Source organism: Mus musculus, chromosome 12 (genome assembly GCF_000001635.26).
Source record: "Mus musculus strain C57BL/6J chromosome 12, GRCm38.p6 C57BL/6J".
NCBI lineage: Eukaryota > Metazoa > Chordata > Mammalia > Rodentia > Muridae > Mus > Mus musculus.
In genome coordinates this window covers 44743717-44815805 of record NC_000078.6, presented here as the reverse complement: position 1 = coordinate 44815805, position 72089 = coordinate 44743717, and the positions used below count along the sequence as shown (strand labels likewise).

The following is a 72089-nucleotide window of genomic DNA, read 5'->3' as shown; positions in this document are numbered from 1 at the left end:
CCAAGGTAATGGTATCTCTTCACAGCAATATAATGCTGACCAAAGGAGAAGTTGGTAGCAGGATGTGGGTAATTGAAGTGATAAGCATGATGATGATGCTTGTTGACAGAATGTGGACTTTGTATGAGGAAACTAGTTGAACACCTTAATTAAGCAGAGCTTAATGGGTGTCATAGTTTGGGTTTTATTGTTGTGAAAAGACACCATAACCAAGGCAACTCTCCTAAAGAAAAACATTTAATTGAGGCTGGCTTACAGTTTCAGAGGTTCAGTTCATTGTCAACATTGAAGGAAGCATTGCAGCATGATGCTGTAGGAGCTAAGAGTTTTACCTCTTGAGCTGAAGGTAGCCAGAAGGAAACTGTCATCTTCAGGCAATCAGAAGGAGGCTTTTTTCTGAACTGGGTGGAGCACTAGGAGACCTCAAAGCTCACCATCTCAATGCCATACTTTTTCCAACAAGGCCACCACATTCCACTCCCTAGTCCCAATAGACTTATACAAACACATGAGTCTATGAGGGCCAAACCTAACCATAGTATAATACAAAATATATCTAGTCCAACTACAAAAGTCCCCATAGTCTATCACAGACTTCAAAGCCCACCTGCAGTGACATATCTCCTCCAACACACCTATTCCAACAATGCTACAGTGCAGAAAACAGTGGCATGAGATCAATGTGGATTAGTGTGGCTCAGTACAAGAGGTTTCAGATGAGGAGAATATTAGTAAGTGGTTTAGAGACCGTTCCTGTGATGTTTTGGTAATGATTGTGGCTGCTTTCTGCCTTTGTCAAAGAAAATCTGCCTGGGGTGAAATTGAAGAGTTTTGGATGAATGTCATTGGCAGTGGATATTTAAAACCAGCCTAGTAGTGTGGGGTATGGTTATTAGTAGTAATTCATGTAGAACTATAGTGAAAATGAGCAAACTAAGAAAGTGAAATACAAAATATACAGTACAAAGGGGGAAAAAAGAAGCAACAGAAGTATAGTGGAGTTAAGTCCAGTGCTCAAGGATATAAAAGGTTTACAGAAAACCTGATGTTAAATGAAGTAAAGAGAGTGGTGGCTTCAGGGTAATACCTTTCCCAGCTAAGCTTCCAACTTGTGGAAAGAAATTAAAAGTTTAATCAATAAAAGAAACCATCAACAGAAAGATACTGCAGATGTAATTGAAGGAGGGAACCAAGTTTCAGTCCCAGAAGCAGAATTTGGTAGCATGGCTCATATATTTCTGGCTTTAGAGTCAAGGATACAAGTGAGGGCTGAAGAACCTCCTTATGAAGTTAAGAATAACTGCTGAAGCTAGGTATGTATGTCAGGAGCACCCTGCATGGAGGCCCAGAGAAGCCATTGCATGAAGTTGTGAAAGTGAAGCCTAGATATTTTTTTGGAGACCCTATCATGTTGGAGATGTCAGAGTCATGGAATACCTGCCAAGGAGAGCTACTAACCGGGTATGGAACCATCCCAGGAGAGAGTGTGTTGCAGTCAACAAAGCTGAAAGGATTTGGAGATCTGAAGAACACTTTGACATCAGACATGGAGATAGTTTGGAGTTTGCCCAGTTGGTTTATGGTCATGTTTTGATTTAGTATTCTCTCACCATTCTCTCTTTCCTCTTTCTGTGCCACTGTATATTGAAAGTATGTGATCTGCTTTTTTTATTTTGATTTTACTGGGGTTGTGGTTAAGAATTTCCATTAAGTCTCAGAAGAGACTTTCAACGTTGGACTTTTAAATGGTGTTGAAACTGTGATAGAGTATGAAGAACTTTTAAACTGGACTAAATACATTTTATATTATAATATGGCTATGAGCCTATGAGGGCCATGAAATGGAATGTGGTGGTTTGAATGAGAATGCCCCCCACATAGGCTCATTTAAACCCTTGGCACTATTTGAAGGGATTAGGACTGTGGTCTTGTTTGAGGAAATATGTCAGAGGGTGAACTTCAAAGTTTCAAAAAGTCCATTCTAATTCCAGAGACCCACTCTTCCTGATGCCTGTGGATCTGGATGTAGAACTCTCAACAACTCTAAACTCCTGGAACACTATGCCTACCTATATTCTATCATACTACCCATCCTGATGACAATAGACTAAACCTCTGAAATTTTAAGCAAGCCCCAATTAAAACATTCCTTTTATAAGAGTTTCTGTGGTCATTGTGTCTCTTCACAGCAATAGAACACTGAGATATTGTGACTGCAAAAGAATGAACCAAAAATGGTCATCTATGGGTGAAGGGGAAATTCTGGAAGCCAGCATCTCACTGATGAACTATTTGCTACTGATAATTTGGGTAGAGACAGAGAGAGAGAGAGGGGTGGCAGGTGTGTGTGGGGGGGGATTGTCTTCAGTTCCATACTCATTGGTGAACCTACCTGTGGGAAGCTATAATACAATGTTCACAGAGAAATCTTTGGTTAAGCTAAGTGGGTCACAAAACAAAAACAAAAGCCATGACTCTGAGAAATAAACTGGTAGGGGTGGGAAGAGGGTTGAAAGGAATGGAAATGAGCTAAGACAGTATATGCACAAAAGACAATCAGAATACATTATGCATGTATGAAATTTTTAAAGAACAAAATTTACCAATTAAACAATATTGTATACAGAACCCTTGTTGATATAGTCTAACTTTTTAAGTTTCCTCTCCTGGTAAAATGTTGTGTTTTTTTATGAGGGAAAATCTCCATTTTTTTAATTATTATTATCTTTAATCTCATTTTGTTGTTGTTGTTGTTGTTGTTGTTGTTGTTTTTTACAGTCTAGTCATTATCCTCCTCCCATTCTGCTCCCCAACAGTTCTTCATTCCATTCCTCCTCCCCCATCTCCAAGAGGATGCTCCCATATTCCCACAACTCCCCACACCCTGACAGGCCTCCGCATTCCTTGGTGCCTCAAGTCTCTCATTGAGGCCAGTCCAGGCAGTTCTCCACTGTATAAGTGTTGGTGGCCTCAGACAATGCTGCCTGGTTGGTGGCTCAGTGTCTGAGAGATTGTAGGGACCAAGTTTGTTGAGACTGCTGGTCTTCCTATGGGGTTGTCCTCTTCCTCAACTTCTTCCAGCCTTTCTCTGACTCAACCAAAGGGCTCCCCGACTCCAGATCATTGGTTGGGTGTAAGTATCTCTTTTTCTATTTGTTCTTTTTCTGTAGGGAAAAGCTTTGAGGAAGCTGAACTTACCTGTGTCCCTCTACTTTCTACTTGGTCTTGGTCAACATCTAGGTATTATGAGTCAGCATTAATTCTCAAGCCTTTGGCTCACACTTAATGCCATATTTTCAATAGTTTACATTAGCGTCATGTAGTGTTTTATCATTCCAGATTTCTGGAAAAGTGACTTGACCAAATGGCTATTTCAATTTCTTCTCCAGCATTCTGCTAAAAATTCCAACAGCTGAATATACTCCTGCCTCTAAGGAAAACAGGCCTGTCCAAATGATATCTCCTTGTGCTTGTCTTCAAGTGTCTGAGACCGAGGGAGTTCTATGTCATCACCTTATCTCATCATCAAATATTACCAGAGTTCTTTGACATTGTAAGAGATTAATTTCTCTTTCTTTTTCTTGACTTTCTTTTTTTTTTTAAGTTTATGGATGTAAGAACCCTAATAATTTCCAGTCTCTGAAGGCAAAGTCCCTCAGTGCTCAGCTGTGGTTTTGAAACTCTAGATTAATGATCTGTCCGGTAATAGAGATAAACGTCTGGATTTCTAGATTACATAAACCATCTGCTCTTCTCCCCAGTGCACAGCAAATAACCTGAGAAGCACAAGTCATCAATGTGCCTTTTCAGATTAAGACCCAGTTGCCAAGTGTGATAAAGAGAAAGAAGTACAAAAGGAGGTGGCTTACTCCTAGCTAGAGACATTAAGGTGGGAGCTTTGATTCATTCTTCATTTTCAGTTATTGAGCTGTTTCCTTATTATTTCTTATTAAGATTATAAGGATCAAGGAAAAGTGCTAAAGTAGAAATAAAGTCATTTGTTGCGTATCCTTTATGTTAGTATTGGTCATGAAGTGGAAATGTCACCCCAGGCACATCAGATCAAACCTATGGCATGGGCTGCAGGAAACTGCAGGTCTCCCTCAACAGAAGCTAGACAAAATTATACTTTTTTGTTAAAGGAAGGTGGCAGATGATGGAAGGTCTTCTGTTTGTTAATTGGTGTGCTTCCAAAATGGATAGTGCACCCCAATGTAAAATTAGGGTTCAAATAAACAAAAAGATATGTCCCCAAAAGACTGCCATGTTGGAAACCTTAGACAGCAAAGTACATATAATCAAATCATGTGAAAAATAAAGCCACAAACCTATGAATTCTATGACAGCACAAATAAATCAGGTCCTCATGAGGAAAAAAAAACAACAATAGGAAAATAGAAACAAAATGAAATGTCTTTGCTTTGAGTATACATACAGTTCGATTTTTTTTAATTAACATCTTTCTTGCATGCTTGATTGATGCAACAGAATAGACTTTCCCATTTCCCCGATGTTCTGACCTTTCTCTACCATCCCACACCACTGTCATTCTCCTTTTTAACTTCACCACTTTTTCTTATATTAGTTCAGCAAACATACAAGAAGTTTAGAGCTTTCTTTAATATCATATTGTTTCTTCTAAGAAAGCGATAGTTGTGGATAGAAACAACAGTGGATTAAATTTAGATGGTGCATACAGCGTAATTGTCATCGGGAAGGTGATGGATTTTCTTGATCACTGCATTTGTCTTGAGGAATGTATTTTCTATGGTCTATAAAGCAGTATGTGCTGAAGAAGTATCTAATCCAGTGAATGGATGAGTGTGTGAGAGAGTTACTAAGAAGAGAAAGAGTGAATCTCTTTTAGGTAGACAAAATTCTACCTAAAAACAGACCTCATTTCAAGGCCTAAAATATTTAAACATTATAGACCATACAGAGTTAAAGCAGGGAAGAAAAGAAATGACAGGATGATATCAGTACATCATCCTGCAGTTTCATCAGCATCATTGATGGTTTTGGCACCATCAGTGCCAACACAACAGAAGTGTATGGAAAGTTTACATATTAAAGTGTTCTGATGAATACTGTAGGTGTAAAAAGTAACCAGTGCTACAGCAAATCTATCTGAATACCCTTTTATATTGACCACAAGTATCAATAGCTATGTCTGCACTTCCTTTCTCTTTTATTCAGCCCTTGCTTAGATCACAATTAAATTGCTAGCTGATTTGGGTTGCATGCTTGATTGATTGGACAGAATAGACTAGAAGCTTATGGTAAGTAAAAAGATAACTTACATGAATAAAAAATAGTGTGGGTATATAAGCAGAGCAACAAAAACACATACATGTAATTTTATGTGAAAACTAAAGTCGGAAAAAGAGGTGATTAGGGGAGGGAGGGTGAACAGGAATAGAGGTCTCTACTAGAATAGGATGTTGAAAGCCCAGCACTAAATCAAACTTGCCTAATCATAAATTTCCTTAAGTTGAGCTCTTTCAAGCCGTCTATGAACAATGATACAGAGTCTACAGATATTCAGCCCACGTGAACAGTTGATGAGCAAAACATGTAAATACCTCCATTATGAGAAGTGATACTTTTTCATTCATAAGAAATAAACAGCTCCTTTCCAATGATTCTGTTGAGAAAGACTATATAGTAGTGATTCTCACCTTCCTAATCCTGTGACCCTTTCATACATGTCCTCGTGTGCTGAGCCCCCCTAACTAAAATTGTTTTCCTTAAGCTTGATAACTAATTTTGCTACTATTTTGAATCATAATGTAAATATCTGATATGCAATCCTTGTGAAAGGGTCTTTTTACCTCCAAAGAAATTGCACTCACAGGTTGGGAACCATTGATGTAGAGGATATTAGGGTTTTTTTCCTATTTCTTCTATGGTGTTTTGTAATATTAAAGTTAAAAGTGGAATGTTAGAGGAGTGACTTCCTGCCAACTAAAGGATCCCACTCATTAGACTCATTCTACATCTTGCTCTATTGCACCCCACCACCCAACCAATGGCAAGTCACCTGCTCTCAATTCCAGTAGATTCTAGTTGCTCTGATGCATCCTACACCAGTCACAAGGACAGGTAAGTGAGCCCCTGTCAGCTGAAGTGCTCTACTTCATAGACTCAGCTCCATAAGACCCATTCTACTACATTACCCAGCCACATCACACCATATACCCCGTGGCCAGGCCCTTGTTCTAATTCTGGCAGAGTCCAGCTACTTAGATTAGAAGGTCTGGTAAGTAACCTTCTGCTAGCTGAAGGGCCCACACCCTAAACTTAGTTCCTCAAGACTCCTACTGCCTCACATTTCACCACCAACCCTTTGCCTAGACTCTTGTCCCCAATTCCAGCAATTTCCATCTGCTTGGCTATATGCCACACCAGTCAGAACAGACTCCTGATGCTCAGATGCAAGTTACACTAGTCAGAAGAACAGAAACTCCTCACCACACCAAGTTGGTAGAAATAATAAAATCCCAAACTAATCAGAGACTTCCTAGTGAATAGGAGGTCAAACAGGATGAAACCTAGGCCATAAAGCCCAGAAGACTAAAGAAACAGAAACCGAGGGTCAAAATACCCACTCAACAAAGATAAACTCAGATATCAACACCTAGACCTATAATCATCTCAAATCCAGATGTCTAAACACCACATCAACAATAGCCAGAACAATGTGGCACAACTAGAGCAAGCTATGCTATGAGAGCAAGTCCTGAATATTCCAATGCAGCTGAAACACAGTAAAATGACCTTAAAACCTACTTTATGAAGATGACAGAAGTCCTTAAAAAGGAAATCAATAAAACCCTTAAAGAAACTGAGGAGAAGATAAAAAAAAGTTGGAGGAAATCAACAAGTTCCTCAAAGAATGCCAAGAAATTCAGGAAACAAACAAACAAACAAACAAGTAGGTGAAGGAAACTGTTTAAGATCTGAAATGGAAATAAAAACAATAAAGAAAAGATGAACTGGGGGAATTCTGGAAATGGAAAATCTAGGTAAGTAAACAGAAGCTACAGTTGCAAGCATCACCAACAGAATACAAGACATGGCAGAGTGACTATCATAAGCTTAAGATATGATAGAAGAAATAGATCCATCAGTCAAAGAAAATATTAAATCTAAAACATTGCTGACACAAAACATCCGGGAAATCTGGGACAATATGAAAAGACCAAAGCTGAAAACAATATGAATATCAGATGGAGAAGATTCCAAAGCAAAAAACTCAGAAAATGTACTTAACAAAATCATAGAAGAAAATTTCTCTAACATAAAAAAAGAGATACCTATACATGTACAAGAGGATTATATTGGACCAGAAAAAAATGTCTCCCTTACCACATAATAATCAAAACACTAAATGTACAGAATAAAGAAAGAATATTAAAATCTTCAAGGAAAACAGGCCAAATAACATATAAAGGCAGATATATCATTTTTATACCCTACATCTCAACAGAGACTCTAAAAGCTGAAAGTGTCTAGACATAGTCTTACAAACTCTAAAAGGCCACAGATGCCAGTCCCGACTACTACACTAAGTAAAACTTTCACTATCCATAGATGGAGATAACAAGATATTCCAAGATAAAACAACCAAATCTAAACAATATTGATTTACAAATCCAACCCTACAGAATATACTAAAGGAAAACTCCAATCCAAGAAGGTTAATTAAACCCAAAATACACAGACAATAAATAATTACATCAGAAAAACCAAGAGTGAAAGAAAACACACACACACCATACTACCACCACCATCAAAATAAGAGGTGTGGCACTATTAGGAGGTATAAACTTGTCAAATAGGTATGGCCTTGTTGGAGGAAGTATGTCATTGGAAGGTGGGGGGGGGCGGGGGGCTTGAGGTCTCCTAGTACTCAAACTTCACCCACTGTAAATTCAGAGTGTCTTCCTATTTGTCTTTGGATCAAGATGTAGAACTCTTGGCTCCTTCAGCACCATGTCTGCTTGCCTGCTACCATGCTTCCTGCTATGATGATAATTGACTGAACCTCTGAAATTGAAAGCTATCTCCAATTAAATGTCATTTATAAGAGTTTTCTTGGTCATGTGGTCTCTTTACAGCCTGAAACCTTAACTAAGACACCCCACATTCCCTAAATAGTATAGGATCATGAATGCTAACCTCTACTTTTTACCAGATATTTCCTTCCAGATTCAACAAAGTTTGCATCATTTTATCAAAATATAAGCTGTTAGTGTCCTGACAAAGTGGATCAAAGTATTGTCGTATCAAAGGGATAGCTCCACATTCAGGACTAAACTTAAATTCATGGCAGATGAGCCTTTTGATTCTTCTTCTTCACACAACTGACTCTCTATCGTAGTATTGAGTTATAAACCCTGATAGTGAAGCATTTTGTCATTTTTCTTGAATCATATAGTTTCTAGAGCTCTCTCTGGGTACCTATTTTAGTTCATCAATCTTCAGAGTAATAACAGCCCCTTTCATAGTGGCTGGACCGAAGCTTCTGAATCCCACTTGGCCTAATGGTCTTATTCTTTTCACTTAACCTTTGCTGTTCCAAGTTTAGCTTGACTGTTATCTCTGAGAAACCCATCCCTCACTGCTCAGCCTAAGAAAGCACAGAGAATGGAAAGACTTTTGACTTTTTAAAAATATAGTGTTTCTCCTCTTTTTTTCTGTGAGCAACTGCATCCAAAGACTATATGGGGTTATCTATAGTCTTTCACAAGGCTTTCCCTAAGCATTGCCATGGTTACTGTTAGGACCAGGTGTCCCAGATTATTTATGTCCTGTTCAAAGAATTGGACAGAATAGTATAGAACCAATATGCTACAAGGAAGCAGTGGTCTACCTGAGCCACAGTGAAAGGAGCTACTGATTGTTGCCTAGTGCTTTCTTCTGTGGGTCGAGGAGGAAGATGAGTTGGTTACGGGGTTTTGATAGATCAGCTTAGGTCAGAAAACTATTTGACTGTTTATGCCCTTACCAATGACACATGTGATTTTAATCATATGCTTACGTAGCATAAGGTGGTAAAAAGGGAGTTTACCCTAAAAATCATTCTTTTTTTAAAATTTATTTTATTTTATTTTAATTAGGTATTTTCTTCATTTACATTTCCAATGCTATCCCAAAAGTCCCCCATACCCTTCCCCCCCCCTTACCCACCCACTCCCGCCTCTTGGCCCTGGCGTTCCCCTGTACTGAGGCATATAAAGTTTTCAGGACCAATGGGCCTCTCTTTCCACTGATGGCCAACTAGGCCATCTTCTGATACATATGCAGCTAGAGACACGAGCTCTGGGGGTACTGGTTAGTTCATATTGTTGTTCCACCTATAGGGTTGCAGATCCCTTTAGCTCCTTGGGTACTTTCTCTAGCTCCTCCATTGGGGGGACATATCTTGTTATTGCACTCAAACCTTAAACTAGTCTAGGCTGGATTAGGCCATTACTCCTCATTTCAAGATATGTTTCACCACAAAGCAGTTTACTAAGAGTTGATGGAGAGCTGAATAGCATGGTAACCTGGTCACTTTACGTAAAATAGCATGTGCTGTTGCTTAGAACAGGTTGCAACATGGATTTTTGGGATCAGGATATATGTATTCCCAGTCTATTAATACTGAGTTGCTCTGCCTACACTTGCCTGCCTCACAAAGACATCTAAATTCTGCTCTTCAGCCTACTTTGAACATATCCTTTTCTTTCTGATTTATTCCGGCATACACAATAAGTTAAATAAAAAATAATGATTCCTGGTTCGGAAATAGAATTGAGGGTTTGGATATAACGTGCCAATGGTGGTTTATTCCATTTAGTTTAACAACTTTGAACCAGTCATTTTTCTTTCTGTAATTCTAATTTTCTCTATCTTCAAGAAAAAGAAGAAAAGAGAGAAAGAAGGAGAAAGGAAAAGAAAAGAGAACAGAATAGAAAAGATAAGAAAACAAAGAAAAAAGAAAAGAGATAAGATTATAGGGCTAGGTAATGTTTGAGGTTTGTAAACAACTTTTTGGGCATGGGTCCCTGTAGCCTGTCTTTGGCTACTTTGTGGGTTCTTTCTTTTTCACCCATTTCCACCCCTTTTCTTCCATTCTTTTAATACCCTCAAGCTAGATAAGAGAAAAAAGGATAGAGGGGGAAAGGAAGTGACATTATTGTTAGACTACTTCCTGCTAATTAGGGGCATCAAGTTACTTGGGGAAAGTTTGATCTTCAAGATCAAGATATCTAATTTCTTCTTTCTTCTTTATGCACAACTACTTAACAGTGACCAACATCACCCATCAGCAACAAACAACAACCAATAGCAAACAGCAAACAACCAACAATCCATACCACCTCTTGAAGGCTTAGCATTTCTATATCCTCTGAAAAGTCCCCAGAATTCCAAACATCAAAATATCTGCAGCTGGCAAAATCATTCCTCTGGTACAGCATGAGGCAAATCATAGTCAGCTGCTGTGGACGGCCAAAGCAGCCCCACATCCAATAGCTGGAATTTAAACAGAAACATATTCTTATAATATTTTTGGTCTTTTTAAACCCAAAATTCCCTCTATAGATCTCTACTTCCCAATTCTTTGTTTATGTAATTTCTCACTTATGTTTGGCTTCTATGTCATGATATTGATTATTAAATGTTCATCAGTGTTGGATTAATTGGGAGATCAGTGGTTTCCTTAGGTGCATTTGCAGTTGTGTTTTCTTTGTAGGTAGAACACAAGCTAAGAGATTTAACCATGAACACATTCTTAGAAACCATGTTTAGACATAGACAGGCATTATTTTAGGTACCTGCCATTTGTAATCAACAGCTCCCCTGAGAAAAGGGATCCAAGTACCCATAGATATAAGGCTGTATGTAGGTTGCTCTTCCTGTATCTGAACTTCCCAATTCTTATTTTCCAAAAATTAAGGTTAAGATGAATAATCAATTAATTGATGAATAATCAATTCCAAGGTATTTTCCATCTTATGGTAAAGGCCTTTCTGTAGTCAGTACATGCTGGGACATGACTTGGGAGTGGTAAAGAGAGAAACTGGCCTCCTCAAAGGTGGAAGCTTTTGGTTCCAGGAGACTGACTCCCAATGATGTCTACAGAGAAAGCTATAGAGCGGCTCTGAATGCAGAAGCTGAAATTTGCTTTGGGGTTTCTGGAAATGCTTGACAAGGAACAGACTATTGCCTAGAGTCAGCCCAAGGAAAAGCTGGAGCCCTCAGGGCTGCCCCAACCAGAGACTGTGTGACTTCTTCCCTGACTTGGTGTTTCTAAGGGAGCTTTACTGTCCCAGTTCTCCACAGCTTACTCACCACATGGGACAAAGTGGAAGAGATGACTCTCTGCTGTCACATCAGTTAAAACCCAGCCAAGCAGTGGGAATTCTCTGTAGTTTGTTCTATTATTGGAATCCAATTACCATCTGGTGGCATCAGGAAGTGCTATTCTTCTGTATCAGCAAACACATAATGCAGCACTTTGGTGTGCAAGCTAACTGCTTTCAGAATTCAGAGCAAAAAGTAGGAAAATAATATTTTACTGCACAAAGAATTTTCTGTCTATTGGAATTCCCCTAGCTTCAGACTAAAGCTCTTTTCTCTCTCTTTCACTTGCAGTCAAAATAGTGTTATCTAAGCCTGCAAGGAGAGACAATGCTTGCCATAGAAGTAGCGGGTCACCAATAAAAACTCAGTGCCGGGTGTGGGGTCCCTCTAAAGCAGGTTACATTAGTTACTCTTTGTTGGTTTGATAAAATGCCATTACTTAAAAACAGCTTATGAAAGAGGTTTTTTTTTTTGTTTTTTGGCTTACAGCCCCAGATGGATGGAGATCCACAACAGCAGGAGAGGCATGGCAGCAAACATCAGGAGCTGAAAGGTAGCAGAGCACATTTTCTTACACAGGAAACTAAGAGTACAAGCTGTAAGTAAGAATATTTACTGTCCAAGACAATCCCTAGCGACCTACTTCCTCCAGCCAGGCTCCATATCCTAAGTGTTTCATGACCTCCTTAAGCAGCATTACCCACTGAGGGCCAAGTGTTCAAACATACCAGCCTCTGAGGGTCATTTTTCATTTAAATAACAAAATAGATGTTGGGCAAGGAGAAGGTCACAGAGACTCTCAAGACATTTCATGTTTATTCCACTCTTTTTTGGTGACCCAGAAGAACTAGTTAATAGACTCTGTTGCTGAAGAACCTGTGCACTATTTATAGGAGAAATCAAGCTGGAACTGTTCTGGAAGTTTCCTTCCTGGTGCACTAGGTTCTCAAGGTACTAGATGGTGCTAGGTAGGCTTTTGGAAGGGTGTCAAGGCATCAATAGTCTTATCCAAGTGTGAGCCCTACAAAGTACAATACTAATTTGTAAGACAAGATGAGCCCATTGGTTCAATAGTGGTACAACTGTTAACTGTTATGTGAAGAATTGAGCAACACTTGATGGCATTTTCACAAGAGGAAATACATACCTAGTACTCTAAATCTTGTTCAAAACCTATGGCTGAAGAGGTCTCAGGCCCTAAAGGAACATAACACTGCTTCTATGCTAAGGTGAAATATCAAAGTCCTAAATATCTTTGTTCATACCCACAGACAAAGGCCACCTGCAACCTTAGAGAAGGCTCTCCTTCAAATGAATGGAGTGGAATACAACTACTCTCAAGACAATGAGAATAAAGGAAAGCTGAGACATTGTGTGGAGCTTGAGAGATAGCTCAGTGGTAAAGAGCACTGACTGCTCTCCCAGGAGACTGAGGTTTGAATCCCAAAACTCAGATGATGGCTCATCACCTTCTGTAACTCCACTTTCAAGGCATTCAGTGCTCTCTTTTGGTCTCTGTGGGCACCAGACAGGCATTCAAACAAGGCAATTATATACATTAAATAATTTTAAAATAAAATATATACACCACATTTATATTTTTAAATATTTAAACAGTTTTTAAATTTAAATATATTTTGATCGTATTTTTCTCCCCAAGTCCGACCCTACCCACTCTAAGTTCTTTCTCAAGCAAACATAATACAAAAATCCAATACAACAACAAACCCCCTAAAACTAATAAAGTAATGCCCAAACAACAAAAACAGAAAACAAAAGTCCACCAAACGGTAATCAAATAAAAGCATGGAAAAAACCTACTGAGCATGAGACTTTTCTTGAAGTAATATACCCAGTGTTATTCCATTGGATAAAAATTATTTTCTCTCTTCCAGCAGTTATAAATGACAATTCAGTAGTTAACTTTTACTCGAAAGGATAGGTTTTCATTCATTTATTCATTTTTAAAATATTACAAAATATAATAAGATAAAACAAAAACTATCACATGGATGTTAGACAGGACAGACCAAGAGGAAAAAAGACTGCCCAAGAGAAGAAAAATGTATTGTCTACACAAGAATCAAAGACCCACTTGCTCACAGACTCAGGAATCCCATAAAAGCACTAAAGTAGAAGTCATAAAATATAAACTGAGGACCTGATATAAACCCTATGCATGCTGATTCAGTCTCTGTGAGTTCATGAGTTTTTCTCCTGTTAATTTACGGGGCCTTGTTTTCCTTGTGTCTTCTATCCCCCCTGGCTCTTACACTCCACTTCATCTTCTGCCAGATTCCCTGGGCTTTGAGGGGGAGGATTTGATGGAGACATCTCATTTAGCACTGAGTGTTCCAAGGTCTCTCACTCTCTATGGCTGTGGGTCTCTGCATTTATTCCTACTTGCTGCAGAAGAATGGTTCTCTGATGATGGATGAACAGGCACTGATCAGTGAGTATAGCAGAATATAATTAGGAATCATTTTATTATTATGGGTTTTTCTTTCTTTCTTTCTTTCTTTCTTTCTTTCTTTCTTTCTTTCTTTCTTTCTTTCTTTCTTATTTTTATTAGACCAGTATAATTTGGTTTTTACCCCAGGATACTAGGATCCCTAGTCTTTGGTTCTTGGTCTCCCAAGTACTATCATGGAGTGAGCCTTAAGTCAAGTCAAATTGGTTACTCCTACAAGCTTTATGCCACCATTACTTTAGCATATCTGATAGGTAGTAACAGTATTGTAGATCAAAGGTTTTGTGCTTGGATTGGTGCTTACATCTCACTTTTAGTAATGTACAGAATACTTTCCTGTACCAAAGATGCCAGCATGTAGGGGTGAAGGCTTATCTAGACACCAGCTTGAGTTTGTGCTCAGTAAGTTGTATGGGTGTTGCCTTTTGCAATGGGACCTTGCTGTCAGTTTGTAGAGAGCAACCTATATTCTTGGCAATAGTTTGAGTTACTGAGGGTTCTCATGGGACCCTTTCAGCCGACAACTCTATTGGATAAAAGCCAGTCCCAGTAGTGGAGACTATGTTTGATTACAAATTAATGTTGAGTTGGAACTCTGTCTCCCTCATTATTTGTCAATTTTATTTAGATTGTCTTCATGTTTATATAGAAAGTTAGAAAGTTTTATTTAGATTTCATGCTATCCTCAAATATCCCTTAATTTTAGCTGCCTCTCCTTATTCTCTTTCACAACCCTTCTTCCTCACTCCCCATTTGATCATACTATTCCAGCCCCTCAGTCAACCATAATTATCGACTCCATTTCCCTTTCCTAATGAGATCTATTTCTTCCCCTTAGATCCCTACTCTATACATAACTTCTGTGTTTCTATGGGTTATAGCTTGGTTATCAATGACAAAACAGCTAATATCCACATAGAAGGGAACACATACTATATTTGTCTTTCTGAGTCTTAGATATTTCTTCACTCACAGTGATTTTTTTCTAGTTCCCTACATTCACCTGCAATTTTCATGATATCATTTTGTTAGCAGAGTAATATTGTGTTGTGTAAGTGTACCACATTTTCTTTATCTATTGTCCTGTTGAAGGACATCTTGGTTGTTTACAATCTCTAGGTATTATGAAAAAAGCAGCAATAAACATGGTTGGACAAATTTCTCTGTGGTTGCAGTGGTTGTCCTTTGGGTATGTACCCAAGAGTGGCATAGCTGGACTGTGAAGGAGATCAATTCTCATCTTCTTAAGAAACTGTTATACCCTTTCCTGCCAGCAATTTATGAGTGTTCCTCTTAGTCCACATCCTTGCCAGCACGAGATGTCACTTGCTTTGTTGAAATTAACCATTCTGACATGTGTAAGATGAAATCTTAATGTAGTTTGATTTGCATTTCCCTGATGGCTAAGGATGTTCAATAGTGAACATTGTTGTAGAAGAGGGGACAGAAAGCATGTAGAACTAGAAGATTATGAGAAGGGTTGTGAAATGCCAACTCCTACATAGGACATGTCTATAGAAATCATAAACTTGTGGCAGCTGAGCTTACTGTTAGTTGGGCACTACAGGTTGAGCCTTCCTAACAGTCAGCTGTGGATGTAAAAGGAAGCCAAGGGGCCCTACACTTACTGCTGATGTTTTGGCAACCAACAGATTCTGGGAGGAGAGGTAAGGTATCCAGTTATTCACTCACAACTGAATCCGCCAGGCTCTACTGTCTTGCGCGCGCCCTGACTCGCCAGCAAGAATGACACTGCAACAGGATCCTTCTGCACACGTTTATTGGGAGAGCTTGATTGCAGAGGCTAAAAGACCCCAAGCCCAGAACTGGTGTTGCTTATATAGGCTTAGGAGAGGCATGTCTCACCCGGATTGGTTATGCATGGGTTATGCTTACCACCTCATTTGCATGCCTATATCTGTTTGGTTAACTTCTCTCTCATCTGATTGGTTAACTTCTCTCTCATCTGATTGGATAATTCTCAAAACCTCATCTTGGCAAAAAACTTTACTGCCTATGTATGTGTGGTGGCCAATGGTAGCCAGCGCCACCCTGCAACGGCACATGTGGCTTCCAACACTACTGAACAGTTCCAAACTCAGATGCACACATATGGCTTAATTGGGATTAAACTCCCGGGAGCATAAATCAAAGCAAAAGTAATGAATAGGGAAAAGAGATTTGTATAAAAAGAGAGGTAGGTCAGCAGGGGCTGGAAGGAAATAATCAGAAGCAGGTAATCAGAATGTATTATATACATCTGTGAAATTGTCAAAAAAATCCACAAATTTTTCAATAACAGTGGTGTTATTTAGTATATCCAACCCTTGGTCTTGACCTTATAATCAGGGGTCATGATGGCTTTAAGGTGCTTAGTCCTCTACTTAAGTCTAAGCTTAGGTATTGCTGGATTACTTACCGTGCTAACTTGTTTCAGGAGTTCAGCCAGGACGACACAGGGTAGACTTTCCTCATGAGGTAAAAAGCTGTTACTTCTTCAAGAATTGCTGAGGCAAGACTATTAGAGCCTTAACCCTGTGTGCAAATCTCTGGTACCTTTTTTTGACTTAAAGATTCTCTACAATGAGAGAAGCCTCAGGCTACTTCATGGTAAGAGGTTTGATGGATGTGGAACAATTCGATGCATATTTGAAGATATAAATAGTTTTATGGATGTTAATCTCAAAGTTTTATGGATGCTAATCTTCTCTTGGCTTCTCTTGGGGTAACTTTTTCTACCAAAGTTGATAAACAAGTTATGCCTAAAATCTTAGATAATCTGAAACTTCTTTGGAAGTTCAAGGAGAGTACTATGAAAGTGTCAGGAGTTGGGGGGGGGTGATTATATTTATCTGATCTTCTAGATACCTATGAATTAAAATACTTTTCTGGCCAGGCAGTAGTGGCGCATGCCTTTAATCCCAGCACTTGAAAGGCAGAGGCAGGTGGATTTCTGAGTTTGAGGCCAGCCTGGTCTACATAGTGAGTTCCAGGACAGGCAGGGCTATACAGAGAAAACCCTGTCTTGAAAAAACAACAAAAACAACAAAAAATTCTGTGTGTTTCAAGTGTTAAGCTTCCTATTTGCCTCACTGATGGACTCCATTCTAACTTTCATATAGGCATATCACCTGTTGCAAATGCAAGACACTGAAAGGCAGAGTCCTTAGTTCTTTATTTCTGTCTTCAATGTGCTACTTCAAAGGCCATTGTTATGATTTTATAACCAGGAAATATTTTGTCTAGATAAATGTTGGGCAGATATTAGGACAACCCCAATTTTCAGTTCTTTAGATCCAAACTTCTTTCTCGCAAGCAAGAATCAAAATCTGCAGGAAGGAGAGGACCCAGAGATTCCTTTCCAATGTCTGGAATCACCTACACAGGTGACTAAACATGACAGCAACATCAGACCATCTGATTTCAGTTGGAAAATGATTTCACTTACTGACTTTTGACTTAGTATGATATCTAGTAATGCAGAACCAAGGATGCTTCAAAATAACCACAAGTCCACAAATATTAGTCTTTCCTCTATTTAAATCCTTGCACCTGGGCCAAACATTTTTACTCAGAGCTTTCTATCTCTCTGTTTTTATCCTTATAGACTTTTCCAGATCACTACCTTTCCTCCGTGCACAGGAACTCTTGTACATAACCCTTGTGATGTTAATGCCTGCTCCCACAAAATTCCATGAGACCACAATATAATCAATGGTACTCAGTGTCAATGAATTACAACATTAAGCACTAATTATGTATCAGTTCACTTAAAGACTGGCAATACTGTTGTTATTATTGAATAAAATAGAGACCTCAGGACCATAAGCATTAATCAAATTATTTAAAGTTGTATACAAAGTAATTGGTATAACTGGGATCTTTATCTCAAAATTTAATACTATTTCAATAAAACATGTTGTCTTTTTAAAAATAACAACCATAGCATTTACTTTCATGTGGGCAGATTTCATAATGACAACAGCACTTAGAGACTGTCTGCTACAGGTGCACATATGAGTGGTATTTGAGGGTTGAGCAGTACATTGTTCTCTAACACAAGGAAACTGAGAGAAGAAATAGAAAAACACCTTAGGCTATTAAGTTGATCAGTAACAGAACACCTGTATGGGAATTCTTAGTACGTATGGCAAATCTCATGAAGTACATGGACTATTTCAAAGAGCTAACATTTCAAATTCTTGGTAATATAAATAAAAATCAGACAACAGATAATGAAAGAGGGACAAGATAAGACAGATTTACCTGGATGCTCTGAGTAAAACTCTACTGCCAGTACCTTCATAAAAATTAGTGGCTGAAATTTGACTGAAAATAGTTAAGATAATTTGGGGATCCAATTAATCAGTTTCATAATGTCCATTTGGATAGTTTACTTTCAAGCTCTCCAATTAGATTTATATTTTAAGAGACCAACTACAACAGTTCTGGGGTGATGCACATTAGTGACGTATGCAGGAGTTCCTTCTGACACTCAGGAAGACTGGGATTGTGCCTGTCTACACTTCCACACACTTCACAGAGAAGGAAGGGCGAATGGAGAAGAAAGACGTCCATGACAGTTGCCCTTGAGTGAGGCTATGCTAAAAGAATGGCAAGGATCAATTCTCTTGTTCTTGACAAGGACAATACAAAGACAAAATAAATAATTCATAAGCCTACTCAGTATTCTTTATAAAAATTAGTTTTAAGAAATTCATTTGTAGTCAACCCTTGAGTGATATTTATTATAGGCAAAAATGTATGAGCCTTGTTTAGGTCACTGTAGAAAAATGAATTGGGCAATAAAGGATGGTTAAATATCTTTCTCCACTGGGCACTGTAGTAGGTGTTATTTGTAACAAAGACTAATTGGGCAATTAGTTTACTGGGAAGTAGTAATTGGTCTGAAATGTGAGCTGTTTTGAATAATAGATATCAGTTTAATAAAGGTTTGCTCTGCAGACTTTATGGTCACAAAGGGATTCAGAAAGACTCCAGCTTATAGGACTCACAAGACTATTAGACAGTGTTTAGGCATCATGTTTTAGCTTGTTATTAAACAGAAAGAAAATATTCTTAAATCCCAGCATGTGGTTGCTCTGAGCCTTCCCAGAATGGAAGATAGCTTAACATCCAAATTTGAAGTGGAAGAGATACAACTACATTTATTTGACTCACTGGATGCCAGTGCATTTTAATTTATTTTGAATGCTGGAGCACAAACTCAGAGCCTTGCAAAATATTGCTACAGAGGTATTTCCTCATCTCATACAATATGTGATACATATATACAAATATTTTGGAAGATTTAGAATTTCTATCTTTTCACAATAGTGTCGTATGAAAGGTAAATATACCACCATTAATCTATATTACTGGTATAAGAGGTCTCCTGACCTTAATAATACCCTAGACCTTACAATTAAAACCATGATGGAAGGACCATTTAGACCTTGGAACACAGCACATAGGCAGCAACACCCGCAAACATGAGAACAAAGAGCTAATCCATCAAATCTATAATTTTGGGTAAGTCTCTATGTGTGCTTGCTTTTTGGCTTCTGTAGTTCTGATTCTCACTAATTTTTCTTGCTAATTGAGGTGTACCAACACATGATTTTTTTGTTTGTTTGTTTCTTTACATGCTTACCCTAAGAAAGACTTGAGGCTACACTGTGGTTGAACAGCCAATGCAGTTGCTGGCAAGATCATATCAACTGTCTTTTAGCTTAAACCCATGTTTGATTAGTCCTCTCTGGTGAACACCTCACAATACCAGTACATCAGCAACGATTTCTATAAAGATTACATGTGCCTTACTTACATTTCTAGTTACTATACATAAGAGTATGCTTGCCAGGAAATAAAAAAGACGTGGTTTTATCCTATGTATCAGTTAAAATGTTTTGAAAAAGGAAAAACTTTTATCTTTACCATGCAATTAAGATAAAAGCCAAAGGAAGAGGACAGGTGTCCGCCTGGCTTGGGAGGCGGCCTCAGCCACAGCAGCAGCGGTCGCCATCTGGGTTCCGGGACTCTGCGGGACCTAGAAAATTAGTCTGAACAGGTTAGAGGGTGCGCCAGAGAACTGGACAGCTTCTGGGACGGGCGGAAGCACAGAGCCGCTGAGGCAGCACCCTTGGCGGGCCGCAGACAGCTGGCCACCATCCAGACCAGAGGACAGGTGTCCGCCTGGCTTGGGAGGCGGCCTCAGCCTCAGCAGCAGCGGTCGCCATCTTGGTTCCGGGACTCAGCAGAACTTAGGAAATTAGTCTGAACAGGTTAGAGGGTGCGCCAGAGAACCGGACAGCTTCTGGGACAGGCGGAAGCACAGAGCCGCTGAGGCAGTACCCTTTGCAGGCTGAAGACAGCTGGCCACCGTCCGGACCAGAGGACAGGTGTCCGCCTGGCTCGGGAGGCAGCCTCAGCCTCAGGAGCAGCGGTCGCCATCTTGGTTCCAGAACTCCCTGGAACTTAGGAATTTAGTCTGCACAGGTGAGAGTCTGCACCACAGAAGCTGACAGCTTCTGGGAACTGCCAAAGCAACACAGCTTCTGAGAGAGGCCCTGTTTTGGGCCTTCTTCTTCGACCAGGAGGAGGTCCAAAAACAAGATATCTGCGCACCTTCCCTGTAAGAGAGCTTGCCAGCAGAGAGTGCTCTGAGCACTGAAACTCAGAGGAGAGAATCTGTCTCCCAGGTCTGCTGAGAGACAGTAACAGAATTACCAGAAGAACAATCTCTAAACAGAGTCAACTATGACTACTAACTCCAGAGATTACCAGATGGCGAAAGGTAAACGGAGGAATCCTACTAACAGGAACCAAGACCACTCAGCATCATCAGAACCCAGCACTCCCACTTCGCCCAGTCCAGGGCACCCCAACACACCCGAAAACCTAGACCTAGATTTAAAAGCATATCTCATGATGATGGTAGAGGACATCAAGAAGGACTTTAATAAATCACTTAAAGAAATACAGGAGAACACTGCTAAAGAGTTACAAGTCCTTAAAGAAAAACAGGAAAACACAATCAAACAGGTAGAAGTCCTTACAGAAAAAGAGGAAAAAACATACAAACAGGTGATGGAAATGAACAAAACAATACTAGACCTAAAAAGGGAAGTAGAAACAATAAAGAAAACTCAAAGTGAGGCAACACTGGAGATAGAAACCCTAGGAAAGAAATCTGGAACCATAGATTTGAGCATCAGCAACAGAATACAAGAGATGGAAGAGAGAATCTCAGGTGCAGAAGATTCCATAGAGAACATCGGCACAACAATCAAAGAAAATGGAAAATGCAAAAAGATCCTAACTCAAAATATCCAGGAAATCCAGGACACAATGAGAAGACCAAACCTACGGATAATAGGAGTGGATGAGAATGAAGATTTTCAACTCAAAGGACCAGCAAACATCTTCGACAAAATTATTGAAGAAAACTTCCCAAATATAAAGAAAGAGATACCTATGAACATACAAGAAGCCTACAGAACTCCAAATAGACTGGACCAGAAAAGAAATTCCTCCCGACACATAATAATCAGAACAACAAATACACTAAATAAAGATAGAATACTAAAAGCAGTAAGGGAAAAAGGTCAAGTAACATACAAAGGCAAGCCTATCAGAATTACACCAGATTTTTCACCAGAGACTATGAAAGCCAGAAGAGCCTGGACAGATGTTATACAGACACTAAGAGAACACAAATTCCAGCCCAGGCTACTATACCCAGCCAAACTCTCAATTACCATAGATGGAGAAACCAAAGTATTCCACGACAAAACCAAATTCACACATTATCTCTCCACGAATCCAGCCCTTCAAAGGTTAAGAACAGAAAAAAAACCAATACAAGAACGGGAACAATGCCCTAGAAAAAACAAGAAGGTAATCCCTCAACAAACCTAAAAGAAGACAGCCACAAGGACAGAATGCCAACTTTAACAACAAAAATAACAGGAAGCAACAATTACTTTTCCTTAATATCTCTTAACATCAATGGTCTCAACTCCCCAATAAAAAGACATAGACTAACAAACTGGCTACACAAACAAGACCCAACATTTTGCTGTTTACAGGAGACACATCTCAGAGAAAAAGATAGACACTACCTCAGAATAAAAGGCTGGAAAACAATTTTCCAAGCAAATGGTATGAAGAAACAAGCTGGAGTAGCCATCCTAATATCTGATAAGATTGACTTCCAACCCAAAGTCATCAAAAAAGACAAGGAGGGGCACTTCGTTCTCATCAAAGGTAAAATCCTCCAAGAGGAACTCTCAATTCTGAATATCTATGCTCCAAATACAAGGGCAGCCACATTCATTAAAGAAACTTTAGTAAAGCTCAAAGCACACATTGCACCTCACACAATAATAGTGGGAGACCTCAACACACCACTTTCACCAATGGACAGATCATGGAAACAGAAACTAAACAGGGACACACTGAAACTAACAGAAGTGATGAAACAAATGGATCTGACAGATATCTACAGAAGATTTTATCCTAAAACAAAAGGATATACCTTCTTCTCAGCACCTCATGGTACCTTCTCCAAAATTGACCACATAATAGGTCACAAAACAGGCCTCAACAGATTCAAAAATATTGAAATTGTCCCATGTATCCTATCAGATCACCATGCACTAAGGCTGATCTTCAATAACAAAAAAAATAACAGAAAGCCAACACTCACGTGGAAACTGAACAACACTCTTCTCAATGATACCTTGGTCAAGGAAGGAATAAAGAAAGAAATTAAAGACTTTTTAGAGTTTAATGAAAATGAAGCCACAACGTACGCAAACCTTTGGGACACAATGAAAGGATTTCTAAGAGGGAAACTCATAGCTCTGAGTGCCTCCAAGAAGAAACGGGAGAGAGCACATACTAGCAGCTTGACATCACATCTAAAAGCTCTAGAAAAAAAGGAAGCAAATTCACCCAAGAGGAGTAGATGGCAGGAAATAATCAAACTCAGGGGTGAAATCAACCAAATGGAAACAAGAAGAACTATTCAAAGAATTAACCAAATGAGGAGTTGGTTCTTTGAGAAAATCAACAAGATAGATAAACCCTTAGCTAGACACACTAGAGGGCACAGAGACAAAATCCTAATTAACAAAATCAGAACTGAAAAGGGAGACATAACAACAGATCCTGAAGAAATCCAAAACACCATCAGATCCTTCTACAAAAGGCTATACTCAACAAAACTGGAAAACCTGGACGAAATGGACAAATTTCTGGACAGATACCAGGTACCAAAGTTGAATCAGGATCAAGTTGACCTTCTAAACAGTCCCATATCCACTAAAGAAATAGAAGCAGTCATAAATAGTCTCCCAGCCAAAAAAAGCCCAGGACCAGACGGGTTTAGTGCAGAGTTCTATCAGACCTTCAAAGAGGATCTAATTCCAGTTCTGCACAAACTTTTTCACAAGATAGAAGTAGAAAATACTCTACCCAACTCATTTTATGAAGCCACTATTACTCTGATACCTAAACCACAGAAAGATCCAACAAAGATAGAGAACTTCAGACCAATTTCTCTTATGAATATCGATGCAAAAATCCTCAATAAAATTCTCGCTAACCGAATCCAAGAACACATTAAAGCAATCATCCATCCTGACCAAGTAGGTTTTATTCCAGGGATGCAGGGATGGTTTAATATATGAAAATCCATCAATGTAATCCACTATATAAACAAACTCAAAGACAAAAACCACATGATCATCTAGTTAGATGCAAAAAAAGCATTTGACAAGATCCAACACCCATTCATGATAAAAGTTCTGGAAAGATCAGGAATTCAAGGCCCATACCTAAACATGATAAAAGCAATCTACAACAAACCAGTAGCCAACATCAAAGTAAATGGAGAGAAGCTGGAAGCAATCCCACTAAAATCAGGGACTAGACAAGGCTGCCCACTTTCTCCCTACCTTTTCAACATAGTACTAGAAGTATTAGCCAGAGCAATTCGACAACAAAAGGAGATCAAGGGGATACAAATTGGAAAGGAGGAAGTCAAAATATCACTTTTTGCAGATGATATGATAGTATATATAAGTGACCCTAAAAATTCCACCAGACAACTCCTAAACCTGATAAACAGCTTCGGTGAAGTAGCTGGATATAAAATTAACTCAAACAAGTCAATGGCCTTTCTCTACACAAAGAATAAACAGGCTGAGAAAGAAATTAGGGAAACAACACCCTTCTCAATATTCACAAATAATATAAAATATCTCGGCGTGACTCTAACTAAGGAAGTGAAAGATCTGTATGATAAAAACTTCAAGTCTCTGAAGAAAGAAATTAAAGAAGATCTCAGAAGATGGAAAGATCTCCCATGCTCATGGATTGGCTGGATCAACATTGTAAAAATGGCTATCTTGCCAAAAGCAATCTACAGATTCAATGCAATCCCCATCAAAATTCCAACTCAATTCTTCAACGAATTAGAAGGAGCAATTTGCAAATTCATCTGGAATAACAAAAAACCTAGGATAGGAAAAACTCTTCTCAAGGATAAAAGAACCTCTGGTGGAATCACCATGCCTGACCTAAAGCTTTACTACAGAGCAATTGTGGTAAAAACTGCATGGTACTGGTATAGAGACAGACAAGTAGACCAATGGAATAGAATTGAAGACCCAGAAATGAACCCACACACCTATGGTCACTTGATCTTCGACAAGGGAGCTAAAACCATCCAGTCTAAGAAAGACAGCATTTTCAACAATTGGTGCTGGCACAACTGGTTGTTATCATGTAGAAGAATGCGAATCGATCCATACTTATCTCCTTGTACTAAGGTCAAATCTAAATGGATCAAAGAACTTCACATAAAACCAGAGACACTGAAACTTATAGAGGAGAAAGTGGGGAAAAGCCTTGAAGATATGGGCACAGGGGAAAAATTCCTGAACAGAACAGCAATGGCTTGTGCTGTAAGATCGAGAATTGACAAATGGGACCTAATGAAACTCCAAAGTTTCTGCAAGGCAAAAGACACCGTCAATAAGACAAAGAGACCACCAACAGATTGGGAAAGGATCTTTACCTATCCTAAGTCAGATAGGGGACTAATATCCAACATATATAAAGAACTCAAGAAGGTGGACTTCAGAAAATCAAATAACCCCATTAAAAAATGGGTCTCAGAACTGAACAAAGAATTCTCACCTGAGGAATACCGAATGGCAGAGAAGCACCTGAAAAAATGTTCAACATCCTTAATCATCAGGGAAATGCAAATCAAAACAACCCTGAGATTCCACCTCACACCAGTCAGAATGGCTAAGATCAAAAATTCAGGTGACAGCAGATGCTGGCGAGGATGTGGAGAAAGAGGAACACTCCCCCATTGTTGGTGGGATTGCAGGCTTGTACAACCACTCTGGAAATCCGTCTGGCGGTTCCTCAGAAAATTGGACATAGTACTACCGGAGGATCCAGCAATACCTTTCCTGGGCATATATCCAGAAGATGCCCCAACTGGTAAGAAGGATACATGCTCCACTATGTTCATAGCAGCCTTATTTATAATAGCCAGAAGCTGGAAAGAACCCAGATGCCCCTCAACAGAGGAATGGATACAGAAAATGTGGTACATCTACACAATGGAGTACTACTCAGCTATTAAAAAGAATGAATTTATGAAATTCCTAGCCAAATGGATGGACCTGGAGGGCATCATCCTGAGTGAGGTAACACATTCACAAAGGAACTCACACAATATGTACTCACTGATAAGTGGATATTAGCCCAAAACCTAGGATACCCAAGATATAAGATACAATTTCCTAAACACATGAAACTCAAGAAAAATGAAGACTGAAGTGTGGACACTATGCCCCTCCTTAGAAGTGGGAACAAAACACCCTTGGAAGGAGTTACAGAGACAAAGTTTGGAGCTGAGATGAAAGGATGGACCATGTAGAGACTTCCATATCCAGGGATCCACCCCATAATCAGCATCCAAACGCTGACACCATTGCATACACTAGCAAGATTTTATCGAAAGGACCCAGAGGTAGCTGTCTCTTGTGAGACTATGCCGGGGCCTAGCAAACACAGAAGTGGATGCTCACAGTCAGCTAATGGATGGATCACAGGGCTCCCAATGGAGGAGCTAGAGAAAGTACCCAAGGAGCTAAAGGGATCTGCAACCCTATAGGTGGATCAACATTATGAACTAACCAATACCCCGGAGCTCTTGACTCTAGCTGCATATGTATCAGAAGATGGCCTAGTCGGCCATCACTGGAAAGAGAGGCCCATTGGACACACAAACTTTATATGCCCCAGAACAGGGGAGCGCCAGGGCCAAAAAGGGGGGGTGGGCGGGTAGGGGAGTGGGGGTGGGTGGGTATGGGGGACTTTTGGTATAGCATTGGAAATGTAAATGAGCTAAATACCTAATAAAAAATGGAAAGAAAAAAAAAGTCAAAGGAAAAGTTTTATGGTAAAAACAAAATGGATCCCTACGTATGTATGTATATATGTATGTATGTATCTATCTATCTATCTATCTATCTATCTATCTATCTATCTATCATCTATCATCTATCAATCCAATAAACTCTCCAATGCTCTCATATGGGCTTCCACATGTTTATTCTTCCATAATGCTTATTACATATAGAGGCCAGGTGCACAGCCTACCTCCCTGTATGTACTATATGCTCCTTGTGGGGCAAACTACATGTACTCCTCATTTTATTTGTCCAATGTCACATATATGACATGGAGTCAGATCTCAACAGTGAATAAATGGTCAATAATTTTTTTCCTTAAAATTCAGGATAATGTGTAAATTGGATTTCAGCATAAAGTTTTATTTATTTTTAGTTAACGTAGCTTTGTTTCCCCTTTGTTTCTTCACGAATCTCTTTATCTTCGGTTTGTTTAGATCAGCATCCAAATGGGGACATGTCCTGTAGTCAGTTGCACTCATCTCTTATGGTCTACTGTCTTTTCTTTTTCAGGATTTCTTGAAGAAACTAAATACTCCCATAAAAACTCCATGTTTTACTTCACAGATCAATTCTTGATATTAGTCAACTTGTTTTCCCATTCTTGTAGTTTCTTCACAATGTTAAGTAGTTCTAGGTGCTTGATAACATTCAAGAAACACACATTCTAAAACAAAGGATCATGTGAGACATGCTAATATGTCTTAATAGTGTATAACACCATCCACTCTCTTTTTAGGTGTGATAAAGGTTTACTTAAGTTTTTAAAATACCAGGCATAAACATAGAGCTTCACATATGCTAGACAAGAACTAAACTACATTCCCAGGCTTCTTCATTTTCATTTGACACAATTCTCATTTGACTGGCTTCAAACTTGCTACATAGCCCAAACAGGCATTGAACTTGGATTCCTCCTTCTTCACCCAGCTATGTCTGTGATTCATATGGTGTATCACTAAGATTGGCTATCTAATTTTAACACTTGTTATAAACTTCTCCACTAGTATTTAAATAATTTTTAAGTAGCCATAAAAGCCTTGGGCTTTTGATTTTATTAGTGGTTGAAAACTTGTTATTTTAATTTTATCATTCCTTCCACATTTATTATTGTAATATTTCTATGAAGTACTTCTCCACATCCAATATCTGGTATTTGAAATAAAGTTCATATGGAATAAAAGAAATATTTAATAATTTTCTTATCAATTTTTAGATTAATAAGATGATAGCAGAATGCAATGGTGAATGATAAGATGTTAGCTTGTTATGAAGTATTATCATGAACTCATGAATTTTTATAGCTTGAAGAGTGTTCCAAACAATTGTATTCATTGTTCTTTTCTGGGGCTTAAATTATCTCACCCAAGAACAGTGGAGATTTCAAATTGATTTCTATGTATTTTTATCCATAACAATTCACTTTGGACATTTTCAAAGAATGAGAAATGTAAAGAACGTAATGAATTTTCAAATACGATCAACAACTAGTAGCAGTTTGCTACTTCTGCTTTACTTGTCTGTGTGTGGACGTGTGTGTGTGTGTGTGTGTGTGTGTGTGTGTGTGTTTGTGTGTGTGTGTCTATAACTCTTTGAGTGTAATTTTCAGTCCTTATGAACTTTTAATACTTCAGCCTGAATTTTTAAGATTAAAGACATGCCCAAGAAAGTGGGGCCGGAGCAAGTGGGCCAGAGCGAGCAGAGGTGCTAAGTTCAATTCCCAGCAACCACATTATAGCTCACAATCATCTGTACAGCTGCAGTGTACTCATACACATGAAATAAATAAATAAATAAATCTTTTTTAAAAGATTAAAGACATTCTCTTATTAACAAAAACAAAAACAAACAAACAAAAAACCCTGTTCTTTTCAAAACCTTTGATTTATAACTCTTATTTTAGCCAGTCTTTAATAACACCAGCTTTTTGCATGCCATTTTTAATTAACATTTAAGGTGTTAAATATCATTGTGATGCTTCTAACAAAGTGGTAACATCAGATTTTTTTAATGTCTGTTCCAGTTGATGCACTGATTTTGGAATTTGACTCTTTCTTACATTGTCCTAACCTATTTCTGTAGCTTATTTCCTATAAGAAAAAAATATATCTGGATCAGGACCGTACCATAGAAACATAAAATGTACCTCCCAGGATTCCACAGGAGCTGAAATGTCCCACAAAGGAGAGGGAGAACGTGTTGAGACCATATCCAGAGGTTAGGCATCACCTCCTGGTTGAGGGATGGTGCCCCCACCCATCTTCAAAATTTTAACCCAGAATTTCTCCTGTCTAAAGGAAATGCAGAGGCAAAGAGTGAAACAGAAACTGAAGGAACGGCCATCCAGAGACTGCCCCACCTGGGAATCCATCCCATATGCAGACACCATACCCAGACACTGTTGCTGATGCCAAGAAGTGATTGCTGATAGGAGCCTGATACAGCAGTCTCCTGAGAGGCTCTGCCAGATCCTGACCAATACCAATGCAGATGCTTGCAGCCAACTATAGGACTGAGCAAAGGGACCCCAGTGGAGGAGTTAGGGGAAGGACTGAAGGAGCTGAAGGAGCCCTATCTGGCATCAATGGGAGGAGAGAGCCTTGGTCCTGTGAAGGCTTGATGCCCCAGTGTAGAGGAATGATAGGGTGGTAGTGGGGGGAGTGAGTGGGTGGAGGAGCATCCTCATAGAATCAGGGTAAGGGAGGATGGGGTAGGGGGTTTACAGAGGGTAAACGGGGAAAGGGGATAATATTTAAAATGTAAATAAATAAAATATCCAATTTTAAAAGAAGAAATATAAAATGCACCCTATGACCAATAACAAATTGTCTAAGAGCCAAAAAAAAAAGTAAAAGATTAAAGGATATTCATGTCTACTATTTCTATAGTTCAAGCATCTATGAAAGGAGAGGAGAGGCTTCAGGAGACACTAAGGAGTCTTCATGTGCTGCTACTTGCTAAAGCTGGGTGATTGCTACCTTTCAGCTGTAATAGATTCTATAGATATACCTCTCAGATATTACTATCATTTTAGCCATATATATTTTGTCATATTTTCTGATGATAGGGACTATTTTTAAAAACAACAGAATCATGGCTTCTAAAGTAGTATTTCCAGAATATCAGAAAAACAGCATTTAATTTTCTTTTTTTTTCAGTTTTTTTTATTAGGTATTTTCCTCATTTACATTCTCAATGCTATCTCAAAGGTCCCCCATACCCACCCCCTCAATCCCCTACCCACCCACTCCCCCTTTTTGGCCCTGGCGTTCCCCTGTACTGGGGCATATAAAGTTTGCAAGTCCAATGGACCTCTCTTTGCAGTGATGGCCGACGAGGCCATCTTTTGATACATATGCAGCTAAAGACAAGAGCTCCTGGGTACTGGTTAGTTCATATTGTTGTTCCACCTATAGGGTTGCAGTTCCCTTTAGCTCCTTGGGTACTTTCTCTAGCTCCTCCATTAGGGGCCGTGTGACCCATCCAATAGCTGACTGTGATCATCCACTTCTGTGTTTGCTAGTCCCCGGCATAGTCTCACAAGAGAGAGCTATAACTGGGTCCTTTCAGCAAAATCTTGCTAGTGTATGCAATGGTGTCAGCATTTGGAAGCTGATTATGGGATGGATCCCTGCATATGGCAGTCACTAGATGGTCTATCCTTTCGTCACAGCTCCAAATTTTGTCTCTGTAACTCCTTCTATGGGTGTTTTGTTCCCATTTCTAAGAAAGGGCTTGACAACACACCTAAAAGGTCTAGAAGAAAAGGAAGCAAATTCACCCAAGAGGAGTAGAAGGCAGGAAATAATCAAACTCAGGGGTGAAATCAACCAAGTGGAAACAAGAACTATTCAAAGAATTAACCAAAGGAGTGTTATTAGACGCGTTCTCACGACCGGCCAGGAAGAACACCACAGACCAGAATCTTCTGCGGCAAAGCTTTATTTCTTACATCTTCAGGAGCCAGGGTGCAGGAAGCAAGAGAGCAAGAAGCAAGAGAGCAAGAAGCAAGAGAGCAAGAAGCAAGAGAGAGAGAAAACGAAACCCCGTCCCTCTTAAGGAGCATTCTCCTTCGCCTCGGACGTGTCACTCCCTGATTGGCTGCAGCCCATCGGCCGAGTTGACGTCACGGGGAAGGCAGAGCACAAGTAGTCATAAGATACCCTTGGCACATGCGCAGATTATTTGTTTACCACTTAGAACACAGGATGTCAGCGCCATCTTGTAACGGCGAATGTGGGGGCGGCTCCCAACATCTCCCCCTTTTTCTTTTAATAAGAGCAAATAGGCCACCCATATTAATGAGAGTGGAGATAGAGGTCAAATCCCCAGTGTGTAGGTAAAGGAGCCATGTACAGGATTAGCTCTTAGGCTTACAGGCTTTTACCCAGAGCAACCCTGACCTGCTCCCGTGTCGTTTTGCCTGGGGGAAGGGAACTAGGACACTGAACCTTCATGAAAGATGACATGTCTCCCTAGAATAGGCTCATATATGCCGCAGAGCCTTTCCATTGCAGTGCTTAGCCTTGCAACTCTCTCGGGCTGCTGAAGCACACTCACTCTATCCCGTGCAATGAGTCTAGCCTCATGGGATATAAGAGCTGAGTGGCCAGCGACCTATTGCCTAAGCATAGATAACCATATATCAGGGGGAGCACTATGTTCTAGAGCTGCAAGCGCCTGGGCAATAACCACCTTGTCTCTCCTAGTTTGGGCCTTAAGCTTACAGACCAATCAAAGAAGCAACACTAATCCACAGCAAAGTGTATCTCCAAATAATATTAATCCCACCCATTTTTTTAAAGAAGGAAAATGCTGAGGAGATCCAATTGGGTAATCCTTTGGTCAGGGACAGGTCCAAGCGCGTGGAGTTGACCTGAAGTCTCAATTCCCGAAGGATCTGTTCAAATTCAGCCATCCAATTCTGTAACATATACTGAAAAAGACTTTTTGACAAATTAGCTGTCCTAGTAAATTTAACATACTGAATGGAAATAACACACAATTCCGGAAACTTTTGTTCACAACCCTGCTGAGTTATTTGTCATAATACATCTAGTTGTATCTGGACAAGATCTATGAGTTGATTAACCAGCATGAGACCTCTCTGTATCTTGACATTAGCTGAGGCCTGTTTATCTATGACTGTAGTCACTGAGGCTGACAAAGTGTTAATGGTGTCAGTCGTCTGGACCTGTCCAGACAGAGCCAAGGCTGTCTGAATTAAGGCCAAACCCAGTTCCTAGTTAGTGGTAAAAAAGCAGGAGAATACTTGAGCATTATACATCACCGTCATTGGGAGTGGAAATGTCGACATTATCCCCCAACGCTGCTCTCTCTTTATTATTGACGCCCTGGACATCACCAAGACGAGGGACATTAGTATTCCCTTGGTCAGTCTGGATTTTTCGGGTGAGTCTTTCTGGTAACCAAAATGGGTTGTCTTCATCCTGTGGGAAAACACAGATAGCTCCCCTGGATCTTATCAAGATAGGATCCGGGCCATACCATTTATTATCAAGGACATTTTTCCATTTAACCATCTCATTGGGCCTATCTGGCTCTGAACAATGACGTTCAGCCGCAGTATGGCCATGAACATCAATATTTAAAAAATTGAGTGTAAAGAGTGCCAAAGACACCGACACTCTTGGTGCTCGGGGTACAGTCTCCTCAAAAGTTCCCCTCTTCTGTTTTATAAGATAGGCTTTGAGGGTGCGATGCGCACGCTCAACAATACCCTGTCCTTGAGGGTTGTATGGAAGTCCAGTCAGGTGGGTTACGTCCATCTGACGGCAGAACTGTTGGAATTTTTGAGACGTATAAGCTGGTCCATTATCAGTCTTAAGGAGTCTGGGTTTCCCCCAAGCACTCCATGCCTCAAGACAATGTTGAATCACATGTGAGGCTTTTTCTCCGGTTAACGGAGAAGCAAACATGATGCCAGAACATGTGTCAATGGACACATGGAGATATTGAAGTTTTCCAAAGGAAGAAACATGTGTAACATCCATTTGCCAGACCTGTAGAGGTCGAATACCGCGTGGGTTAATTCCCACATGAGGAACTGGCAAGAACTCACAGCAGCTTTGACATTGAGTAACAATGTCACGGGCTTCTTTTCTTGTCAAGGAGAAACGACTGCGTAATGTTTCAGCCGTCACATGAAAATTGTTATGAAAATTTCTTGCAGCCTCTACCGGGGATGATAGGGCAGCAGCCACCACTTTAGTGGCCTTATCTGCCAAATCATTTCCCAGAGCCATGGGGCCAGGTAGGCCTGAATGGGCTCTAACATGAGTAATATAAACAGGAGATCTTCTAGATAACAAAACTAATTGTATCTGCTGAAAAATATTGGCAACTCTACTGGAAGGCTTAATCACTCCAGCCACTTCTAAAAGATTTACTGCATTTACCACATAACAGGAATCTGACACAATATTAAGGGGTTCTAAAAAGGTTTTTAAAACTTCTAAGACCACTAAACATTCTACCACTTGAGGTGAATTTTCATTATATTGTTTGGATACCACTTTACCATTAGCCACATAGGCACCTATGCCAGTTTTTGATCCATCAGTATATACCACAATCCCATTTTTAAGTGGGTTTCTTACTGTTATTTGTGGAAACACAACAGATTGATTTTGGGCAAACTGTAAGATTGGATGTTTTGGATAATGGTTATCTATTTTTCCTGAAAAGGAGGTAACTAAAACTGCCCAATCATTAGATGCGGCTGCCAAGGTTTGAACCTGTGCAGCGGTATAAGGTACAATTAAAAGATATGGACTTTGCCCAAAGTGGGTGATTGCTGCTTTTAGGCCTTTAAGGGCAAGCTGTGCAATTGCATCAGGATACCAATCTATTATTTTAGCTGGGGATACGTTTGGATGGATCCACAACAATGGCCCATTCTGCCACAAAACTGCAGTTGGCAATTGTGCTGTCTTAAAGACACACAAACTGAAAGGCTGCGAATCCTCAATACGTTGTAATTGTGCATTCTGTAAGGCTTTTTCCACCTTTTGTAAGGCCTGGTTAGCAGCTAGAGTAAGAGTCCTAGGGGAGGAGATATGAGGATCTCCTTCTAAAATACTAAACAAAGGCCTTAACTCAGCGGAAGGAATCTTTAAAAAAGGTCTGAGCCAATTAATATCTCCCAACAGCTTTTGAAAATCATTTAAGGTATGGAGGTGATCTCTTCTTATCTAAACATGTAAATATTGATTTCTCTCAAAGGAGGAAATATGCGTGACATCCATCTGTCAGACCTGTAATGGCCTGACGCCACGAGGGTTTACCCCTACGTGAGTAGATAAAATTTGACAACAATCTAAAGGCATTATTAAGTAATCAGAATCACTTTCAGTAGAACCAATCCCTCTGGCAGCTCAAGGAATACCAGAAGAAGAAAAAACAGCCATGTAGGCTTGGCAAAATTATTATTAGTTGAGCTATTCTGTCCCTTTGTGATATAGAAAAGACAACTTGAGGACAAGAACAGAGAACCTGAAGTTCCCCTTTACAATTCTGATCTACAACTCCAGGGTAGACAATAAGACCTTGTAGGCTGCAAGAGCCTGCCTCTGTCATTATTGTCCAGTGGCTTCACCTGCTCGGGAGAGCGCCTTCCAGGCCCTAATAGCCTTTTCATTTGATTCAGAACTACTAAAAACTGGCTCCTTGAGCTCATCTAGTGATGAGTATAGGCTCCTTCTCTTAGAAGCCTCCGCTGATTGATCTTTTTTCTTTTCTTTTTCCTTCTCCTTCCTTCTAATCTCTCCCCAGGTATTCTTACCTGACCTAAACTTTTCCTCAGGTTCAAGACCCTTGGAAAGGCCTGTATACTTATTTTGTGAACCATATTTTCTCTTTGCTCCTACTCTCTCTCCCCGCTTTACTTCTGATAGATTGTCCTGAATTTCATCTAGAATTTTTAGCCCTGCCTTAATCACTTGATAACATGTGAAAAGGAACAAAAGGGCTTCTAACACTAGAGAAAGTTTAAGGCCAAGCATACCTCGTAAAGCCATTTTCCACTTTACTTCTGATAGACTGTCCTGAATTTCGTTAGAAAGTTCAAGGCCAGGCGTACCTTGTAAAGCTATTCCCCACTTTACTTCTGATAGACTGTCTTGAATTTCGTTAGAAAGTTCAAGGCCAGGCGTACCTCGTAAAGCTATACTTACTGGTATCCACCGTTCCCCAGCTGAAAAGTTCTGAATTCATGTAGTTGAATCCTTCTCAACAGTCTGTTTTATGGGAACCTTTATTACCGTGACCCGCAGTTCTGGTTCTGGAATGAGGGATCTTCCTTGCGCCAGTCCCGAGTTTTTTCTCGTCCCGGAATTCGGCACCAATTGTTATTAGACGCGTTCTCACGACCGGCCAGGAAGAACACCACAGACCAGAATCTTCTGCGGCAAAGCTTTATTTCTTACATCTTCAGGAGCCAGGGTGCAGGAAGCAAGAGAGCAAGAAGCAAGAGAGCAAGAAGCAAGAGAGCAAGAAGCAAGAGAGAGAGAAAACGAAACCCCGTCCCTCTTAAGGAGCATTCTCCTTCGCCTCGGACGTGTCACTCCCTGATTGGCTGCAGCCCATCGGCCGAGTTGACGTCACGGGGAAGGCAGAGCACAAGTAGTCATAAGATACCCTTGGCACATGCGCAGATTATTTGTTTACCACTTAGAACACAGGATGTCAGCGCCATCTTGTAACGGCGAATGTGGGGGCGGCTCCCAACAAAGGAGGAGTTGGTTCTTTGAGAAAATCAACAAGATAGATAAACCCTTAGCATTTAATTTTCTTGATTTTTAAATGTTTCAAGAGATATTTGATTCAAACCCCAAACATATACCATGTATTATCCTATTTCGTATGTATTTTAAGTCTCTTTTATTGCCCAAACTCTTCTCTATCTGTATTTTGAGAAACCCCATTTGTCCTGAGGATGGTTTCTTTCTTTTGCTTTTCCAGTTGAGTCTGGAATGCTAAGAGGTTTGTTCTGCCTCTTAGCATTTCTTCCTGTTCCTCTATCTCAACTGGTCACACAGACTCACTCAGCTACAAAGGCTACTGAAAATCACTTAGAAAAACTGGAATAAGACTCGTTCAATGTCAGAGTACCATATTTCTCTTCAATGGGAATTCTAACAGCTGTCCACTCTCTTCTTACCCCTTAAAAGGCAACTCGAGGCTCAAGAAAATGAGATCACAAGGTAGGAATGAGAGACATTATTGACCTTGAAATTCTATGTCCTCAAAAAGAAGTAATGTGTCTTATAACAACTTGTAGGCAAGAATTAGAAGGGAAAAAAATCACATTCAAGGAATCCCACATCCATGGCTTCCAAGCAGGACAGTATATTTGTGATATTCTGAACCCAGATGAAGTTCACTAATTACCAGTCTGTTCTACCACAAGCAATGTACAGTTTTTGAGAGAACAATGCTCAAACAAGCCCAAGCTTCCTATTGGGAAAAAGGAATGTTTATCTTCCCTCCACTCTGTGTTTACTGTAAGTTGGAGTTACCCTAATAGGTTTGGTCAGATAAAAATTCACTATTTTGCCAAGACCACAGAAATATATAACACCAATACATCCCTTTTGTGTAGTGTTAGCACTGTCAACTTTCACTGCCCAGATGTATTGTTTGCTGGCTACAGAGGTGATCTTCTAACCCCATCAGCTCTTTCCCATTTGTTAGCTAGAAAATTCTCATAAAGAAAAATTTCCCTTCAGCAAGCACTTAGCTTAGCTGAAGGATGCTGCTGGTTCAGAGAAGAAGGGCAAGATAAATGTCCGATTCTTCCTTTTATTTCCACTTATGATAATAATGCATTAATCCACTAATGCTCTTCAAAAGCAATAAATAAGGAAGCTACTCTAGAAGAAGTAAAAAAAGAAGTGCAAAACAAGGAGGAACTTCAATGTCTCAACTGCAAAAAGGACAAAACTAAAGATGACAAGCGGCTCTATCTGCTCAAAAAGAGACAATTAAATGTCAGGTAGACTACTTTGTATGGATAAATTTTTGAAATAGAGTGAGATAGATTATTCTGTAATAAAATACCCCCCACAGAAATACATGCTCCAAATAGCAGCAGTCCTAATAAATACCTTCACAACAGAATTCTGCTCAGTCATAAGTGCTATTGCAATTATTCAAGACCATCAAAACAAAACAAAAACAAACAAAAAAGAAAATATTTAAATTATCTTTGTGATTTAAATGTAATCTTTATACCAAAATTTGATAAAAGGGGAAATACATATAGTTTCACTTATTAAACCAAAACCCAATTTTCCAAAACAATGCTTGCAAAGAGAACCAGAAGATACCATAAAGAGTAAATTATAAATATTAGTTAAGACTTTTCAGAGAAATGGAACTAATCACACAGGTGTGTATGATACTGATATCAACAACATGTATAATATGCCATCACTGGGTAAAACTGTAAGGAAATAAGAATGTATATTGGTTTTGCTTAGATATGAAAAGAAGGATATTCTAGATGGACATGTAAGAGCCTAATGGTAGTGGAGTAGGTGGTGTAGCTCTGAACAAATGGGACATCATGGCATAAGAGTGATGCTTTACTGTACATATAGCTACATGTATGTGCATATACACATAAACACAGGGATATATCTACACATAATTTTGTTTCACATCTCAGAGTTCTTTAGAAAAGTAGAATTACAACAAAGTAGTTCATGTCTCTTTATAAGTATAAAAATATTTATTCTGAGTAATTGACTTAGATGGTTAGGAAAACTGAAACTTGAAGACCTAGGAAAGCTAGTTATATAATTCTAGTACATAATTAGTCAAAGAATTAAGAAACAGAGGAGCAGATGGAGTGGAAGTCCTGGTGTAAGAAGTAGAAGTAGCAATGTCCAAGATCATGAAAGAGGGTAGATACCAGCTCCAGCAGAAAACAAATTCATCCTTTCTTGGCTATTTTGCTCCTTCTCACCCTTAACTGATTGGCTGCTGTCCTCTTACACCAAGCTCACCTTCATCTAGTACATTCATTCAAATGTAAATCTCTTTCAGGAAGAGCCCTCAAAGGCACCCAGAGTCACCTTTTATTAACTTGATAAAAAAATACATAAAATTAACAACCACAATTTCCTATTAAAGTTAATAGTTAAAAAATGAGACACATGTTTAGAGAAATGTTTGCAGATATTCCAGGTTTTTAAAAAAATGAATTTGTAATTATATAGCTTATAAGATATATCAATGCTAATACATCTGCACATGAGGACCATCTAAAAAGATTTCTCTGGAAACACTACACACACACACACACACACACACACACACACACACACACACACATGCACCCCTTAGTTGTACTTCATCATTAAGTATTCTGATGTTTCTGAATAGAGCATCTATGTTCTTCATTTGTCTCTGTTCTAGTAAGGCTACATGCTGCATAATACATCAAAGTTACATTTATTTTTAGCCTATTAGTCATACAAGCTCTTTGTGAGAATGCTAGAAAAACCATTTCTGAAGATTGGGAGATAGAGTTATGGTCTAATTTTTAATTCATCCTCTATGTGCTTGTTACTAGTGGGGTATTCTAAGATCATTTTCAGAAATTGTCTCCATAATTAAGATTCTCAATGTACTGATTTTAAGAGCAGATGGCAAATTCTACATTAAAAATATTCATTTAGGAAGTTGGACATGCTGATGCATGCCTGTAATCCCAGCACTCTGGAGACAGAGACAAGTGGGCCTCTGTTAGTTTGAGGAGAACCTGGAGTTCCAGGACAGCCAGGGAAACAGAATTCTCAGTTAGAGTCTCCATTGCTGGGAAGGGACACCATGACCAAGGCAACTCTTTATGAAGGACAGCATTTAATTGGAGCTGGCTAACAGGTTCATAAGTTTAGTCCATTATCATCAAAGTGGAAAACAGGACAGCATCCAGGCAGACATGTCACTGGAGAAAGATCTGAGAGTTCTACATTGTGTTCTAAAGGCAACCAGGAGAAGACTGGAATCATCAGGCAGCTAGAAGGAAGCTCTCTTCTACAATGGATAGAGCCTGAGCATAGGAGGAAACCTCCAAAACTCACCCCCACAGTGACACACTTCCTGCAACAAGGCGACACCTCTTAACAGTACCACTCCCTACGGGCCAAACATACTCAAACCACCACAACACAGTTGAATGAAATGAAGAAGGATAAGGATTTAAAAACTGAATCTAATGAAGAAATAGAAACATTAAAAAAAGAACACAAGCTAAGTGAAGACAGAATTTTAAAATGTTTTAACTGAAATAGAATCACAACATTCTCCCCGTTCTTTCTCCCATCTAGACCCCCTCACCAATTCTCCTTCAAGTTGATAGTCTCTTTTTAAAATTATATTTGTTATATAAATGAAAACTTCTGAGTTCATTTTTGTGGTTTGTGTCTATATGGTTCCAAGCTTGACCACTTTACATTGGACAACCAAGAAGGAGGCTCATTTCCTTTTCACAACTGTCAAGAGTAGCTTATAGTTCTTTGTCTAGGGATGTTAAAACAAGAATCCCTGAACATTTTCCCCTTCCATATTATCATGTACATTGATATTGCTATTGTTTCCATCTTGTTTAAACAGCCACTTCTAGTAGAAACTGTTCTAGAACTGACTTCTTAGTATTTTGGGTCTCACAATTTTTCTTTCCCCTTCTTCAACCCTGGTGGATTGGAAAACTCAATATTCCAATTTAAAAATTCAGGAGAAAGTCTTACAGGTAGAGTGAGTCAAGCAAATGATAGAATGTTAATACTAGAAGATAAAGTACAGGATCTAGACCAAATAAGCAAATAATAAAGTAATTAAAAAAAAAAAACATGGGGAAGGAACATGCAGGAAATGAGGGACAGCACCAAAAAGCCAAATATCAAATTACAGGCATACACAAGGGAGAAGAGTCTCAGGTCATTCTCATAGACCAGATATTTAAGAAGACCAAAAAAGCAGCCAATGAGCTGAAGGGTTCTGCAACCCTATAGGTGGAACAACAATATGAACTAACCAGTACCCCCAGAGCTCGTATCTCTAGCTGCATATGTAGCAGAAGATGGCCTAGTCGGCCATTACTGGGAATAGAGGCCCCTTGGTATTGCAAACTTTATATGCCCCAGTACAGGGGAATGCCAGGGCCAAGAAGCAGGAGTGGGTGGGTAGGGGAGCAGGGCAGGGGGGGGGAAGGGTATAGGGAACTATTGTGATAGCATTTAAAATGTATATAAAGAAAATATCTAATAAAAAATATACACATTAAAAAAAGACCAAAAAAATGTTACCAACACTAGGGAAGATATACTCATAAGGACATAAAAAACCCACAGATGTATAACTTAGATAAGAACAGAGGTGAGACTGCCCATGGCCCATCATAGTAAAAACACTAAATATGCAAAACAAAACAATTCTTGAGAGATTCAAAAGAAAAAACCCAAGTCACGTGGAAAGTAAGGCACATCAGAGTAAGAGCTGATTTCTCCAGAGAGACTTTGAAAGTCAGAAGAGCCAGGAATGATGCACTTCAAGTCATAAGACTACTACAACCTAGACTACTGCAACCCTCAAAACTCCTTCCTATAGTTGAAGGAAAAAAGAAAACATCCTATGAGGCAAAAAGCCTTAAAAATGATACATCAAAAACTATTAATAGAAAACTAGAAACAATACCTTGAACTGAAGAGAAGATAAGCACAGCCAAGAGATTCTAGAAACAAAGCAAAGCAAGCTATACTTAAGAAAATATGAAGGACGACTAAGAAAACAACCAGTAAGACTATTGTCTTAGTCAGGGTTTCTATTCCTGCACAAACATCATGACCAAGAAGCAAGTTGGGGAGGAAAGGGTTTATTCGGCTTACATTTCCATACTGCTGTTGATCACCAAAGGATGCAGGACTGGAACTCAAGCAGGTCAGAAAGCAGGAGCTGATGCAGAGGCCACGGAGGGATGTTCTTTACTGGCTTCCTTCACCTGGCTTGCTCAGCCTGCTCTCTTATAAAACCCAAGACTACCAGCCCAGAGATGGTCCCACCCACAAGGGGCCTTTCCCCCTTGATCACTATTTGAGAAAATGCCTTACAGTTGGATCTCATGGAGGCATTTCCTCAACTGAAGCTCCTTTCTCTGTGATAACTCCAGCTGTGTCAAGTTGACACAAAACTAGCCAGTACAATTGACCCCTTGTCAACTTGACACACAAAAACATCACTAGTAAGCCTCAACCCTTACAATCTTATTCATCCCCAAGATCTAAATAACTTTAAAAGTCCCACAGTCTTTACATATTCTTAAAATTTCAATCTCTTAAAATTCAAAGTCTTTTTACAATTAAAAGTCTCTTTAACTGTGGGCTCCACTAAAACAGTTTCTTCCTTCAAGAGGGAAAATATCAGGGCACAGTCACAATCAAAAGCAAAAGTCAATCTCCAACCGTCCAATGTCTGGGATCCAACTCACGATCTTCTGGGCTCCTCCAAGGGCTTGGGTCACTTCTCCAGCCAGGCCCTTTGTAGCACACGCGTCATCCTCTAGGCTCCAGATGCCTGTACTCCACTGCTGCTGCTGCTCTTGGTGGTCATCTCATGGTACTGGCATCTCCAAAACACTGCATGACCCCTTCAGTCCTGGGCCTTCAATTGCAACTGAGGCTGCATCTTCACCAATGGCCTTCCATGGCCTCTCACAGTGCCGAGCCTCAGCTGCTTTGCGTGACCCCTTCATGCCTTCAAAACCAGTACCACCTGGGTGACCCTTACATATTACCAAGTCCTGCTGCAGCAGGAGTACAACCTTGGCCATCTCTGGAACACAGCCTCTTTGTGCTTTCAGAAAACACTTCCCAGAAGATGTCACCTCAATGATGCTGGTCTCTTCTTAATCACCGCTAATTTCTTAGCTCCAGCTAACCAGCATCAATAGTCCCAGTAATGCAAAGTTTTTGCTTTGGTAGTTCTGGTATCTTGTTAATCACAGCTGATTCTTCAGCCCCAGCTAACCAGAACTACAGAATCTTCACAATCAAAACAGCAATGGCCCTGAAAAGAGTCTTTACTTTTCCCTCTGAAATTTCACAAACCAGACCTCCATCTTCTGCAGTGTTCTCAACATTATCTTCCAAGCTCCTACACAACATCTGACAGAGCTTTTAACAACGGATGGATCTTCAAGCCCAAAGTTCCAAAGTCCTTCCACAGTCCTCCCCAAAACATGGTCAGGTTGTCACAGGAATACCCCACTCTGCTGGTACCAATTTGTCTTAGTCAGGGTTTCTATTCCTGCACAAACATCATGACCAAGAAGCAAGTTGGGGAGGAAAGGGTTTATTCGGCTTACATTTCCATACTGCTGTTGATCACCAAAGGATGCAGGACTGGAACTCAAGCAGGTCAGAAAGCAGGAGCTGATGCAGAGGCCACGGAGGGATGTTCTTTACTGGCTTCCTTCACCTGGCTTGCTCAGCCTGCTCTCTTATAAAACCCAAGACTACCAGCCCAGAGATGGTCCCACCCACAAGGGGCCTTTCCCCCTTGATCACTATTTGAGAAAATGCCTTACAGTTGGATCTCATGGAGGCATTTCCTCAACTGAAGCTCCTTTCTCTGTGATAACTCCAGCTGTGTCAAGTTGACACAAAACTAGCCAGTACAACTATAATCTACATACAGTTTTCAATTATAATTCCAAATATTAATGAATTCAACTCAACACTTAATGCAGCCAGCATCTGACCACTAGCTGAATGGATTAAGAAAAAGAAATATATCTGCTGTCTACAAAGAAGTTTATCATTCCTATAAAGCTAGACACTATCTTAAAGTGAAAGGACAGAAGTGTCACCATCCTTATATCTGAAGGCTTCCAACCAAAACTAATCTGAAGACACAAAGAAAACTTTATAGTAATAAAGGGATCATTGGAGCAAGATAATATTATAATACTAGGCATTTATGCACCAAGCTCTGTTGCACCTAGTTTCATAAAAAGCATTCTAATGGAATGAAAGACACAAATTAACACAAACTCAACAATCATAGGTAATTTCAACATGCCACTTTCTCTAATAGATAGGTCAACTGGACAAGAAATAAATAGGACTTTCAGAATTAGATGGCATCTGACATTAAATGGACATAATAGATATCTATCAAGTATTTCAAATAAACATTAAAGAACACATATTCTATTCAGCAGTATATGGGAGCTTCTCTAAAGTATATCGTATACTGGGGCACAAAGCAACTCTTTACAAATACAGAAAGATTGAATAATTCTGCATATCCAATTCAAACCACTATGCAATAAACTTAAAATCAAACAAAACTCTAGTAAGTACATATGCAGATGGTAATTAAACAATTTATTACTAAGGGATGAATGACTCAAAGAAAATTCAAGAAATAAATGAAAATATTCTTGTAACTTCGCGAAAATTTAAAAAAAAAATCTTAAACACATTAAAATATTCCCCCAAAGGAAGCCTATAGCCATCAATTGCCTACATGAAAAAAAAAATCAGAAGAAAAAGGCTAACCCACTAGCAAATGGTCCAGAGGCCCACCTGCCTCATGGCCTACCCACAACCAGAGCCACTATGTTGTGCAAGTATGTGGTGGACAGATGATAAAATAAGAAAAGCAGAACAATCTGAGCATCATGAAGAGAGGTGGAACTGGAGGATGGGAGGACTAGCTGTAAGTAACCTATCCTGCCACCTGAGGTTAAGGTGAAGTCCCAGCCTGTGCTGCCACTGAGGGTCACGTCTGGGTCCATTGCCATAGAGAAGCAGGGGTCACTGTCGATGTCCATGATGTATGTCATCTCTAAAGACCATTCAGACATTCCCGGTCTGGTCTGCCACCTGAGAGCACATTGATGTCCAAGGGATGTGCAGAACTGACCCTGCACATCACTGGCTATGGCACTCTGGAGAGTTTCTCTCCTGGGCAGCATAGTAGAGCTGTCCTTGGTAGTGGGAACTCAGATGAGCTAGCCACAAGGGCATGAGGCTTGAAGAGCTGGCCCAACTATGCATCTGTCATGCGGTGGCATGGGCACCAGGAAGGTACTGCCCCCAGCCTCAACCCTCACCACCTGCAGTAAGCGGTAGAGTAGGGCCCAGGATCATAAGACCAAGAGAACTGTCCCTGTAGCACTCAGGTGTTGGGAGCCGCGCCCACATTCGCCGTTACAAGATGGCGCTGACAGCTGTGTTCTAAGTGGTAAACAAATAATCTGCGCATGTGCCGAGGGTGGTTCTCCACTCCATGTGCTCTGCCTTCCCCGTGACGTCAACTCGGCCGATGGGCTGCAGCCAATCAGGGAGTGACACGTCCGAGGCGAAGGATAATTCTCCTTAATAGGGACGGGGTTTCGTTTTCTCGCTCTCTTGCTTCTTACACTCTTGCTCCTGAAGATGTAAGCAATAAAGTTTTGCCGCAGAAGATTCTGGTTTGCTGTGTTCTTCCTGGCCGGGCGTGAGAACGCTATTAACAATTGGTGCCGAATTCCGGGACGAGAAAAAACTCGGGACGAGAGTTTACCATCACCGGCACAAGGAAGATCCCTCATTCCAGAACCAGAACTGCGGGTCACGGTTATGAAGTGTTCCCACAACACAGACTGTTGAGAAGGATTCAACTGCATGAATTCAGAACTTTTCAGCTGGGGAACGGGAGTACCAGTGAGTACAGCTTCACAAGGTAAGTCTGGTCTTGAACTTTCTAACGAAATTCAAGACAGTCTATCAGAAGTAAAGTGGGAAATGGCTTTACAAGGTATATTTGGCCTTGAATTTTTTCTGGTGTTAGGAGCCCTTTTGTTCCTTTTCACATGTTATCAAGTGATTAAGATAGGGCTGAAAATTCTAGAGGAAATTCAGGACAAGCTATCAGAAGTAAAGTGGGGAGAGAGAGTAGGAACAAAGAGGAAATATGGTACACAAAATAAGTATACAGGCCTTTCCAAGGGTCTTGAACCCGAGGAAAAGTTAAGGTTAGGTAGGAATACCTGGAGAGAGATTAGAAGAAAAAGAGGAAAAAGGGAAAAGAAGAAAGATCAATTAGCGGAGGTCTCTAGGAAAAGGAGCCTGTGCTCATCGCTGGATGGGCTCGGGGAGCCAGCTCTTGGTAGCTCTGAATCAGATGATGAATTCTCCTCTGAAGAAACAGACTGGGAGGAAGAAGCAGCTCATTATGAGAAAAAAGGGTACCAGCCAGGTAAAGTGCTAGCTAATCAGTTAAGGAAGCCAAAAGCGGCTGTCGAAGGCCAGTTTGCTGATTGGCCTCAGGGCAGTCGGCTTCAAGGTCCGCCCTATGCGGAGTCCCCGCCCTGCGTAGTGCGTCAGCCCTGCGCAGAGAGACAATGCGCAGAGAGGCAGTGCGCAGACTCATTCATTCCCAGAGAGGAACAAAGGAAAATACAACAGGCATTTCCAGTCTTTGAAGGAGCCGAGGGTGGGCGTGTCCACGCTCCGGTAGAATACTTACAGATTAAAGAGCTTGCCGAGTCGGTCCGTAAATATGGAACCAATGCTAATTTTACCTTGGTGCAGTTAGACAGGCTTGCCGGCATGGCACTAACTCCTGCCGACTGGCAAACGGTTGTAAAAGCTGCTCTCCCTAGTATGGGCAAATATATGGAATGGAGAGCTCTTTGGCATGAAACTGCACAAGCGCAGGCCCGAGCAAACGCAGCTGCTTTGACTCCAGAGCAGAGAGATTGGACTTTTGACTTGTTAACGGGTCAGGGAGCTTATTCTGCTGATCAAACAAACTACCATTGGGGAGCTTATGCCCAAGTTTCCTCCACGGCTATTAGGGCCTGGAAGGCGCTCTCCCGAGCAGGTGAAACCACTGGTCAATTAACAAAAGTTGTCCAGGGACCTCAGGAGTCCTTCTCAGATTTTGTGGCCAGAATGACAGAGGCAGCAGAGCGTATTTTTGGAGATTCAGAGCAAGCCGCGCCTCTGGTAGAACAGCTAATCTATGAGCAAGCCACAAAGGAGTGCCGAGCGGCCATAGCCCCAAGAAAGAACAAAGGCTTACAAGACTGGCTCAGGGTCTGTCGAGAGCTTGGGGGACCTCTCACCAATGCAGGCTTAGCGGCCGCCATCCTCCAATCTCAGAACCGCTCCATGAGCAGAAATGATCAGAGGACATGTTTTAATTGCGGAAAGCCTGGGCATTTTAAGAAAGATTGCAGAGCTCCAGATAAACAGGGGGGGACTCTCACTCTTTGCTCTAAGTGTGGCAAGGGTTATCATAGAGCTGACCAGTGTCGCTCTGTGAGGGATATAAAGGGCAGAATCCTTCCCCCACCTGATAGTCAATCAACTGATGTGCCAAAAAAACGGGTCATCGGGCCCTCGGTCCCAGGGCCCTCAAAGATATGGGAACCGGTTTGTCAGGACCCAGGAAGCAGTCAGAGAGGCGACCCAGGAAGACCCACAAGGGTGGACCTGCATGCCGCCTCCGACTTCCTATTAATGCCTCAAATGAGTATTCAGCCGGTGCCAGTGGAGCCTATACCATCCTTGCCCCCGGGAACCATGGGCCTTATTCTCGGCCGGGGTTCACTCACCTTGCAGGGCTTAGTAGTCCACCCTGGAGTTATGGATTGTCAACATTCCCCTGAAATACAGGTCCTGTGCTCAAGCCCTAAGGGCGTTTTTTCTATTAGTAAAGGAGATAGGATAGCTCAGCTGCTGCTCCTCCCTGATAATACCAGGGAGAAATCTGCAGGACCTGAGATAAAGAAAATGGGCTCCTCAGGAAATGATTCTGCCTATTTGGTTGTATCTTTAAATGATAGACCTAAGCTCCGCCTTAAGATTAATGGAAAAGAGTTTGAAGGCATCCTTGATACCGGAGCAGATAAAAGTATAATCTCTACACATTGGTGGCCCAAAGCATGGCCCACCACAGAGTCATCTCATTCATTACAGGGCCTAGGATATCAATCATGTCCCACTATAAGCTCCGTTGCCTTGACGTGGGAATCCTCTGAAGGACAGCAAGGGAAATTCATACCTTATGTGCTCCCACTCCCGGTTAACCTCTGGGGAAGGGATATTATGCAGCATTTGGGCCTTATTTTGTCCAATGAAAACGCCCCATCGGGAGGGTATTCAACTAAAGCAAAAAATATCATGGCAAAGATGGGTTATAAAGAAGGAAAAGGGTTAGGACATCAAGAACAGGGAAGGATAGAGCCTATCTTACCTAATGGAAACCAAGACAGACAGGGTCTGGGTTTTCCATAGCGGCCATTGAGGCAGCACGGCCCATACCATGGAAAACGGGGAATCCAGTGTGGGTTCCTCAATGGCCCCTATCCTCTGAAAAACTGGAAGCTGTGATTCAACTGGTAGAGGAACAATTAAAACTAGGCCATATTGAGCCATCTACCTCACCTTGGAATACTCCAATTTTTGTAATTAAGAAAAAGTCAGGAAAGTGGAGACTGCTCCATGACCTCAGAGCCATTAATGAGCAAATGAACTTATTTGGCCCAGTACAGAGGGGTCTCCCTGTACTTTCCGCCTTACCACGTGGCTGGAATTTAATTATTATAGATATTAAAGATTGTTTCTTTTCTATACCTTTGTGTCCAAGGGATAGGCCCAGATTTGCCTTTACCATCCCCTCTATTAATCACATGGAACCTGATAAGAGGTATCAATGGAAGGTCTTACCACAGGGAATGTCCAATAGTCCTACAATGTGCCAACTTTATGTGCAAGAAGCTCTTTTGCCAGTGAGGGAACAATTCCCCTCTTTAATTTTGCTCCTTTACATAGATGACATCCTCCTGTGCCATAAAGACCTTACCATGCTACAAAAGGCATATCCTTTTCTACTTAAAACTTTAAGTCAGTGGGGTTTACAGATAGCCACAGAAAAGGTCCAAATTTCTGATACAGGACAATTTTTGGGCTCTGTGGTGTCCCCAGATAAGATTGTGCCCCAAAAGGTAGAGATAAGAAGAGATCACCTCCATACCTTAAATGATTTTCAAAAGCTGTTGAGAAACAGTAAGAAACCCACTTAAAAATGGGATTGTGGTATATACTGATGGATCAAAAACTGGCATAGGTGCCTATGTGGCTAATGGTAAAGTGGTATCCAAACAATATAATGAAAATTCACCTCAAGTGGTAGAATGTTTAGTGGTTTTAGAAGTTTTAAAAACCTTTTTAGAACCCCTTAATATTGTGTCAGATTCCTGTTATGTGGTTAATGCAGTAAATCTTTTAGAAGTGGCTGGAGTGATTAAGCCTTCCAGTAGAGTTGCCAATATTTTTCAGCAGATACAATTAGTTTTGTTATCTAGAAGATCTGTTTATATTACTCATGTTAGAGCCCATTCAGGCCTACCTGGCCCCATGGCTCTGGGAAACGATTTGGCAGATAAGGCCACTAAAGTGGTGGCTGCTGCCCTATCATCCCCGGTAGAGGCTGCAAGAAATTTTCATAACAATTTTCATGTGACGGCTGAAACATTACGCAGTCGTTTCTCCTTGACAAGAAAAGAAGCCCGTGACATTGTTACTCAATGTCAAAGCTGCTGTGAGTTCTTGCCAGTTCCTCATGTGGGAATTAACCCACGTGGTATTCGACCTCTACAGGTCTGGCAAATGGATGTTACACATGTTTCTTCCTTTGGAAAACTTCAATATCTCCATGTGTCCATTGACACATGTTCTGGCATCATGTTTGCCTCTCCGTTAACCGGAGAAAAAGCCTCACATGTGATTCAACATTGTCTTGAGGCATGGAGTGCTTGGGGGAAACCCAGACTCCTTAAGACTGATAATGGACCAGCTTATACGTCTCAAAAATTCCAACAGTTCTGCCGTCAGATGGACGTGACCCACCTGACTGGACTTCCATACAACCCTCAAGGACAGGGTATTGTTGAGCGTGCGCATCGCACCCTCAAAGCCTATCTTATAAAACAGAAGAGGGGAATTGAGGAGACTGTACCCCGAGCACCAAGAGTGTCTGTGTCTTTGGCACTCTTTACACTCAATTTTTTAAATATTGATGCTCATGGCCATACTGCGGCTGAACGTCATTGTTCAGAGCCAGATAGGCCCAATGAGATGGTTAAATGGAAAAATGTCCTTGATAATAAATGGTATGGCCCGGATCCTATCTTGATAAGATCCAGGGGAGCTGTCTGTGTTTTCCCACAGAATGAAGACAACCCATTTTGGATACCAGAAAGACTCACCCGAAAAATCCAGACTGACCAAGGGAATACTGATGTCCCTCGTCTTGGTGATGTCCAGGGCGTCAATAACAAAGAGAGAGCAGCGTTTCCACTCCTAATGACGGTGATGTATAATGCTCAAGTATTCCCTTGCTTTTTTACCACTAACTAGGAACTGGGTTTGGCCTTGATTCAGACAGCCTTGGCTCTGTCTGGACAGGTCCAGATGACTGACACCATTAACACTTTGTCAGCCTCGGTGACTACAGTCATAGATAAACAGGCCTCAACTAATGTCTAGATACAGAGAGGTCTCATGCTGGTTAATCAACTCATAGATCTTGTCCAGAAACAACTAGATGTATTATGGCAAATAGCTCAGCTGAGATGTGAACAAAAGTTTCCGGGATTGTGTGTTACTTCCATTCAGTATGAGAAATTTACTAGGGCAGCTAATTTGTCAAAAAGTCTTTCTCAGTATATGTTACAGAATTGGACGGCTGAATTTGAACAGATCCCTTCGGGAATTGAGACTTCAGGTCAACTCCACGCGCTTGGACCTGTCCCTGACCAAAGGATTACCCAATTGGATCTCCTCAGCATTTTCCTTCTTTAAAGAATGGGTGGGATTGATATTATTTGGAGATACACTTTGCTGTGGATTAGTGTTGCTTCTTTGGTTGGTCTGTAAGCTTAAGGCCTAAACTAGGAGAGACAAGGTGGTTATTGCCCAGGCGCTTGCAGCTCTAGAACATGGTGCTCCCCCTGATATATGGTTATCTATGCTTAGGCAATAGGTCGCTGACCACTCAGCTCTTACATCTCACGAGGCTAGTCTCATTGCACGGGATAGAGTGAGTGTGCTTCAGCAGCCCGAGAGAGTTGCACGGCTAAGCACTGCAGTAGAAAGGCTCTGCGGCATATATGAGCCTATTCTAGGGAGACATGTCATCTTTCAAGAAGGTTGAGTGTCCAAGTGTCCTTCTCTCCAGGCAAAACGACACGGGAGCAGGTCAGGGTTGCTCTGGGTAAAAGCCTGTGAGCCTAAGAGCTAATCCTGTACATGGCTCCTTTACCTACACACTGGGGATTTGACCTCTATCTCCACTCTCATTAATATGGGTGGCCTATTTGCTCTTATTAAAAGGAAAGGGGGAGATGTTGGGAGCCGCGCCCACATTCGCCGTTACAAGATGGCGCTGACAGCTGTGTTCTAAGTGGTAAACAAATAATCTGCGCATGTGCCGAGGGTGGTTCTCCACTCCATGTGCTCTGCCTTCCCCGTGACGTCAACTCGGCCGATGGGCTGCAGCCAATCAGGGAGTGACACGTCCGAGGCGAAGGATAATTCTCCTTAATAGGGACGGGGTTTCGTTTTCTCGCTCTCTTGCTTCTTACACTCTTGCTCCTGAAGATGTAAGCAATAAAGTTTTGCCGCAGAAGATTCTGGTTTGCTGTGTTCTTCCTGGCCGGGCGTGAGAACGCGTTATTAACACTCAGGAGATAGGGTCCCAGCACCTTTCTTGTATAACACAGTAGAGCTACCTCTGGTAGCATAGGTACGTGTAAGCCGGTCCCGAGTGCATGCCACTTCCCATATAAAGCAATGGGTGAGTTAGCTGGGGCAGTGCTGGAAGGCTTGCCCTACTGGTGTGGGTGTAGAAGAGCTGGCAGGCTGACCAACTCAGCTACCTCTCAAGACCAGACAAGGCTTTGCGTTGGCCCGCCCTAACATCATCATCTATGAACTTCTGGAGCATGTGAAAGGTCAGGTCCTAGAGACCCAAAGCTGTAGTTCATGACATAAGGCAACAATAGGATTGCTAAGAGGAGTCCCGGTGAGAATCCAAATATTCCTGATGTAGCAGAAGCCAGAGGCCCTGAACCAGATCAAGGGCTCATTGTAATGAGCATTTGCAAGTGAAGATGTATGGATAAAAAGGTATACTGTGGGACACTCTGTGACACACTACAGCTTCTATGGTGAGATGTCTTTTACATTTTGCTTTGTTTTAGTTTTTTGTTTTCTTTTGCAGAGGAGCGTACAAAAATGGAAGGTGACTATGAAGTGATGAAGAAATGAGTGGGGTTAGAGTACATGATGTGAAATTCATGAATGAATAACAAGTTTTTTAAAAACTCAGACTAACAAATAATTTTATGATACAACTAAAAATTTAGTCAGATAAGAACAAACCAAATGCAAACTCAGTTGACAGCACTGCTATCTATGCTAAAGATGAAGGCTTAAGAATAATATTGGGGAGAGTGTTGCTACCAGTATTGCATGACTGAATATAATTTTGACTCAAAATCCACTTTTACCACAAAAGAAGAAAAATGTCTACTTAGGGTCCTTTACTCCTGGGATGAACAATGGCAAGTAGGAATCACCAGGAAAATGTCTAAGACCAATGGTCAACCCTGTGGGTACCACCAATACTTCCAGGTCTTTGGTCCTGACTAACCATCTAGAGCAGTTAAACTATAAGATTTTTTCCTCAGGAAAAACAGATGTATAAACAGATCCCGGCAATGGTCTCCTGGAACCAGTACATCCAATATGTGGCTGATTTTGTGTCTGTTGCTACCCACAATGACTCCTAGTGCTTCATTTGTGCCTCCGTAACTCTCCATCTAGCTGCAAATGGTATCTGCTCAGAGTTATATGACATTCCCCTGTTTTATTTGACCTGAGGGGGGACCTCCTTCAGATCCATCACCTGGCTGGAGAGCTCAGGAAAAACTCTACCAGGCCATGTCGTCAACAATGGAAAGCCTGGAGTCACTCTAGCACCAGATGAACTCTGGCAGGAATGGTGTTGCAACATAGGAGATCTCTACATCGCATAACAGCTGAATGTGGGGGAACTTGAGCTGTGCTAGGGGAAGAATGTTGCTTTTATATTGAGTCAAATATGGTTGAATGTAAATGTCCTAAAAAACCTGCACACAAAATTGCTTGCTAATACTAATGATCGGAACCAATGTCCTAGTTACAATGCACTCTCCTTTCTTGGTTGTTACCATTGTTGACCCCTGTGCTTGCTCTGTGCTACATCATGCTCTTTGCCCCTGCCTAATGCAGTTTGTACAGTGACAAGTTTCCACCATAGTTGATGTGACAATGGGCAGGGTTTTGGCACGATGTGTGGTCCTAAAGTTTGAGCAAAGATACTATGATGACACAGCTCCTCTTTAAAAGATACGAAAGTAGGTGATGTAGGTGGTGAGGCCCCAGAGTAGAGCCTGATGGATGGCTTCCATACCTCTCTAATAATATGAGTATCCATGTCTGCTGGCATACTGTGTGATACAAAATAGACACAAAATGACAAATTAATGGAACCTCACAATTGTGCCAGAACAGGGCCATGGCTGTTTCCCCAATCTTTGTGGTAGTCTCCTCAGGTACTGGCTGCCTGGCACCTACCTCCCCATAGTGCCAGTGGGATGGTTGGCTTCTCCAGAGCTCCTGTGGATCCCACTTTGGTCCAAAGGCTGTATAAAAGACTTGCAACTGCACAATAAATTAGATCTGTACCTCAATGTTGGTCTCTGGAGTCTGTTTCCTGGGTTTGTGACTCTGACTTCCTCCCCCTTTTCTAGATCCTAGTTCCCACAAGAAGGAGCATTCCCAAACTAATTGTATAAAGAATGACTCTAACTGGGTGTCTTAGTCAGGGTTTCTATTCCTGCACAAAACATCATGACCAAGAAGCAAGTTGGGGAGGAATATGTTTATTCAGCTTACACTTCCACATTGCTGGTCATCACCGAAGGTAGTAGTCAGAACAGGAACTCACACACGGCAGGAACTTGGAGTCAGGAGCTGATGCAGAGGCCATGGAGGGGTGCTACTTATTGGCTTGCTTTCCCTGGCTTGCTCAGCTTGCTTTCTTATAGAATCCAGGACTGTAAGCACAGGAATGGTACCACCCACAATGGGCTGGGCCCTCCCACCCTTGATCACTAATTGAGAAAATGCCTTACAACTGGATCTCATGGAGGCATTTTCTCAAGGAAGACTCTTTCTCTGTGATAACTCCAGCTTGTGTCAAGTTCACACACAAAACCAGCCAGTACAAATGACTCCTTGTCAACTTGACACACAAAAACATTACTATTAAGGCTTGACCCTCTCTTATTCATCCCCAAGATATAAATAACTTTAAAAGCCCCACAATCTTTACATATTAAAAATTTAATCCCTTTTAAAATATCCAATATCTTTTAAAATTCTAAGTCTTTTTACAATTCAATGTGTCTTAACTGTAGGCCCCACTAAAATACTCTTTTAAATCAAGAATGAAAAATATCAGGGCACAGTAACAATCAAAAGCAAAATCAAACTCTTACCATCCAATATCTAGGATCTTCTGAGTGCCTCCACGGGCTTGGATCACTTTTCCAGCTCTGTTCTTTGTAGCACACAGCTTGACTTCTAGGTTCCAGTTGCCTGTGCTCCACTGCTGCTGCTGTTCTTGGTGGACATCTCATGGTACTGGCATCTCCAAAACACTGCTATCTTCTGCTGCAACTGGACTGTAGTTTCACAAATAGCCACCTCTCATAGGCTCTTTTCATGGTGCTAAGCCTCAACTTCTCTGCATGACCCCTTCAGTCCTGGGCCTTTAACTGCCACTGAGGCTGCACCTTCACCGATGGCCTTCCATAGCCTCTCACAGTGCCAAGCATCAGCTGCTGCCCCTTCATGTTTCAAAACCAGTACCACCTGGGTGACTCATGTACATTTCCAGGTCTGGCTGGCAACAGGAAGTACAACTGTGGCTGACTCTGCCACACAGCTCCTCTGTGATCTCAGGAAACACAAGATTTCACCTCAGTGATGCTGGTCTCTTCTTAATCACTGCTAATTTTTTAGATCCAGGTAACTAACATCAATTGTCCCAGTAATGCAAAGGTTTACTTTAGGAGTTCTGGTATCTTGTTAATCACAGCTGATTCTTCAGCCCCAGCACTCCAAAACCACAGAATCTTCACAATCAAAATACCAACAATAAGAGACTTTAATCTTCCCTCTGAAATTTTACAAGCCAGGCCTCCATCATTTTCACTGTTCTCAACATTATCTTCCAAGCTCCTACAGAACATTCTACAGAACTCTTAACACCCAATGACTCTTCTATGACAAAGTTCCAAAGCCCTTTCACAGTCCTCCCCAAGCATGGTCAGGTTGTCTCAAGAATACTCCAGTTTGTGTGTACCAATTTGTCTTAGTCAGGGTATGTATTTCTGCACAAAACTTCGTGACCAAGAAGCAAGTTGGGGAGGAAAGGGTTTATTCAGCTTACACTTCCATGTTGTTGTTTATCACCAAGAGAAATAGTCAGGACAGGAACTCACACAGGGCAAGAACTTAGTGGCAGGAACTGATGCAGAGGCCATGGAGGGTGCTGTTTACTGGCTTGCTTCTCCTGGCCTGCTCAGCTTGCTTACTTATTGAATCCAGGACCACCAACATAGGGATGGCACCACCCACAATGGGCTGGGCCCTCCTCCCTTGATCACTAATTGAGAAAAATGCCTTACAACTAAATCTCATGGAGGCATTTCCTCAAGGGAGGCTCCTTTTTCTGTGATAACTCCACTGTGTGTCAAGTTGACACACAAAACCAGCCAATACACTAGGTAAACATATAAAAACAAAAACTCAAACCTGCAGCTTGGCTTCCTTGATGATCATGATACTAAACTCCCCAATAAAATGCTAGCAATCTAAATCCAGCTGCATATTAAGAATATCATGTACCACAATCAAGTAGGCTTTATGTCAGAAATGCAAGGATGGTGCAACAAGTTAATAAATATAATAAATCATACAAATGGACTTAAAGACAAAGTTGCATGATCATCTCAACACAGGCAAAAAAGCCTTTGACAAAATCTAATATGCTATCATGATAAAAGTCCCAGAGAGGCTAAAACTGGAGAAAAATGAGCCTCAAGATAGGAAAGGAAATATATATATAATAGAGAAAATTCAGAGAAATATTATTAAAATCAGGAATGAAATAGACCTGTCCACTATTCCCATTTCTTTTCACTATAGTGCTCAAAGTACTAGCAGGAGAAATAAGTCAAGAGAAGGAAATTATAAAGATAAAAATAGAAAAAGAAAAAGTCAAATTATCTTTATTTACAAATAGCATGAGGATATACATAAGAGATTCCAAAATTTCACCAGAAACAGTCACCAATTTCAGCAAAGGGGCTTGATGCATAATCAATTTATAGAAATCACCTTATGAAAAAAAATATCCTAGGGTGAGGAGATACACAGGGGCACCCGCTCAGAAGAGAAGGGGGAGGATAGGTGAAGAATTGTGGGAGGGGGTGACCGGGAGAAGGGTATTGACCAAAGTGTAAAGTGAATTTTAAAAAAATTAATTAATTAAAGAAAATAGAAAGAGTAGGAAGGCAAGAGAGAACAGGAAATAACTGAGTTCTGCTGTTAACAGATAGTGATTTCAAGTATTTTATCCAACTTAACAAAGAAATGTTTGATATAAACTACATTATTTATTTTTCTATACAAAATGGATGAGCAGGATGAAGAGCAGGAAGAGGCAAAGCAGGTGGAGGGGGAGGCAGAATGTATCTAGAGTGATCAGTTTGCAAACCTTGATGTTCATATTGCTGAGTGATATTTATGGGACGATGCTGTGTCAGAATATCTTCCAGGTTGGCAGATGTATTGTAGTAGAAGAACAAAAATAAACTGAAACTAACACAAGAAGCCCAGGATCGTTCTTTAAAGTGCTAACTATGAAACGCTGCTTAGCAAAGATGCTAGTAATGGCTTCCAAGTTGAATTTGTTCACTTGATTCACTTGCTTTGTTGGTCCATGGTGTGCTTTAAGTTTATAAGTGAATCATATAAATGAATCATATAAGTGAATCAAGTTGTGGAAACTTGGAACAGGCCACATACAAATCAGAAATGGATCAGCAGTTAAGAACACTGGCTGCTTTTCCAAAGAACCCAGACCCAGCCCCCAGCATCCACACCATGTCTAACAACTGTTTGTAACTCCAGCTTCAGGAAATCCATCACCCTCTTCAGACCTCCATAGGTACCAGGCATGGACAAGTGTACACACTTATTGTACAGGCAAAACACCCACAGATATAAAATAAAAAAATAATATACCCCTCCCCAAAAAACTCCCTGAGAAGGTGATCATAGATACACTCCCATTTAGAATATCATCAAAGACAATAAATACTTTGAAATAAACCTATCCATGTAGGAGAAAGACTTCTCCAATAAGAACTTTAAATATTTGAAGAGAGAAAGACTAAAAATTGGAAAAATGTCTCCTGACCATAGATTGGTAGAATTAACATTATGGAAATGAGCATCTTACTAAAAGTAACAACGGATTTCATACACTCTCCCATAAAATACCTATAATAATCTTCACAAACAATTTCTAAAAAAATCATATGGAACCAGAAGAGATTCTGATAGATAAAGCAAATCTGGAACAAAAGTATAATACTAGAGGAACTATCATTCCAGGCAACAAGATGTATTATAGAGATGTAGTAATAAAATAATATGACAGACACAAAACCAGACATATAAAAATGGGACAAAATAGAAGACTAAACATGAGTACTTGCAATGACAGACATCTGACATTGACAATGAAGCAGAAATATAATCAACATCTTTAACAATTGGTGCTGGAAAAATTGAATCACATGCAGAAGAATGAAGTTAGACTCATATCTATCAGACTGCATATAAATGAGCTCCAAATGGATTAAAGACCTCAATTTGAACCCTGAAAAGCTAGGGTTTCTCTACAGGTAGTACACAGGCAGTACCCTACAAGATAGAGATGTGGACAAGAACTTTCTGCCCAGGATCCCATTAGCCAAGAAATTAATAAAGCAAACAATTGACAAATGGAGTGTCACGAAATTAAAAGCTTTTGTACAGCCAAGTGAATAATGAACTGAAGAAGAAACTTACAAAGTGAGTGAGAATCTTTGCTAGATACACCTCTGATAGAAGATTACTATTCAAAGTATACAAAGAACTAAAAAGTGACAGAGTAGAAGAAACAAATGACCCAATTAAAAATGAGCTAAGGACATTTTGCCTGAATGTATGAGCCAGTGGAAGTGACACTCCCCAACCGTTGTAGCTGTTGCCTTCTTCTTCCCCACAGTTCACACAGCTCGGTGACTAGGCCGTCGGCCCTCAAGCCAAGACACATCTCTTATTTAGTTCTCAGAAGCTCCTGGCTGACATGAGTGATGTAGAGGAGAACGACTTGGAGGGCAGAGTCTCTCTCTCAGTCAAAATCTCCAACAGGAAGTCTTGTTCCTGTAAGTAAAATCAGATCAGGTTCAGGATCTTGTAGTCGATCAAGTTTCTAAACATTCTGAATCCAATTTTTGATCAAAATCAAAGTCCTGTTCAAGATCAAGGAGGCATTTTCATAGATGCCACACTTGATCCAGGTCATACTCTCACAGGAGACAATCTCCAAGTACATCCTATACAGCAGAGTATAGGTGGCAGCAAAGGAGTCGGAGTCAACTTTCCAATGTTTAATTGCAGAAAGTATACTGGCAGCAGGGAAAACTCAGATCCTAACACTTGCCTGTGAATAGTAGGTCTCAGTTTGTATGAGAGGGGAGGGAGGAGAGAGAGAGGGAGTGGAGAGGAAGGGAGAGGGAGAGGAAGAGGGAAAGGGAGGGGGGAGGGGAGGGGGAAAGAGAGAGAGAGAGAGAGAGAGAGAGAGAGAGAGATCTTTGTGAAGTGTATTTTCTTGATATGGACCACTGAATGGCGTTAATGTGAACTGGTAGGTCACATGAATTTGCTTTTGTGTATTTTGAGAGGATAGATGACTCGAAGGAGGCTATGGGGAAAGCAAATGGGATGGAGCTGGATGTTGCAGGGGGAGGAGGAGGAGGAGGAGGAGGCCATGGCAGTGGTAGCTGTAGTAGTGGTGGTAGATGACAAGATTCTAAATATGATAGAGGATATGATCAAGGCTATGATACATATGAAGATTATGACTACCAATAGAGAAGGTCGCTGTCTTCCTACAGTCGCTACAGGTCATGATCAAGATCCTATAGCCCAATCCACTATTGATAATGGAGTGACTGTGCACAAGGACTTTGCTCTTATTTCTTTTTGATTTTGGATTTCCAAGCTTCCAATGTTTCCTAGTCCTTTAAAAATCACAAACAAAACCAAACTGGTTTCTTTAATCTATGTGTGGCCAGTTGTGGTGCTGCTTTCCACTCTGTCATACTCTAAAGCTGTAATTATCATTACAGTAATTGAACATCTTGAGTGAAAGGGAACACTGTGTTATGCTTTGTGATTCTTTGCCTTTACAGAGGATTAATCTCTTAGTATGAGAACAGAAACCATCTTTTGAAAGCTTTTTCTGACGGATATTGTTGTAGACATTAGAAATCTATGCTATGATAAACTACTTTTTAATCTTTGGTGGAAGATAAATAACACTTTAAGGAGGTCAGTCATGTCAGGTTTATCTGGAGTGGCATGGAGGAGTTGAATAGTTGAGTGTAGAAAGTTTGAAGCTCTAGGAGAAAATGTGAGACATTTTTTTTGAAGAATATAACTTTGAACCTAAAAATCAAGTCACCTTTTAGAAATTAAAAGCTTGTAATTCCTATAAGACTTGTTGCACCCTTCTGATCGGCAACAGCACTGGGTCACCTTGGGTGCAGAGTAGGCAGACACCACCAAGGTCCCTAGAGGACTCTCCACTTGATCTTAGAACCACTGATGAGTGGAACACAACTTCTGTTACATTCCAATCATGCAGGACATGAGATAGCATTGAGGAAACAGAAAACCCAGCCTGACCAGGGTCACAAATCCCTTCTGGTAGGCGCCAGCACCAGGTCACATTGGGCTCAGAGTTGGCAGACACCCCCAAGGTCCCTAGAGGACAGCTTCTGAGGCAGACCCCATTTCGAACTCCAGATATCCAGGCAACTTCCCTGCCAGAGGAGAGGTATCCACCCTGCCCCTGAGGGATTTGCCTGAGCACCTGGGGTAGCCATCTTGGTTCCCGGATCACTCTGAGACTAGTCTGCACATATGAGAGTGTGGACTACAGAAGCTAACAGCTTCTGGGACAGGCCCTGTTTCGGGCTTCCATATTCTGCAAGAAGGCAGGTTCAAATGCCAGATATCTGTGCACCTTTCCTTCATGAGGAGAGCTTGCCTGCAGAGAGTGCTCTGATGACTGAAACTCAGGAGAGATCTAGTCTCCCAGGTCTGCTGATAGAGGCTAACAGAATCACGAGAGGAATAAGCTCTAACCAGAGATAACTATAACAACTAACACCAAAGATTACCAGATGGCGAAAGGCAAACGTAAGAATCTTACTAACAGAAGCCAAGACCACTCACCATTATCAGAACACAGCACTCCCACCTCAGCCAGTCCTGGGCATCCCAACACACCCGAAAAGCTAGACCCAGATTTAAAAGCATACCTCATGATGTTGGTAGAGGACATCAAAAAGGACTTTAATAACTCACTTAAAGAAATACAGAAGAACACTGAAAAAGAGTTACAAGTCCTTAAAGAAAAACATGAAAACACAACCAAACAGGTAGAAGTCCTTAAAGGAAAACAGGAAAACACATCCAAAAAGGTGATGGAAATGAACAAAATCATACTAGACCTAGAAAGGGAAGTAGACACAATAAAGAAAACCCAAAGTGAGGCAACGCTGGAGATAGAAAACCTAGAAAAGAAATCTGGAACCATAGATGCGAGCATCAACAACAGAATACAAGAGATGGAAGAGGGAATCTCAGATACAGAAGATTCCATAGAGAATATTAGCACAACAATCAGAGAAAATGCAAAATGCAAAAAGATCCATACTCAAAACTTCCAGGAAATCCAGGACACAATGAGAAGACTAAACCTACTGATAACAGGAGTAGATGAGAATCAAGATTTTCAACTCAAAGGGCCAGCAAATATCTTCAACAAAATTATAGAAGAAAACTTCCCAAACCTAAAGAAAGAGATGGCAATGAACATAGAAGAAGCCTACAAAACTCCAAATAGACTGGACCAAAAAAGAAATTCCTCCCGACACATAACAATCAGAACAATATATGCAATAAAGAATGTAGAATACTAAAAGCAGTAAGGGAAAAAGGTCAAGTAACATACAAAGGCAAGCCTATCAGAATTACACCAGACTTTACACCAGAGACTATGAAAGCCAGAAGATCCTGGACAGATGTTACACAGACACTAAGAGAACACAAATGCCAGCCCAGGCTACTATACCCAGCCAAACTTTAAACTACCATAGATGGAGAAACCAAAGTATTCCACGACAAAACATAATTCAAACATTTTAGTTCCAAGAATCCAGCCCTTCAAAGGATAATAACCAAAAAAATCCAATACAAGGACAGAAACCACGTCCTAGAAAAAGCAAGAAAGTAATCCTTCAACAATCCTAAAAGAAGAGAGCCACAAGAACAGAATGCCAACTCTAACAACAAAAATAATAGGAAGCAACAATTACTTTTCCTTAATATCTCTTAATATCAATGGGCTCAATTCCCCAATAAAAAGACATAGATTAACAGACTAGCTACACAAAAAGGAACCAACATTTTGCTGCTTACAGGAAACCCATCTCATGGAAAAAGACACACACTACCTCAGAGTGAAAGGCTGGAACACAATTTTCCAAACAAATGGTCTGAAGAAACAAGGGGGAGTAGCCATTCTAATATCAAATAAAATTGACTTCCAACCCAAAGTTACAAAAAAGACAAGGAGGGGCAGCCATAATCATCAAAGTTAAAATCTTCCAAGACGAACTCTCGATTCTGAAGATCTACGCTCCAAATGCAAGGGCAGCCACATTCATTAAATTTTAGTAAAGCTCAAATCACACATTGCACTTCACACAATAATAGTGGGAGACTTCAACAACCCACTCTCACCAATGGACAGATCATGGAAACAGAAACAAAACGGGGACACAGTGAAACTAACAGAAGTTATGAAACAAATGGACTTAACAGATATCTAAAGAACATTTTATCCTAAAACAAAAATATATACCTTCTTCTCGGCACCTCATAGTACCTTCTCCAAAATTGTTCATATTATTGGTCACAAAACAGGCCTCAACAGATATAAAAATATTGAAATTGTCCCATGCATCCTATCAGATCACCATGGACTAAGGCTGATCTTCAATAACATAAACAATAGAAAGGCAACATTCACATGGAAACTGAACAACACTCTTCTCAATGATACCTTGGTCAAGGAAGGAATAAAGAAAGAAATTAAAGACTTTTTAGAGTTTAATGAAGACACAACATACCCAAACTTATGGGACATAATGAAGGCAGTCCTAAGAGGAAAACTCATAGCTCTGAGTGCCTCCAAAAAAAAAACTAGAGAGAGCACACACTAGCAGCTTGGCAACACACCTAAAAGCTCTAGAACAAAAGGAAGCAAATTCACCCAAGAGGAATAGACGGCAGGAAATAATCAAACTCAGGGGTGAAATCAACCAAGTGGAAACAAGAAGAACTATTCAAAGAATCAACCGAATGAGGAGCTGGTTCTTTGAGAAAATCAACAAGATAGATAAACCCTTAGCCAGACTCACTAAAGTGCACAGGGACAGCATCCTAATTAACAAACTGAGAAATAAAAAGGGAGACATAACAACAGATCCTGAAGAAATCCAAAACACCATCAGATCCTTCTACAAAAGTCTATTCTCAACGAAACTGGAGAACCTGGATGAAATGGACAAATTACTTGACAGATACCAGGTACCAAAGTTAAATCAGGATCAGGTTAATGATCTAAACGGTCCTATATCTTCTAAAGAAATAGAAGCCGTCATTAATAGTCTCCCAATTAAAAAAAGCCCAGGAACATATGGGTTTAGTGCAGAGTTGTATCAAAGAAGATCTAATTCCAGTTCTTCACAAAATAGAAGCAGAAAGTACTCTACCCAATTCATTCTATGAAGCCACAATTACTCTGATACCTAAACCACACAAAGACCCAACAAAGATAGAGAACTTCAGACCAATTTCCCTTATGAATACCAATGCAAAAATGCTCATAAAATTCTCACTAACCGAATCCAAGAATGCGTCAAAACAATCATCCATCCTGACCAAGAAGGTTTCATTCAAGGGATGCAGGGATGGTTTAATATACAGAAATCCATCAACGTAATCGATTATATAAACAAAGTCAAAGACAAAAACCACATGATCATCTTGTTAGATGCAAAGAAAGCACTTGACAAAATCCAACACCCATTTATGATAAAAGTCTTGGAAAGATCAGGAATTCAAGGCCCATACCTAAACATGATAAAAGCAATCTGACCTAAAGCTGTACTACAGAGCAATTGTGATAAAAACTGAATGGAACTGGTATAGTGACAGACAAGTAGACCAATGAAATAGAATTGAGGACCCAGAAATGAACCCACACACCTATGTTCACTTTATCTTTGACAAGGGAGCTAAAACCATCCAGTGGACAAAAGACAGCATTTTCAACAAATGGTGCTGGCACAACTGGTATCATGTAGACGAATGAGAATTGATCCATTCCTATCTCCTTATAGTAAGGTCAAATCTAAATGGATCAAGGAACTCCACATAAAACCAGAGACAGTGAAACTTATAGAGGAGAAAGTGGGGAAAAGCCTCTAAGATATGGGCACAGGGAAAAATTCCTGAATAGAACAGCAATGGCTTGTGCTGTAAGATCAAGAATGGACAAATGGGACCTCATAAAATTGCCAAGCTTCTGTAAGGCAAAAGACACTGTCAATAAGACAAAAATGGCCACCAACAGGTTGGGAAAGGATCTTTACCTATCCTAAATCTGATAGGGGACTAATATCCAATATATACAAAGAGCTGAAGAAGCTGGACTCCAGAAAATCAATAACCCCATTAAAAATGGGGTACAGAACTAAACAAAGAATTCTCACCTGAGGGATACCAAATGCCTGAGAAGCACCTGAAAAAAGGTTCAGCATCCTTAATCATCAGAGAAATGCAAATCAAAACAACCCTGAGATTCCACCTTACACAGGTCAGAATGGCTAAGATCAAAAATTCAGGTGACAGTATACATAAGTGACCCTAAAAATTCCAGATGCTGGCGAGGATGTGGAGAAAGAGGAACACTCCTCCATTGTTGGTGGAATTGCAAGCTTTTAAAACCAGTCTGGAAATCAGTCTGGTTATTCCTCAGATAATTGGTTATAGTACTACCGGAGGATCCCACAATATCTCTCCTGGGCATATATCCAGAAGATGTTCCAAATGGTAAGAAGGACACATGCTCCACTATGTTCAAAGCAGCCTTATTTATACTAGCCAGAAGCTGGAAAGAACCCAGATGTCCCTCAACAGAGGAATGGATACAGAAAATGTGGTACATTTACACAATGGAGTGCTACTCAGCTATTAAAAAGAATGAATTTATTAAATTCCTAGGCAAATGGATGGACCTGGAGGGCATCATCCTGAGCGAGGTAACCAAATCACAAAAGATCTAACATGATATGTACTCACTAACAAGTGGATATTAGCCCAGAAACTTAGAATACCCAAGATACAAGATACAATTTGTAAAACAAATGAAACATTAAGAAGAATGAAAACCAAAGTGTGGACACTTTGCCCCTTCTTAGAATTGGGAACAAAACACCCATGGAAGGAGTTACAGAGACAACGTTTGGAGCTGAGATGAAAGGATGGACCATCTAGAGACTGCCATACCCGGGGATCCATCCCATAATCAGCCTCCAAACGCCGACACCATTGCATACCATAGAAAGATTTTGCTAAAAGGACCCAGATATAGCTGTCTCTTGTGAGGCTATGCCGGGACCCAGCAAACACAAAAGTGGATGCTCACAGTCAGCTATTGAATGGATCACAGGGTCCCCAATGGAGAAGCTAGAGAAAGTACCCAAGGAGCTAAAGAGATCTGCAGCCCTATAGGTGGAACAACAATATGAACTAACCAGTACACCCCTAGTTGGCCACCATTGGAAAGAGAGGCCCATTGTTCTTGCAAACTTTATATGCCTCAGTACAGGGAGGGGGACACCAGGGCCAAGAAGTGGGAGTGGGTGGGTAGGGGAAGGGGGGGAGGGTATGGGGGACTTTTGGGATAATGTTCGAAATGTAAATGAAGAAAATACCTAATTAAAAAAAAAGAAAAAGAAAAAGAAAAAAATGGTAGAGGCCTTTTCTTTTCAGTGCAGCAAAGATTGGAGCTCATTTTTCTTCAAAAAAAAAAAAAAGACATGTTGCGTTTTAATTTACGTGTTAAACCATGTAAACTTAAAGTATGATTCTTATTTTAAATTTATAGAAACTTAAGTATTTCCTTAATCACTGAAGGACAACCTTTATTCATTACTTAGGACAATTATATAACTTGCTGTTAGATATTTTGGTACTGGAACATTGGTTACATGGGTTTTTTATAGGATTCAAAAATACATGTGGAGAACAGTAATTTCAAATAAAAGTTAATTATGGAAAAAAATGGGCTAAGGATAGAAACAAAGAGTTATCAATAAAGGAAATTTAAAAATGACAAATTAACAGCTCAAGTACATCCATTTTAAATCCATCCAAATTAATAATTTGGGAAAAGCAAGTTAAAAATAACTTTAACATCTCATCTTATCCCATTCTGAATAGTTAAGATCCACATGACTGACAACAAATTCTGGTGTGGCTGTTGGGGAAAAAGAAACCCTCATTCACCTTTGGTGGGATTGCAAACTGCTACAGCCACTCCAGAGATCAGTGAGGAGAGTCCTCAAAAAAAAAAAAAAAAAAAAAGCTAACAAAAATTGTATCATCTAATCCAGCTGTACCCTGTCTTCCCATTTATCCAATGATCTGACATTTTACTTCACATATACTTGCTCATCATTGTTCATTGTCACCATATTCACAATAGCTAGAAAATGAAAACAACCTATATGTCCTTCAACTGCTTCATGGGTTACATCAATGAGGTATCTATACATGCTGAATATTTAAGACAGCTGTAAAGAAAACTAACATTACTAAGTTTGCAGTAAATGTATGGTCCAAGAAAAGATTATTATATTGAGTGAGTTAACCTAGACCCAGAAAGCCAAACACCCCATGCTCTCACTGGCGCTCACATATTGGTGACAACCAACATCTGTCTAATTGAACTTATGGTCCACTCAACAGCACATAAATCATGCCTGGTACTGTGAACCTATCCAGTTACTTAGGGCTCTCGAAACTACAGAATTTAGAATCTGATACTGCCATTTTGCTAGACCAGCATAGGTTCTTAATTATGCTAATCCTAAATCGTATCCTTGTAACTACAGATCAGACTAGCTACCATACTTCATCAAAGAAGTTCCTCTTCACAAGTGAAAACCACCACAGAAAATTAAAACTGGACAAAATACAAAGATCAACAAACTGTATGGACTGGAGTCCCAATGTATTCATCTGTAGAATAGCTCATACCTCCATGGATCAAGGAACATCACGGAAAAAGTGGAATGATTATAATATACTATGTAGTCAGAATGCTTGGAAGTCAACTATAAGCCTGACTTCCTAGAAATGGTTGCATAAACAACCTGAATCTGAAGAATAAGAATATCAATGGACATGATTTCATGGAGTGGGGAATTCTTAAGGGTTCTATCCCTAGACAAAGAACTGCAGGCAACTGATGGATTCTGAGAGTAGGAGGCTTAACCTCTCCTAGGGATTAGTTTCATAATTGGTTACATAGTGCAAGTGGTCAGCCCTGAAACCCTATGCATAGAAACAAGAGTGGATTAAACTGTATGTATTTACATACACACACACACACACACATACACGTAAATTATAATAATTATAATAAGGGAGAAAGAAGCTATAATTTTGAGAGTGAGCAGTAGATATAGGAGGGGTTGAAGAAATTGAACTTGGAAGGGACTAGACAGAGTAAAGGAATGGGGGAAGAGATGTAATTACATTTTAATTAAAATGCATTGAATTAATAATCTCAAAAGACTATAATGCACATAGCTGCATATGTATATAGGTATGTACATACATGCACAAATCTATCTGGATCTCCAAAAATTGTATTTTCATAAACAATTCTTCTTAATTCCTGTTCCTGTCCTTTGTACATAGCTTTTTTAGTGTACACAGAGGGGCTTTTTGGGGCTGAGGACAGAAGGCTCTAGAGTAAAGCATTTACTGGTGTTTTGGAGAGTCAATGACTACAATGAGCTGAGTTCACAATGCCCATTGTGTAGTTCAGGCTGGCCATGAAATTCCAGACTGCCATGCCTCTCCCTCCTGAGTTCTAAGATTAAAGGCATGGTCACCACCGCCTGGTTTAGGAAGTAAAACTTAATAGTCCGTTTCTTCCTTAAGGATGCAAATGCTTGTCTAAGATACAAGAAAGAGTGTTGGGGAAGAGTTAATTTTTATCTTATTTATGTTGTGAAAGAAAGAATTTCTACAGCTGCCTATTGGTTTTGGAAGTTGACTTACATCATTTTTTTGGTACTTTGTGTTGAATAAATTTAGCTCTCATCTTAATTTCTACTTGTACATTAGAATATTTATTTGATTGGACTTGACTTGATTTTATTTGTATGTGTCTTTGCCTGTATGTATGTATGTATGTATGTATGTATGTATGTATACCGTGTGTGTGCCTGTTTCTCATGGAGGCATAATGATAACATTGGGTCCCCTGGAAATAAAGTCATAGACCTTTTTTGCTAGGTGCCAAATCTAGGTTCCTTGCAAGAGCAGCCAGAGCTCTTAACCACTAAGCTATTTCTCTTCTCCCTTACTTGTACATTTTACCATATATTCTGTGTATTGTACTTTGAATCAACCAGTAAAAAGATTGTTTAAATTATCTCCTTATATATGATTTTGTGGTGTAGGCATTGGAAAAAATAAGCTGCTTCTAATGTTTGTTGGCACAAGTGACTTTTTCCTACAACCTGAAATCTTATGAAACTTTGTGGACTGTCTCTACTACCATCGTACGGCTCCCTTAGTGTCTTCTGTATGTGTAATGCTACGATAAAACTTAATGGCTTGAAAAGACAAACAATCCTAAAGGACTACAATAAACCCAGAGCTCAACAACATAAAATGAATGACAGTCAGGATTTTAACAGAAATTATTTGTTACTGAACAAAACTGAGAGTCATATACAACAGAAAAGCCAGAGACTCAGAAATGATAGAGGTGATTGAATAATCTGACAAGGACTTTAAAATAGCTAGAATATTGCCTCAGAGTTTTAAGGAAAGCCCTGACATAATGAGGGAAACATGGAAGGTGCAAAAGAGAACTGAATGGAACTTCTAGAGACGAAAAATGGGATATTGTGCATTTAAAAGCAACCTCAGTGTAACAGAGCCTCAGACCTTAGTAGGCTCTGAGACCTTTGCACAACTGCCATTCAGGCTGCAAAACTCAACACACAACATCACTTGAAAAAAACTAAAACAAGATCTAATCCATCAAAGTCCATACAGTTTTGAGGAAGTTTCAAAATCCAGTAACCTTGCTTTCTAAGCTTCTCTATTTGTTTCTGGCTAACTGTCCTTGATATCTGAAGCATGGTTTTTATGAGTGAAAGCTCACCCTGAGAAAGGCTCAGTGCTACACTGGGATCCTGAACACCCGTTGTGGTCACCTGCAAGTTAATAAAGACTCTGTATTGGCTTAAACCTAGGTCTGAGCAATCTTCTTTGATGAATACCCCACAATACTCAGCAAGGTGAAGTTTTTTCTCCTAAATTTGTTGTTGTTGTCTTTAACTTTAATATTTTCAAACTGCCAGAGCACTCTGGGACTAAATCACCAATCAAAGAAAACACAGGGTGGGACTCGTGTCTCTAGCTACATATGTAGCAGAGGATGGCCTAGGCAGACATCAATGGGAGGAGAGGCCCTTGGTCTTGCAAATATTCTATGCCCAGTATAGGGGAATGCCAGGGCCAGGAGTGGGTGGGTTGGGGAGCAGGGGAAGGGGGTGTGGGGGAGGGGGAGAGGATAGGGGATTTTCGGAGAGGAAACTAGGAAAGGGGATAGCATTTGAGAGGTATCTGTAGCCAGATCCAAAGCTGCACTTCATTCTGTAACATGTATAAGATCAGAAATACCTAATTTTGATTTTCTTGACTGTTCAGTACCTCCTGCCTGACCAAAGGAACACAGCTCATATCGTCTGCTGTGTGGCCTCGACCTGACAGGTCCCTCTGTTCATTTCCCTATGGCCAGAGGTTACCTCTTATGTCTCTCTTGTCTGGTGACAAATTGTTGACAAATGCTTGCTTTTTCCACAAAGGCTACAATACTCTGGAAGCCTTTGTGGCTCATAATGACCAGAACCTGCTTGATCTCGCCTACAATTACCATATTCTCTAGTATCAATGTACCTGTTATTTTGAGCTCGGAGTCTTTTAGCCTTACAATTTCTTTGAAAAATGACCAAACTCACCACAATTAAAACATCAAGCATTTTGATTTCTGATATTTCTAGCTATGATTTTTCCCTATGATATTGGCATTATACTCCTGGGAACCAATATCAGGTGTTTCCCTTATTCATTCATCTATAGGGGCCCCACATGCTTTCAATGGTCTGATTACTGCCTTACATTTGGTATTTGCATTTTCAATTGCCAATATTTCTATCAATGACTGTCTGGTTTAGGGTCTGTTCTCACTCTATTCACAGCTGAACTCAGCCTCTATAAGGATTCTGTGGTCTTCTCCAGGACCCTGTTTTATTTTAGTAAATGAGATAGAGGTTTTTCTCAAGTTCTTCAACCCCATTCCAAGCTCTTAAAGCTGCAATACAACATTGTTCAATTACACTGTCATCAAATTCTATTTGTTCTTTTAAGTCAGCATAACGCCCTTCACCAAGCAGCTGGTCTTTAGTAACATTAATTCTGCTTGCTAAGTCACATTGTGCTAGTTTTGTGGCTTCATGACTCCTCCATGATAAACGTTGTAATTGTTGACCAGCTTCTAGAACAGCTGTCACCAATCACTTCCAATTCTGTGGGGTAACCCTATGCTGTGTAGCCCAGTTATTCAGCATTTCTTTGACAAAGGAAGAATGTAAGCCATACATTCCTATTGCTTCTTTAAAATGCTTTAAATCTGACATTTGTATCTGTTGCCAGGTCAATTCATTATAAGCCTATCAACATTGTTAGCAGACATACATTGCACAAAGACTAGGAACTCTGAAGGTGCCTTGTGAGCCCAAGCAAATTCTCTGGTGGTGCACTTGGCTGCACATTAACCTGCTGTACCTGTGCTGTACCTTCCTGCTCTTTCAGACCCCTACAAGCAGGGCAAGGCAGCAGTTTACCTTCCAGCTACTCTTGCTTCCCCCTTTCATCCGGTGGTACATTCCCATTCTCATTCACCAAGCCTGAACTTTTTTCTCCTCCCATTGGCCCTTTTTGTTTTCCAAGCACTTCTGTCTCTATCCATAAACTCTCTAAATGCATAGCCACCTCTTCAGTCTTCTCTAACAGAAGACAATTGTCTGGTTTCCCATTAAACTTTTTTCAAAATAATATACATGAAAACTACAAAGGAAAACAAAACCTTTCTAGAAGCAAATCATAAGACCTCCTAGCAATGGCAGTAGCTGCCATTTTGCCAATCTCCTTAAGCAACTTTGCTAACCCCTCATAATCTGCTGTTTCTTCTACATTAGAAGCAGAGTTAGATACCCATTATGCCTAAGCCATGATGGGCACCACCTGTAACTTTACATTTTTTAACCCTATTTTTAATGATGGTTCTTAAACACTTTAACCTACCTCATAGCCCATTAGCCACCTGAGGTAGTGGGAAAGAAAGGGTATGGAGGAAGTGAACCTGTTTAGATGCCTATCTGTGTTGTCTGGAAATCAGCAGTTCAGTTCATAGCAGGCAGCGGCAGCTCAATACATTGCAAACACCTCATGGATATATCAGCAGTTTAGTTTGGTAGAGTTGGGTTAGCAACAGCAGTGACATGACCTAGCAGAGACAGCCAGGCCTCAGCCCTGGCTCCAGTCAACATGAGGTACCTGAAGGGACACCAGTAGAAGGTCTTGGCTCTGCCTCTTTCAGGGAAGTGAAGATCAGCAAAGACAGGAGACCCAAAAGCTTTGCACAGTTAGCTGTACCAGTAAGCCAAACTCTGTCTCTGTCTCTCTGGGCAGTCCTATTTATATCCTCCAAACATTATGTGTCCACATGCCTTGCCTCAATATGGCTGTTGCCTCAGCACGTGGTCCAATCAGCCACAGTCCTCAGAGTCCCGACAAATGGAGCTCAATTACAAAATATAAGGTGGACCAACATATGCATGTCATTAGCAAAGAATTCTTCATCACATGTCCTTCCATGTGCTTACTTTAACAGAACATCCTCTCTCCTCTGTCTACTTCAATGAAACATTTCTTCACAAGTCTACCTTACCCTTTCACACCTGAGTCCACTTTCACAAAACTTCCTTCATATGCTTGCTTCGGCAAAACACTATCCAACCAACTTTCCAAAGAACCATTAAGTTTCCACTTCAGTTGTCTTATCTGAACTCAAACTATGAGTCTCTTCTTTCTAAAAATTCAGCAGGCAGAGGCCAGTGATGACTTGCCTCCTTAAATCTTGTCATATGTGCTGTCCTAGGAGTATTTTTCAGCCTGGAGCATTTGGGGCCTTGTTCCTACCTCACACCTAGGAACAGGTGAATATTTGTGAACCTTACTTTGATTGAAGCCTTTTTTTCCTTGACGCTTAATAATAGCAATTAATTAATAAAAGGTCCTAGTTATAGTCCTGTCATCTCCCTCCTAAAATATATACAGTAGACACAGAGATGTGACCTTTGGAAGAACTTCTGATCTTTAATTGAAGGCTGCTAAAACCCTTTTCCTCAATGATTTTCTGTTTTTGAGACAAAGTCTCTTGGCTCATAGGAAATTCTACTTAGAATGCTTGGCCTTGTGGGAGGAAGTATGTCCCTGTGGGACTGGATTTTGAAGGTCTCCTTTTATGCTCAGGTTCTATCCATTGTGGAAGAGAGCTTCCTCCTAGTTGACTGAGGATGCCAGTCTTCTTCTGGTTGCCATTGGATAAAAATACAGAGCTCTCAGCTCTTTCTCCAGTGCCATGCCTGCCTGGATGCTACCATGCTTCCCACCTTGATCATAACAGACTAAATCTCTGAACCTGTAAGCCAGTCCCAATTAAATGTTGTCCTTCATAAGAGTTGGTTTGGTGTGATAAAAACTGCATGGTACTGGTATAGAGACAGACCAGTAGACCAATGGAATAGAATTGAAGACCCAGAAATGAACCCACACACCTATGGTCACTTGATCTTTGACAAGGGAGCTAAAACCATCCAGTGGAAGAAAGACAGCATTTTCAACAAGTGGTGCTGGCACAACTGGTTGTTATCATGTAGAAGAATGCGAATCGATCCATACTTATCTCCTTGTACTAAGGTCAAATCTAAGTGGATCAAGGAACTTCACATAAAACCAGAGACACTGAAACTTATAGAGGAGAAAGTGGGGAAAAGCCTTGAAGATATGGGCACAGGGGAAAAATTCCTGAACAGAACAGCAATGGCTTGTGCTGTAAGATCAAGAATTGACAAATGGGACCTAATGAAACTCCAAAGTTTCTGCAAGGCAAAAGACACCGTCAATAAGACAAAAAGACCACCAACAGATTGGGAAAGGATCTTTACCTGTCCTAAATCAGATAGGGGACTAATATCCAATATATATAAAGAACTCAAGAAGGTGGACTTCAGAAAATCAAATAACCCCATTAAAAATGGGGCTCAGAACTGAACAAAGAATTCTCACCTGAGGAATACCGAATGGTAGAGAAGCACCTGAAAAAATGTTCAACATCCTTAATCATCAGGGAAATGCAAATCAAAACAACCATAAGATTCCACCTCATACCAGTCAGAATGGCTAAGATCAAAAATTCAGGTGACAGCAGATGTTGGAGTGGATGTGGAGAAAGAGGAACATTCCTCCATTGTTGGTGGGATTGCAGGCTTGTACAACCACTCTGGAAATCAGTCTGGCAGCTCCTCAGAAAATTGGACATAGTACTACCGGAGGATCCAGCAATACCTCTCCTGGGCATATAACCAGAAGATGCCCCAACTGGTAAGAAGGACACATGCTCCACTATGTTCATAGCAGCCTTATCTATAATAGCCAGAAGCTGGAAAGAACCCAGATGCCCCTCAACAGAGGAATGGATACAGAAAATGTGGTACATCTACACAATGGAGTACTACTCAGCTATTAAAAAGAATGAATTTATGAAATTCCTAGCCAAATGGATGGACC

The 72089-nt window shown here is 40.4% G+C and overlaps 2 pseudogenes; both read left to right on the top strand.

The window, feature by feature from the left end:
* Nucleotides 1-44765: 44765 nt before the first annotated feature.
* Gm51975 lies at nucleotides 44766-48537 on the top strand (annotated as a pseudogene).
* An 8337-nt stretch (nucleotides 48538-56874) lies between these two features.
* Nucleotides 56875-57731, top strand: Gm19469 (annotated as a pseudogene).
* The last annotated feature ends 14358 nt before the right edge of the window (nucleotides 57732-72089 follow it).